Raw genomic sequence first — 72089 nt, 5'->3', positions numbered from 1 at the left:
ACTCAGTTTGGGATAGGCCAACCAGGAATTGGTTCGGATCGAGTCAACCCTGCTGGACTCAGTCCCGAGTTGAATCAAGTTAGGGTTTGGCAGTTGGCAAAATCGGATTGAGTCGAGTTGGACCTAACTCGGTCCGACTCAACTTGATACCCACCTCTATATAGAGTGATGATTTTAAGTGACCCACTTTAGTAGGAGGATGACCTAATTTTCTTCCATATTCGAACTTTCTTTTCATCAAAGTTTTGGCCTCTTTTATGGACTGTTGCGTTTTTATCTCCCAACCATCGATTCATATGCCACTGATCAAAAAGCTAGAAACCTCTAATTGTCCATTTTGTTTGCAAAAGCCCCGTCCACAACCAGGCCCATAAGATCAATGGTCTCATTTGTACAATGCATGCATCTCGATGCAGTTCATTTAATATTCCGATACATCACGTTCTGAAACATAGGCCTAGTTGTCACGGTACAATGCGGGCCAACTGCTCATTGATGGAGGACGATCCATATGTTGTGCCCCACCATGGATGGACCACGACCTAGCAATCTCCATCCTAAAATAATCCTAGCCTTTGATTTTGTAGCTCATATAAACGTTTAAAGAAAAGAAAAACCGGTCAAAATGTTAGGGGATGGCGATTGCATCAACGGGGCTGGACTACACTAATTCAACACCAGTAAAAAGAGCGCCATGTGTGTCACGCATGGACCCACGGTCTCATTCATATAGAAAAATTTGGACCTGGCTATGGCCACTAGGTCCTGGCAGGGCTCTCCGGGGGCTACCGTGATGAAGGCGTCTATCACCGCTGCTTCTTGTAGTGTGGCCCACTTAAACCTTGGATCTGGCTCTTTTTTAGGCTCATGCCTTAAAATGATCTGTTAAAAAGGATAGACTGCATACATCCAACACACCGTCATATGTAGCATATCAATGGTTTGGATTAGGTAAACATGGGCTGCAATTGTTGTTGGAGGCTCTCCGTTTGTTTTATGTTGTGCAAGGGTGCTAGAATTGATACAATGGCTCAATTCACACCGATTAGCTTTCACCCCAAGCACCAAAATAAGCAAATATGTTGATGCAGGGAAGGACATGTTGAATTCGAGCACCTTCTTCCTCAGGGGATAACTACTCTGAATCCATAAAGCTTCTCTGAACTCCTCACAGAGATGCCTTGAATCCACGAGGAAAGATATAAGCTAGAAATAATTCTGAAAATTTGAAATAAATTGTTTGACTATTGTCTCATGTGTATGTCCTTGTTACACTATTTTTAAAAAAAAAAAACCCTCAAAATTCATATTTATCAAAAATATAAAAATTCTAACTCTAATAAAAATCCTAATTCTAATAAAACTCTTTTAAAGCCTAATTTTCAAAAATAAAAATTTCAAATAAACTTTTGTTAAAAGAGTCCTTGGCATGATTATAAATTGTTTCTTAAAAAAAATAAAAATAAAAATCTAAAACTCTAAAAATAAGAAAATATTAAAAAATTTAGAATTACTAAAAATGATAATTTTTCCTTAAAATTTTGTTTTAAGTTGAAAGTGCATGTTTTTTGATGAAACAGACAGATGCGACCCACTGTTGTGGGTTGGTTCATCTCAGATGGCCTATTTCAGTAAAGATTAATAGGTTATTTGTCCCGTAACGATACCCAAATCAAAAGTAATTGCCAATTTATGGTTCATTTTCTTTCGGATGTAGCTATGACATGTTCTACATTAGATCTTTACTTGGAAAAAACTCGTCGTCGAGTTACTCAAGTGACTTCACTCATGGCGATCAAATAATTTCAGGCGCCGATGTTTTTCAACCTTTTTCTTGTACTTCGTATTAGGCTCTTGAGCTGATACAATACATGTACTCATGCTCTCCTTGATTTGACCAGTTTCGATCAGTTCCTTTACTTGTGCCCGCAAAATTTCACATTCTTTCTAATAATGTGGGCAATTAGGTAGACTTGTCCTTGAGACAAGGTCAATGTGGTTTTGTGCATCTTGTCTGGGAGGCAATTCCTTGGGGAGTTCATCAAGCACAATTGCCTTAAACTTCTGCAACACTGGTTTCGAATCCTCTGGGATGTTCACATGCTTTATATATTTTTCATTTTCAACTAATGTATATACATCTCCCGTCTCCTTAGATTATTTTATGAAATCCTATTTGGTTATGAGAGACCATCCCTCCAATTTAGAAGTCTTGGGTTGGATCTCCGTTCCCATAGGGACGAGGATAGTCTTTTTACGATCTTTAATAAGTATGAATATGTTATATCGGCTTCTATGGATAGCATTAACATTATCTTGCCATGGTCGATCAAATAACATGTGACGAGCTTCTATATTGATCACATCACAAAGTACTTGATTCTTATAATTTTTACCAATTGAAAACGAGAGTGCATTGTTCGGTTAGCTTTGTTTTGTTAATATCCTTGATCCATCCAATCCTGTATGGAGATAGGTGCCTTTCTGTTTTTAGTTGTAGCTTTTCCATTATCGTTTTTGACACAAGATTCTCATTGCTCCTGACGTTGATGATTACATTATAGACTTTGATATATAATGTTCTTTGTTCAAAAGATGTTGTGACGCTGTAAATTTATCTCTACCTTTGGCATGTAAAAAGGCTTTTCACGATCAAAGTACTGGCCTGTGATTCACCATTATTGGTTGATGCTCTGCGAAAATTGGGATTGTGTCGTACAATTACCACAGGTGGTTAAGCATCGCATTGGGCTTGGGGCAGAATTAACACATCCGCAATACGGTCAAGGGTTGCCTGTAGCTCTTTTATGGTCAACTGACTTTCCTAGTGGAAAGCTTCCATTCTTTTTAAAAAATAACAAATCTCTGGATCACTGTCCACAGGATTCTAGTCCATACCTTTGTTATTTGTCATCAGTCTGAGGGGAGTCATCACTTTGATACTAAACTGACGTAGGGAAGGAAGTGTTGAGGTCGAGCACCGTATTCCTTAGGGGAATAACTACTGCGAATCCATGGAGCTTCTTTGGACTCCTTTGAGAGATACCTTGAATCTACAAGGAAAGATAGAAACTAGAAATAATTCTAGAAATTCGAAATGAATTGCTTGATTATTGTCTCATATGTATGTTCTTGTTACCCCATTAATAAAGAAAAAAAATAAATCCAAAATTCATAATTACTAAAAATAACAATTCTAAGAAAACTTTTCTAAAGCCTAATATCTAAAAATAAAAATTCCAAATAAACTTTTGCTAAAAGAGTCCTAGCATGATTACAAGTTGTTTCTAAAAAAGAAAATAAAAAACTCTAAAAATAAGAAAATATTTAAAAAATTTAGAATTACAAAAAATAGTAAAATTTCCTTAAATTTTCATTTTTAAGTTGAAAGTGCTTGTTTTCTGATGAAACGGACTAATGTGACCCACTTTGTGGGTCAATTTACCTTGGATGACCAGTTTCAGTAAAGATTGATAGGTTATGTGCCCTGTAACGATACATGGATCAAAAGTTATGGCTAATTTACAGTTCACCTTCTTTTGATCTGTGACACGTTCTACATCATACGTCCATATATGAATGTATATGATTAGATTATGAGAAGATTGATTGCTTACTCAACCACTTGTAGGATTTAATAATGATTAGGCGATAATATAAGGGTGGGGTTCGTCATCTGAAGTTGGATTACTTTGTGCCTTCCACAAGAAATGACTTTCAAAATACCGCTACAAATCAAACAAAAAGAAACAATTCACAATCTATCATTATGAGCAACTGCAAGAATGTATATCTTGAAAGAACTACTTGATATTGGATAGAGAACAAATCTAGTGTATAAGTGTAGACTTTGATTATAACTAAAGATTATCTCTAAAAATTAGAAGCTGAGATAAAAGATAAATTAATATATTTGATTGTTATTAGTGGTCTTTTACTCTGTCACATTCCTCTGCTATTTATAGATTTGCATTGTAACTTGTTCTCTCAGATCATTCTTCCATTATTGCAGCGATTACAACAATCGAAAAGCCTCTCTCTAGATCCTTCCCTCATTTAGATCAATCTTTTATAATTGTTCTTCTTCTTCCTTACTATTCCTTTTCTCTCGACTAAGCTCTACTTTAGTTGCTAATCGTTCATCGCCCACACATCTGTCGCATTGCTTTCGTCGGTCGTCTAATGACATGTATAATATTAGTTTTCTAAATATTTCTCTCTTAAATATGACACCTGAACCACTGCCACGTAGTCTTCAAATCATTTTATCTTTCTTAACACGTTTCCTTCTATCTATTCTTTTTCTAAATGACTGCTCATGTTATTTCTATCAACCAATATTTCGTTGCCCTTGGTTGCCTTTTATATCTTAAGAAGCTTAACCACACTTCTTCGACTAAAGTACTTTGTAAACTATCCACTAACGTGGAGAACTAGATTTACACTAGTTGTAATTCTATAAAAGTGCTCCAAATTTTTAAAGATATTTTTATCCGCCTTTTCTATTCCTCTTGCATTGTCACATGTCACCCTTCTAATAGGTATTTTAGAATAGTCAGAAATAGAGTACAACAATTGTTATGACTAAAAACAAGACTTTGTACCAAGTGGGACTACGGTTCACCGATTAGGACAATCGACATGTTGTGCCCCACCATAGATAAAATCATTACTGACGCAGGGATGAACATGATGAGGTCGATCATCGTCTTCCTGAAGGATAACTACTCCGAATCTACGGAGCTTTTTTGGACTCCTTACAGAGACTTCTCGAATTCACGAGGAAAGAAAGCAAGAAAGTTGAAATAAATTCTAATAAATTCGTAATTTGATTGATTGATGATTAAAAACAAATTTACAACCCTTTAAATAGGGATAACAAGCCTTGGAAGAAATTTCAGAATTAAGTTATAACTAAAACTCCCTAAAATTTGTAACTTACTATAAATAGTAAATCCTATGTGGCTTAACCACATTATTCTCTTAATTATTCTAAGCACTTTTCATGTTGGACACAAATCCTAAAGCCCAACGGATCTCAACGGATGAAGAGTTATAATCAAACTAAAACTTACCAAAAACAGCAAAAATGGAAATAAAGATGGAATTTGATCATCGATATGATGGAATCTTGCAAATTCGTCAAGGGCAACCTGGTCTAGCCAGGTAGCTCGTCCTACCCCAAAATCACATATGATATGTGACGCAGGGGAGGACGTGAGGTCGAGCACCATCTTCCTCAAGAGGATAACTATTCCGAATCCACGGAACTTCTCTGGACTCCTCACAGATACTTCTCGAATCCACGAGGAAAGAAAGCAGAAAATAGAAATAAATTCTAATAAATTCAAAATTGATTGATGATTAATTAAAAACGAGTTCACAACCCTTTAAATAAGGGTACCAAGCAATGGGAAAGAAATTAGAATCAAACTACAACTCAAACTCCTAGAATCCGCGACTTACTATAAATAGTAAACTTACTATTTATAGACGGTCTTGATGTCTACTAGTGTGCAAGGTTTTCGGCCAAAAATAGTAAGTGTCCTATTTGGCTTCACCAAACCGTTCTCCTAATTATTCTAAGCTCTTTTCACGTTGGGCGCAACTCCTAAAGCCCGACGGATGAAGAGTTATAATCAAACTAAAACTTACTATTTATAGTAAAAACGAAATTAAAACAGGGAAACGACCATCGATCAAGGGGTTTTTTGCAATTCCGGGCTGCGCAACCCTGCATAGCTGGGTTGGTTGGCTAAAGTAGCTCGTTCTACCCCAAAATCATATATTTTACGTCAGATAACTCTGTCTAGATTGCAAGATACGCCCGATCTAAGGTCCGATGGTCCGGATCACTTCTATCGTCGACCGGGCCTTTTCTAATCCATCTTGGCCATGAAACTGTCCGTGACCCGCTCTACATCAATATGTCAAGTAACTTATTCCGGTTTGCGAGATGTGCCTCTTTTATGGTTTTGATGGTCTTGATGACTTCCGCCTCCGATCAGGCCTTCTCTGTCCATCTGGGACAAGAAAGTGTCCGCGACCGCTTTACATAAATTACTCAAGAATTCTAGCATAAAACAATTTCAAATGAACGTTGAGATAAAAGCAACACAACACCAATAATAATGTTAGGATGGCGAGAGTGTCACATGTCAAAATAGAAAACAAGGTACACCATCCTAAGCCTCTCATTTTGTCTACCACGAAAAACCACCTACATGTACCAATGGCCACCAATGCCACACGTGGCCCTTACGATTATCATCCATTATAAACTGATTTACTAGAAAAAAACATAAACAGGGTCCTGATGCACTCATTTCCTACAAGTGGCGCCATGGTTCACTGAGAATGACCCAATTTTCTTCCATATTTGAACTTTCTCTTCATAAAAAAAGGGTCCTCTTTAATGGATTATTGTGTATTTTTCTCCCAACCATTGATTTGTAGGTCTCTGATCAAAGGGCTAGAAACCTCTAATTGTTGACTTTGGTTGAAAAAGCCCCATCCATAGCCAGGCCCACAAGATCAATGGCCTCATTTGTACAGGCATGCATCTGGATGCAGTTCACTTTCTGATACATCACGTTCTGGGTATGACTGTACATCGAGCTGAGTCAAGCCGAGGTGGGCCAAGCTTGGCTTGACTTGTCCATGCTCTTCTCAAGTTCGAGCTCAAGCTCAAGCTCAGCCTTAAGCTTATCATTGGAGCTTGGCTTGTTTTTCAAAAATTTCGAGTTGAGCTCAAGGCGAGTTTGTTGATCTAGTCGAGGCGAGCTTACCTCGAGTCGAGTCGAGCTTGCTCCCAAACCCGACCCAACTCGCATTCGACTCAACCCAGCAACCCGACCCAATTGACAGCCAACTCAACCTAGTCACCTGACCCAATTGACCCAACCCAACCTAGTCACCCGATCCAATTGACCCAACCCACACTGACTAAACTCCCAAATCAAATATTCAGTTAATAATCTATATAAAATATTTAATATTTTTTTTTATTTTTAAATATAATATATTATATTATATATTCTAGTTGAGACGAGCTCGAGCTCGAGCTTCGAGCTGAACCAAGTTCAAGTCGAGTTGAGTCAAAATCCACTATGATCGAACTCGGCTTGTTTTCAAAACGAGTTGGATCATTTGAAGCTTGGCTCACCTCTAGTCGTATTCGAGTCGAGTCAAAGTCGAGTTAGATCAAGTTGAGCCGAGTGAGCTTTTCGAGCTAGCTTGGCTGGCTCGTGTACAGCCCTAGTTCTGAGACTTAAACCCACTTGTCACAATAGAAAGCGGGCCAACAGCTCATTGATGGAGGATGATAGATGGACAACGACCCAACAACCTACAACCTAAAATAATCCTAGCCTTTGAGCTTGCACCCTAAAATAAACGTTTAACAGAAGAACAAGTCAGAGATGTTAAGGGATGCTGATTTCAGGGCTAAACATACTCCATCTAGCACCAATGAAATAGTGCCATGTGTGCATGACCGATAATGGAAATTGCAAAATGATCATTTTATATTGGATTTTTTCATTTTCACTGTGGTCTAACACATGATGGGAACAGATTAGGTGTAGCCCACCCTCATCCAACTTGTAGGGTCCACCTTGATGTATGGAGGGGACACTGTGATAAATGTGTTTTATCCACACCGTCTATCCATTTTGCCATATCATTTCAGGATACCACCCCAAAATTATAGATCTAAGGAAATTTTCTTTTGGGTCCTTGCTCTTGCTCCATTGGTAGACTCTTAGGGCCTGTTTGACCGAACGGATCCCATGGAATTAGGAGGGATGGGATGGATTTTAAGGTAATGATGGTGGTGTCAGTGGATTGGTTTAAGATCCATGGGATTGCTATATCTTGGGACAAGTTGATCGAGTCTGTTTGGCATGCATGATGTATCCCGGGATTTTACCTTCCAATCCCTTCCAATCCGTCAAACCAAACATGACCTAGGTACGATTGAACGAGATTAGGAGGGATGGGATCAATTTTAAGGTAATGATGGTGATGTCAGTGGATTGGTTTAAGATCCACGGGTTTACTATATCCCGGGACAAGTTCATCAGGTTTATTTGGCTCATTTGGCATATCCCGGGATTTTACCATCCCATCCCTCATAATCCCTCTTAATCCGCCCAGCCAAACAGGCCCTTAGGAGTTTCAACACCTGGTCAAGGGTTCGAGTACCCATTGGTGGTGAAATCCCACTACGGTGTGAGTGTGTGGTGTAAGACTCCTATCAAGTGGGCCACACATGATCATCGGTTCAAATCTGACCGTTGGATTATTCAGATTGAGCGATTCAGTGGGCCTCACTTCAGTTGTGATTATTGTAAATAGGTTGGGACGGGATGCTTGAACTGTGAGACCCTAGAGGGAGAAGTGTGATGGGTAAGCTTCTAAGCCTCTTTCTTATATATAGATGTCTTGATCCCCTCACCAACACATGTTCACACCCCAAGTGCAAGGTTGTGATGTAGTAATAAACTCAGTAAGACCGAGGTTGAATCCACAGGGACTGAAACCTGTACGTTATCTGAAAATAACCAGATCTAGAACTAGGCTAGGATGAAATCTAAACCAATTGTGATTTGAGGAATAATGATGAAATATTAATCTAAACTCAGAGAATGTGAACTAGGGATTCAGAGGATCCACTTGTAGAGATCAGGGAGATCTTATGCCTGCTTCATGGATATTATACTGAACTTACTTGATATAGTTTTCAAGAGATGAAAGTTATAAGAATTAGGTATGATTCCATCACAAATCCATGCCTAAGAGACAAGGTAAACAACAGAACTTAGACCAATCTATAATCAATCAAAAGATGTATGAGTGCTAGGAAGGATCCCATCATCCACCCATGTTTATGAGACGATGGCGAACAATAGGGTTTCTGAACATCAAAATAAAAGGAAAGGAATTATTCAAGCCATCACATATCTACTGTAATTTAAATCACAACAAATCATTAATGACTAAAAGAATTTCTTAAATCAAACAGAGTCAATCAGTTCAGTTCAATCAAACCTGTAGAAGCTCCCATTACGCCACAAGCTTCACCTCTTAGCCCTAGCTAAGGGATTTAGCCTAACATAATCATAGAAAAAAGAAGAAAAATAAAGAAAAAATACATAAAAAATTCTAAACACTTCTCTCTCCGCCTCCCTCTCTCTATCTGACGTCCCCTATTCAAGCATACCCCCTTCTCCACGTTTGGAACTCTTTTTATAGCTTCTGGAGTGGTGGAAATCGGATTTGGGAAGCTATCGTATGCGTAGTGAAAGCCTTTTCGCAGCCAAGTTTGGGGCTTCATAACTCTCGCGTTCCTTGCATTATTTCTGTAAAATCAGCGTCTCTTGGAAGTGTTTTGGCTGGCCTACACGATGGACGGTTCAGATCTGCCATATGATCAAAGATGGTGGGCCACAACTGCCTGGAAAGTCCGATTTTGCGGACGTGCATAGCCTTTCGCACGTCCGGCGCTGACGTGATCGGTGGGCCCCACAGAGGTATTTTCAAGGAAATTCACCTCGTCCATTAGATTGCCCTCGAAATTTTGGTAAAAAATGGATAGTTTTTCATGTCCATTGACTAAGAATCAGAGAAGAAATCATCCAAACATCAATTTGAACATTGCAGGGCAGTTCACTTATGGCCTCTGTATCGCGCACGTGTGATTGCATGGGTCCAAAAGCTCAGCATGGGTTCGATGAATTCGTGGCCCTCTACACGATGGACGGATTGGATTATCCGTACAGGCCATGGGTGGGGCCCACTTGCGTCCGTAAAAACGGACAGTTTCCGTCCATTATACAGCGTTAATGCGGCAATTGCCATTTTAATGAAGAAGATACGGGTCAGCCGCGCTGACCCGTTATACACGGTACGGTGCGGCTCGGCACATGTGTACCTCATGTACACACTTTGGTTATACGGGGCCCACTGTAATGTATATGCAAGATCCGATTCATCCATTTGTTTCCTCATCTAATTTAAACCGCGGAGACCAAAGTTGAGACAGTTCCAGATATCAGGTGGGCCCAGAATCAACGGTTTATGGGCTGATCTGTCAGTTGGGGCACTTCCATAGTGATCCAAGGGCTGAAATTTGATATGTACGGTTAATTTATGGCCCTCAGGCCATGTATGAAGTTTTGGGCCAATCAGATGGCGAGAACTATATGATCTTGCATTTTTCACCAATTTCGGGCCTCTTTAACGTGAATAACTTGATTTCCTCGGATCCCTAGTGTGTAATTCCATCGATCTTGGTCCCCTGGAGTCCGTCCCTTGCCTTGGGTGTCATCAGAGCGTCAAATCCATGGTTTAAGCACCCTTTTTCAGTTCATGCTTGTAAATACACTCTGCATCACAAATACAATTAAATCAGGCTATTAAATGGCATCATGCTTGTAAATTCATGCAATAAATGGGTCTGATATGCAATATTTGACCCTCAACACAACCCCCAACCAGCATTTTGCTAGTCCCGAACAAAATATGCGAAAAGTAAGTTGAGAATTACAGAACAATTTCTATAAACTCGCGTGATTTTTTTAGAATAATCCAGATATGAGAATTCCCAGATTCATGAATGTTGGATATTACTTCCTCCTAGACTCAAGCGCACGATAAACTTCATAGTCAAGTTCAAAGTATTATTCCATTAATTAGAAAAATTCTAATCATTGAGATCTATGAGCGTACAGTGTAATCTCAGCTTATCATCATTAAAATTCACTTCTCTATTTTAGGATATCACTGGTAATCAATAAGAAGATTTATGATAACCAAAACTTGCCTCACAGATAATCTTTTCATTCCTTCAGCTTTTGATTTTTTCATTAAAAGTAACGCCAAAAAGGGGAATCAAATCCTCACCTACAGGGAGCAAACCTATGATGAAGACTGTACACCTAAATTTTTCACATATCATTCATAGGGAATTAAATCTACACCTATAGGAAGCAAACCTATGGTGTAGACCATTCGCACAATCCTTTCAATTTCTCAGGTTGGTTCCCTTCAAGCTTAGTGAGTACCAAGTAAATCCTTCAATATCAAACTGAAACCTTAATGTGAAAGCAAGATGTGACATGTGAGATCATAACTCAATCAATGTTTACAACTTCTAATCAGAGATTAACACTTCAAACTTAACTGTGAAATCTAATATAATAAATAACTAAATCTAAGAGTCATAAATTGCCAACATCACTCATCTTGTAATTCCAAGTGCCCTAGATGGCCGTCAAAATCACTTCGAATTCATACGAAATTTCAGAAAAATTTAAAATATTCACAATTTTTGCTCAAGACCAAGAAAATACAGATTAGGAAACCTAATCTCCCACCCCCAACCTAAAATCTACATTGTCCTCAATGTAAAAGAAATAAGCATGCAATGCACATGGGACAACAAAAATATAAGAGAAGTGATGGAAAGATAGTACCTGGACGAAAGAATCAAAAGGCTTTCCAAAGATATCTACGTAAGATCGGGTCAGCACAAGAGAGAAACCAGTAAAATAAAAATAAAAATAACAAAAATGAAATCCTACCTACACCACTTTCGCAGGTACTCTCGATTGCATTTAGCGTATGCAATAAGCCTTTAAACTCCTAGGTTGCCCCTAGTAGACGAGTTGTAGTCTCGTGTGGGTTTGCAGCAATGTTACCCACAAACATTGAACTAACTAACTAGGAAAATGAAACAGAAAGAAAAGCTGGGTTGGCTCCCAGGAGCGCTAAGTTTACCGTCTATCCTAAAACAGAATAAAGGAAACTATCTTATTCCTATGAAAACAGGAAACCTACCTATACCTCCATCAGACTAGGAGATCAATCCTGGTAAACAGGATCAGTCAGAGGCATGGACATGTCCTCTGAATCAAATTTCTTGACAAATGGTTTCAATCGATGTCCATTGACTTTAAACTCCTTGCCATTGTCGGGATCTCTTATCTCAACGGCCTCATGAAGAAAAGCAGTAACAACAATGAAAGGGCCGGTCCAACGAGATCGAAGCTTACCCGGAAAGAGATGTAATCGAGAGTTATACAAGAGGACTTTCTGGCCTGGCGTGAATGATTTTCGTAAAATATGTTGGTCATGAAATGCCTTCATCTTGTCCTTGTAAATTCTCGAGTTCTCATAAGCGTCGTTCCGGATTTCTTCGAGTTCATTTAACTGAAGTTTGCGTAGCGAGCCAGCGTTGTCCAAATTGAAATTCAAACTTTTGATTGCCCAGTAGGCTCTATGTTCCAATTCCACAGGCAAGTGGTAAGCTTTCCCATAGACAAGTCTAAAGGAAGACATTCTAATAGGGGTTCTAAAAGCAGTACGGTAAGCCCATAAGGCATCGGTCAATCGGATTGATCAATCTTTACGGTCAGGGTTAACCGTTTTCTCCAAAATGTGTTTGATCTCCTTATTGAAAATCTCAGCTTGCCCACTTTTCTGTGGGTGGTATGGGGTGTTCACCTTATGAGAGATACCATATTTCTTTATTAGACTCTCAAATGGTCTATTACAAAAGTGTGAGCCCCCATCACTAATGATAGCTTGAGGCGTTCCAAATCGGGAAAGGATGTTTTCTTTCAGGAATTTAATGACCGTGCGATGGTCATTAGTTCGACATGGAATCGCTTCGACCCATTTAGTGACATAGTCTACGACAAGCAAAATATATAAATTCCCAAAAGATTGGGGGAATGGCCCCATGAAATCGATGCCCCAGCAATCAAATGCCTCGATAATAAGAATGAGGTTCAAAGGCATCATATTTCGACGGGACAACGCTCCCAATTTTTGACAACACTCACAAGCTTTGCAAAACTCGTGAGTGTCCCTGAACATAGTGGGCCAGCAAAAGCCACACTGTAAAATCTTGGCCGTGGTCTTTTTAGCAGAAAAGTGACCACCACAGGCCTGTGAGTGACAAAAGGAGATGATACTTTGATGCTCATCGTCTGGCACACATCTCCTCAGGATTTGGTCTGGGCAATATTTAAACAAATACGGATCATCCCAGAAAAAGTTACGTACCTTGGTGAAAAATTTCTTCTTATCTTGCGCAGTCTAATGTGTCGGTATGGAACCTGTGGCAAGATAATTAGCAATATCAGCGAACCAAGGTGAATGGGAGACTCTGAACAATTGTTCATCGGGGAACATGTCATTGATATGTGTTGTTTCAAGGGAATCAGAGGGATTAAGGTGAGAAAGATGGTCAGCCACTACGTTCTCTACTCCCTTTTTATCTTTTATCTCTAGGTCAAATTCCTGGAGTAGGAGGATCCATCGTATCAGGCGGGGCTTAGCATCATTCTTAGACAGAAGATACTTAAGCGCTGCATGATCAGTGTAAATAATGATCTTGGATCCAATCAAGTAGGACCTAAATTTGTCCAAGGCGAACACTACGGCTAAGAGTTCCTTTTCCGTAGTCGAGTAGTTCACTTGGGCAGGATTTAGAGTCTTACTTGCGTAATGAATAACGTAGGGTTTCTTATCTTTTCTCTGGCCTAGAACTGCCCCAAGAGCATAATCAGACGCGTCGCACATAAGTTCAAAAGGAATGCTCCAGTCAGGTTGCCGTATGATGGGTGAACTAGTCAAAATGCCCTTAAGCTTATTGAAAGCTTCCTGACATGGTTCAGTCCACTCGTATGGTGCATCCTTTTGAAGTAGATTACATAGAGGACGAGAGATGAGACTAAAGTCCTTTATGAATCTTCTGTAAAACCCGGCATGTCCTAGGAAGGATCGCACGTCCCTTATGTTCTTGGGTGGAGGTAGGTTAGAGATAAGATCGATCTTTGCCTTATCCACCTCGATTCCTTTGGATGAAATAATGTGTCCAAGGACAATTCCCTTCTGAACCATGAAATGGCACTTCTTCCAATTAAGTACCAAGTTCTTTTCTTCACATCTCTTCAGCACGCATTTAAGACTTTCCAAGCACTCGCTGAAAGATGGACCGAAGACAGAGAAATCGTCCATGAAGACCTCTAAATATTACCCCACCATGCCAGAAAATATGCTCATCATACATCGCTGGAAGGTGGCAGGAGCATTACATAGTCCAAACGGCATCCTTCGGTAAGCAAAGGTGCCGTAGGGACATGTAAACGTAGTCTTTTCTTGATCTTCAGGGGCGATCTCTATCTGGTTGTAGCCCGAATACCCGTCAAGGAAACTGTAATAGGAATGACCAGCTAACCTTTTCAAGATCTGATCAATGAAGGGCAAAGGAAAGTGGTCTTTCCTCGTAACGGTATTTAATTTTCTATAGTCAATGCACATCCTCCAACCAGTAGTGACTCTAGTCGGCACGAGTTCATTATTGGTATTGGCTACGATGGTGATCCTGGACTTCTTAGGAACCACCTGAGTTGGACTCATCCATTGACTATCAGATATAGGGTATATGATACCCACATCCAATAGTTTAAGAACCTCGGCCTTAACCACTTCCTTCATGTTTGGATTTAGTCTACGTTGTGGTTGCCGAGCGGTCTTCGCATTATCCTCAAGATATATGCGGTGAGTACAAATCGAGGGGTCGATTCCCTTGAGGTCCGCGATTGTCCATCCAAGGGCTCCCTTATGCTCCAGGAGAGTGGATATGAGCATACTCTCTTGTTCTTTCTCAAGGTGGGCAGAAATCACCACCGGGTATGTCTCATCTTGACCTAAGTATGCATATTTTAAATCAGAGGGCAAAGGTTTTAGGTCAAGCTTCGGTGGCTTGAGGTTAGACGGTAGAGGCACTTCATCAGTTTGGGGTAACTCTTTAAATTGTGGCCTCCACCGGTTAACTTCAAGTATCGGTACCGCATCAAGTATGGCACATGTCTCCCTAATTATGTCATCATCAAGCTCATGGGAGTGAGCCAAGCACGTCTCTAGAGGATCAGAGGATAAGGTAAGGGGTGTCCTGTTATCCACGAAAGTATCGATCATGTTAATATCGTAGATATCGCCATCTTCCTCTATCCGTCTGGCCGTGTTGAAAAAGATATTCATTTCTATTGTCATATTCCCGAAAGACATACTCATGACACCATTCCTGCAATTGATAATTGCGTTTGAAGTAGCAAGGAATGGGCGACCAAGAATGACGGGAATCTGAGTGCTTGTGTTACCGATGGGTTCGGTATCCAGGATGATGAAATCAACTGGGTAGTAAAATCGATCAACCTGGACCAACACATCCTCAATTATCCCTCTTGGTATACGAACAGAGCGATCAACAAGTTGTAGTATGGTTAAGGTGAGTTTTAATTCACCTAAGCCCAACTGTTTATATACCGAGTAAGGGATAAGATTAACGCTCGCTCCTAAGTCAAGAAGTGCGTGATCAATTCGATGGTTCCCAATTACACATGATATGGTTGGGCTACCGGGGTCTTTGAATTTTTGCGGCACATCTTGCTTTAGGATGACACTCACTTTCTCAGTCAGGAAGATTTTCTTTTGAATATTTTACCGTCTTTTGGTCGTACATAAGTCTTTCAGAAATTTGGCATATGAAGGTATTTGTTTCACAGCATCAAGTAGTGGAATATTGACCTTCACTTGTTTCAACACCTCTAGAATATCCTGAGAATTAGAGAGCGATTTTGGTGCAACCAACCGTTGAGGAAATGGAGCAACCGGCTTTCCTTGAGGTTCCGGTTCTAACTCTGGTGGGGCATGACTAGATCCATCTTCTTTATCCACTTCCGGGTCCTTAGGCTTTTTAGCCCTAACTGGAATAGTTTTGTCAATGATCTTTCCACTCCTAAGAGTGGTGATGGATTTAGCTTGCTCCATCTGATTTGAAGAGCTTGGGTCGCTAACTTCATATTGCGGTTTAGGATTGGGAAGAGGTTGAGCTGGGAAGCTCCCCTTGTTCCCAATCGTATTTTCAGCCTTAAGTCCTTGTATTGCTTTTGTTAGGTCTTGGAAGGCCTGTAGCATACCCTGATTGAAAAGCTCTTGCTTTTGAAAATGTTTCAGAACCGAATCCTCTTGAGGTTTCTCTTGAGTTGGATTTTGATTTAGGTAACCTTGAGGTGTAGCGGTTTGTCCATTCCTCCAACTGAAGTTGGGATGATTTCTCCAGCCAGGATTGTATGTGTTAGAGGTGGGCCCACTGAAAGGTCTTTGGTAATTGCTTACAGCATTGGATTGCTCATTTAATACCTCTTGAAAGGCAGAGATAGTTAGACAGTTTTCAGTAGTATGAATGTTGCAACCACAGATGCTACAAACAATTTCCTTAGCCTTATCCTTCTTAAATTCTATGGCCTCGAGTTTCCTAGTGAGATTAGCTACCTTAGCATTAATATCATCATCTTCTCTCAGGAGATACATTCCACCCCTTTCCTTGGAGTGAGTCGGCCTAGACGCAGTACTAGGTCTAGGGGAGATATCCCATGTTTGTGTGTTCTCAGCAAGTTTATCAAAGTAATCCCACACTTCATCGACTCCTTTATTCATAAACTCCCCATTACACATCGTCTCGACTAATTGGCGCATGGGAGATGTCAGTCCATCATAGAAAAAGTGTGTAATGCGCCATGTTTCAAAACCATGTTGTGGGCATGAACTGACAAGATCCTTGAACCGCTCCCAACATTGGAAGAATGTTTCATCTTCCCTTTGGGCGAAGTTCATGATCGACTTTCTTAGGGTGTTCGTCTTATGGTATGGGAAAAACTTCTTAATGAACTCCCTCGTCATGTCATTCCATCTGCCAATTGATCGAGGACGTAGTGAATGTAATCACGTTTTGGCTTTCTCTTTCAAAGAAAAGGGAAAGAGTTTCAACCTGACCGTGTCATCAGACACGTTAAGAAAGTATAAGGTAGCTATGATCTCGTCAAATTCTTTTAAATGTAAGTAAGGATTCTCTGACTCAAGCCCATGAAATTTAGGGAGGAGTTGGATCACCCCTGGCTTGATATCCATGTGTCCTTCATTCTCAGGAAAAGTCATGCATGAGGGCATACTCACCCCCGCCGGTTGTAAGTAATCTCGTAAGGTACGAGGCGGGGGTGCTTGATGCACCTCATTCTCATCTTGGAGATCTTCTACCCTAGGTTGGGGTAGAAGAGGTTGATTTCCAGCCATATCCTCCATTAACTCAGGAGATTTCGAGCGGTGTCTAGTCCTACGATGGACAGTTAACCCCTCAACTAATCCTCCTTCAGTCAAGAGACGTCGAGTGTTGTCACGAGCCCACTTGGGCATGAATCACTCGCAGCCCTCAATCAAATTCTAAACCTAATCCTAAGAAGGGAAATAAAAATCTAAACAGAGAAAGAGGGTTGGAAGGAAGTTACCAATTTGGAGTCCGTAAATTGAAACCTGCAAAATAGAACAAAACAAGTTAGTTTCTAAGAATAGCAAGCCTATAAAATTCCTAAGAAGAGAAATATATAAATAAAAAGAAACAAGGAAGAATTCCTAAATTAGAAAGTAGCAATTTAGAAAGAGCGTACCGAATTTAGAAATTTCTAATAAGTCTACAAAACAGAAAAGTTAGTTTCTAAACAAAAAGTCTTAAAATAGAAAATTTCTAAAAATAAAATAGGAAACAAAATTAGATTCTAAAAGAGTTAGAATTAAAAACTTACTAAAAAGGAATCCTAATCTAGAAATAGTAAGGAAGAGAGAAATTACCAATTTAGAAACCTATTTAATCCTACAAAATAAGAAAGTTGGGTTAGTTTCTAAAAAAGGAAACTATCTAAAAATAGAAAGTTACTTAGATAGAAAATTTCAAAAATTAAAGAAAAACCTGGAATTAGAAAATTCTAAAATAAATCCTAAAAATCGAAAAGTCCTAATCTTAAAATAATCCTAAAACTACTTAATTTCAGAAAACGTCCCCGGCAACGGCGCTAAAACTTGTTCACACCCCAAGTGCAAGGTTGTGATGTAGTAATAAACTCAGAAGACCGAGGTCGAATCCACAGGATCTAACCTGTACGTTATCCGAAAATAACCAGATCTAGACTAGGCTTAGATGAAATCTAAACCAATTGTGATTCGAGGAATAATGATGAAATATTAATCTAAACTTAAAGAATTCAGAGAAAGTGAACTAGGGATTCAGAGGATCCACTTGTAGAGATCGGGGAGATCTTATGCCGCTTCATGGATATTATACCGAACTTACTTGATATAGTTTTCAAGAGATGAAAGGTATAAGAATTAGGTATGATTCCATCACAAATCCATGCCTAAGAGACAAGGTAAACAAAAGAACTTAGACCAATCTATAACCAATCAAAAGATGTATGAGTGTTACGAAGGATTCCATCATCCACCCATGTTTATGAGACGATGGCGAACAACAGGGTTTCTGAACATCAAAATAAAAGGAAAGGAATTATTCAAGCCATCACATATCTACTGTAATTTAAATCACAACAAATCATTAATGACTAAAAGAATTTCTTAAATCAAACAAAGTCAATCAGTTCAGTTCAATCAAACCTGTAGAAGCTCCCATTACGCTACAAGCTTCACCTCTTAGCCCTAGCTAAGGGATTTAGCCTAACATAATCATAGAAAAAAGAAGAAAAATAAAGAAAAAATACATAAAAAATTCTAAACACTTCTCTCTCCGCCTCCCTCTCTCTATCTGACGTCCCCTATTCAAGCATACCCCCTTCTCCACGTTTGGAACTCTTTTTATAGCTTTTGGAGTGGTGGAAATCGGATTTGGGAAGCTATCGTATGCGTAGCGAAAGCCTTTTCGCAGCCAAGTTTGGGGCTTCATAACTCTCGCGTTCCTTGCATTATTTCTGTAAAATCAGCGTCTCTTGAAAGTGTTTTCGCTGGCCTACACGATGGACGGTTCAGATCTGCCATATGATCAAAGATGGTGGGCCACAACTGCCTGAAAAGTCCGATTTCGTGGACGTGCATAGCCTTTCCCACGTCCGGCGCTGACGTGATCGGTGGGCCCCACAGAGGTGTTTTCAAGGAAATCCACCCCGTCCATTAGATTGCCCTCGAAATTTTGGTAAGAAATGGATAGTTTTTCATGTCCATTGACTAAGAATCAGAGAAGAAATCATCCAAACATCAATTTGAACGTTGCAGAGCAGTCCACTTATGGCCTCTGTATCGCGCACGTGTGATTGCATGGGTCCAAAAGCTCAGCATGGGTTCGATGAATTCGTGGCCCTCTACACGATGGACGGATTGGATTATCCGTACAGGCCATGGGTAGGGCCCACTTGCGTCCGCAAAAACGGACAGTTTCCATCCGTTATACAGCGTTAATGCGGCAATTGCCGTTTTAATGAAGAAGATACGGGTCAGCTGCGCTGACCCGTTATACACGGTACGGTGCGGCGCGGCTCGGCACATGTGTACCTCATGTACACACTTTGGTTATACGGGGCCCACTGTAATGTATATGCAAGATCCGATCCATCCATTTGTTTCCTCATCTAATTTAAACCGCGGAGGCCAAAGTTGAGACAGTTCCAGATATCAGGTGGGCCCAGAATCAACGGTTTATAGGCTGATCTGTCAGTTGGGGCACTTCCATAGTGATCCAAGGGCTGAAATTTGATATGTACGGTTAATTTATGGCCCTCAGGCCATGTATGAAGTTTTGGGCCAATCAGATGGCGAGAACTATATGATATTGCATTTTTCACCAATTTCGGGCCTCTTTAACGTGAATAACTTGATTTTCTCGGATCCCTAGTGTGTAATTCCATCGATCTTGGTCCCCTGGAGTCCGTCCCTTGCCTTGGGTGTCATCAGAGCGTCAAATCCATGGTTTAAGCACCCTTTTTCAGTTCATGCTTGTAAATACACTCTGCATCACAAATACAATTAAATCAGGCTATTAAACGGCATCATGCTTGTAAATTCATGCAATAAATGAGTCTGATATGCGATATTTGACCCTCAACAACACAAGAGAGAAACCCTAGTCCCATTGAGAGGTTCTCCTAAAGGCATGAGGTGCGGAAGATCAAGATTCTCATCGGCGACATCGAAAAGGCATCGAGATGTCTTCCCAATCAAGTATGCCTTAAGATTATTGTATTGAATCTCTATTGTTAATGCATAGACGATCTGTCAATTCCACAATACAGATCTATCATGTGACGGTGTGTGTGCGCGTGTGTTTTAAAAAAATAATAATAATAAAAAATAGATCTAAGACTTTAGTGGACCACACTAGTGGTGTAGACCTGGATGAAGGGAAAACACAAATACCAAAACTTATATGGCCCTAAAAAATTTTCATTGGTAAGTATTTAATCACTACTGTGTGGTCCACTTGAGCCTTAGATCTGCCTTACTTTTGGAGTTATATAAATGATATAAAAATACGAAGAAACTCATACATCAGTCCCCCCTCAGTGCCCCTGTCCATTCCTAGCTAGTGACCGGGGAGTACACAACCACCGACTGCTGGATGGAGGGGACGTGGATTGTATGGTACGTCAACTCTGTGTAGCCATTGTAATATATGTCTCCGTGACATCCTCCACCTTGTCCATTCATTTTTTAAGCTCACTGAGGGCATGGACCTAAAATTGAAGCATATCCAAAGCTGAAGTGAACAAACCACATAAAAGAGTTTCTTACATCCCACAGTGATGTTTGTTTCTCATCCAACTTGCTAATAGAGTCACACATACCTAAATGAAGGAAGAACGTACAAATATTAGTTTGATCCAAAACTTATATAGCTTAAAAAAGATTTCATTGGTAGGTAATCGGTTCCCACTGTTTCCTATGGTATGGTTAGAGTTGGGCATTTCATACCTGAACCGATGGATCCGGCCCGATCAGACCCGATCCGCCCCGATTCGAACAGAACCGATGGTCAGGATCGGTCAGGATCGGGTAACACAATACAGATCCGAATTATTTTCGGGTCGAATCCGGATAAGCCCTATTCCGAACCGACCCGATCCGGAACCCGATCCGATTGGATCCGATTCGAACCTACCCAATCTGAACCGTATACACACACACACACACACTTTTACGGCCTAGCTTTTACGTTCGGCGCCAAAAAATTCCGCCCAAAGAGCCCGTCAACTCTATCTCTCTCTCTATCTCTATATCTGTGATTCTCGTGGGGTGATGGCTGTGCTACGATTCTTGACAATGGGAATCGTCTAATCCTATTTCTCGACAAAACCTCCGGCTCCGGCTTCCATTCCAAGCATTCCTATCTCTTCGACGAGATCACCATGCAATTGAAGCTCGTCCCCGGCAACTCCGCCGGCACCGTCACCGCCTTCTACGTGAGTTTCTCTATTTCTTCACACATCCAAGCTGTAGATTGGTGGGCCCTACCGTGTAGATAATGGTCAGCTCATCGTACCTTTTTTTTCTTTTGTCAGGGGAGAAGTAGCGGGCGAGCAATGGATCTTAATCTCAAGGTCTCACCTCATCGTCCACTAACGTCAGGTTCGTCTATATATGTGTGTGCCTATATAAATCAATGGATGGGAATTCCCTGTACTGTGTGTGGGCCCAAGTAAGCTTGTATGTCAAGGTGAAACCGCATAATAGGAGTGACAATGGTGGATTGAAATTGGACCCAAAACCGCTATTTTCGGACGATCCTAACCTTTAAAATAAGAGCGTCCAAAGTTGATGGCCATACCATTGTTACTGTAACCGTCCATTTAGCATTGGTTGTTGTTAATTATACGTGGGCCCACTCGGCCCGCATAGGAAACTCTCCTAAGCCTGTCACAGGAAGTTCCAGATACATGCAAAGTGTGGCCCACGTAATGGGAGCATCAGTGCTCGTACAACTCGGAGCTCGAAGAGTGTCAGTGCTCGTCTTCGCATGACACCGCATGACACGTACCTATAGTGAAATCGGATTGTGTACAGAGTTACTCATAGGGTCTTATCGTACTGAGTAAACTCTGTTAGGCCCTCTACGAATTCATGTGGTTTATCCACCCTGTCCATCCGTTTTTTCAGATCATTTTAGGGGTTGAGCCCAAAATTATAGTATATCAAAAGCTCAAGTAGATCATACCAAAGGAAACAGTGAAAGTATTGATTTCCACCGTTGAAACATTTCTAACGCCCCCAGTGATGTTTATTTGTCATCCAAACTGTTCATAAGATCACAAAGACATGGATGGAGGGAAAACACAAATATCATTTTGATCTAAAACTTCTGTGGGGCCCCAATAACTTTTCAATGGTAGACTTCAATTCACACTGTGTTTCAGGTGGTGTGATCCATTTTATCTTTGGATATGATTAATTTTTGATTTAAAGTACTAAAGTTATATGATAAAATGGATGGACGGAGTTGATATAATACATGAATTACGGTGGGCCCCACAGAGTTTACTCAGTACGCTAACTCAGTACGCAATCCGCTTCCACCTGGAGCTGCTATAGCTGTGTCAGCTAGCCTGGAGCTGCTAGCCTGGAGCTGCTATAGCTGTGTCAGCTAGCTACAAATAGCATACTGCCAGCAGTAGTAATTGCAAGCTTCTTCAGCAAGCTATAAGCGGTGTGAGTTTTTAACAGGCAGTGCGTTTTTTTTTTCCTCCTGCTAGGTAAACTACGTGGGGCCGTCTTGAGATTTTTAGTTTATCCACACCGTCCATCAGTTTTTCCAGGTTATTTTAGTGGTTGATATTAAATTTTAAGTATATCCAATAATTAAGTAGATCACATAATAGGAAACAATGAGAATAATATTGCCTACCCTACAAAATGTTTACAAACACTTCCAAAATCTGGGCGCCCATGTCAGCAGGGTTTAGGGAATGGGTCAGAGGACCCAGTCTCGGTCTCGGTTCAGTTCAGGTCAGGCTATACAGAATTCGGAGCTGGTCGAGTTAGGCCGAATCCGATTCGACTCGGTCCGATGCCCATCTCTATATAGCCTACTGGCCAGCTACTCACCATACAAACTGCATCTGGATGGAGGTGTCCAATGAGCTGCTGACGGTTGCAATCCGTCTGCACATGGTCTGCGTGGATACCTGTGGGTCCCACCATGATGTGTGTGTTTTATACACGCCGTCCCTTCACATCACCGGCTCATTTTAGGACGAGCCCAAAAATGAAGAAGATCCAAGTCTAAGGTGGACCACGCCATATGAAACAGATACGAAGTAGTGGTAACGGAGCACCTACAGATTCCAAGTTTGTGTGACCTAATCAGCAAGTTGGATGGCAAGTAAACAATACATTTGGGCCATGGAAGTTTTTAATGGGTGGGCCTTCAATCAACAGTATTCTTGTGGTATAGTCCACTTGAGATTTGTCTACCCTAAAATGACCTGACAAAATAAATGAAAGGCATGGACAAAACATATACATCATGGTGGAGCTCACGGAGCTTTTCTACAGCACATGGTACCCTACATCTGTGCTATGTGCTTGGAGTTGTACCCGAGTCAGGTTAGATTGATCAGTTCACTCGTCTCGACTCGAAATTGGATTTGGACTGAGTTAAGCTGATTTTTTGAGCTTGAAAAAATTTTGAGCTGAGTTCAAGCTTGCCCAAGCTCGACTCGACTTGGATCGAAACTCAACTCAGATCGACTTGGATCAAATTGGCTTTATGACTCCGTTATTTAGATATTAACACTGGCTGCCGAGTGTTTGATGAAATGACTCAATGAATTGTCGTTTTGAGTGCATGCATCATACATTCTCCATGGGATCGGCTGGTGGCGAGAAAAGAGTGGATACCAAACAAATCACTACAAAAAAACCTTTATATTATAAAACTACCCTCATAACTTGACTTTGATCCTGCCCGTGGAGTGTTTGATAAAATATTTGTAAATTGCTGTTACTGTTTTGCATTATACGAGAAATTGAAGATGCACTCCTTAAGTGTTTAAGAAAATGTTGCACAACCCGCATTGACCCGAGCTGCCGACCATACTGAGCCGAGCTGGCCACTCAGGCTCAAGGACCAAGCTAGCTGGGTTCGAGCTGTGGTTAGCTATTCGCTGAGCCGAGCTGAGCCGAGCAGACAAATCACCAGATGGATCAAGATCACTAGAAAAAGTAGGTTAGGAAAATTAGGGAAATAGACTGACAAAAGAATCAATATTAGCCACATGATTTTTACAGACGTGATTATATATATATTAAGGAAACAAGCAAGCAGTAGGGAGCATGGAGAGACAAGCCAGTGTCACCATGGAAGTGAAGGAAGTTCTGTCAATGAACGGAGGAGATGGAGAAAACAGCTTTGCTCAAAACTCAAGATTCACGGTTTGTTCCAAATCCCAAACAATCCAATTTTCTCTTCTTATTCATCTATTTTATCCCATTACTCCGTGTGCAACTAGTAGCGATTTCTGAAAACATGGATCCGAAACGGGCCCACGTGCAGATATGATTGGATGATCTGAACCATGTATCTTCTGTTTGTTGCCGTGGATCATGATCTGAACCATGATGATCATGGGCCTCGTTTTGTGGGGTTTCATTTCAACGGTCTATTTTAAGTTCTAAGTACTTCTCGGCAGTATCATTCCTTAGGGTAAATTTTCAACTGTGAACTATCGATTTTACTGCGTTTAAGATGGACGGTTTGGATCATCCAACCATTCTCATGTGTGCCCCAATTGATTTTGGCTTATGTTGGTTATACGTAGAGAAAGATCATTTCCATAACAAAGCCCGTACTGGTGAAGGCCATACAAGATCTCTTCTCCAACAGCTTCTCCTCTGAGATCTTGACTGTTGCTGATTTGGGTTGTTCATGTGGGCCCAACACCATGTCCGTAGTTTCGACGATCATCAGCACCGTAGAGAAGATAACTCACGAATCGAACCGGCCATTGCCTGAATTTCAAGTGTTTTTGAATGATCTTCCTGGAAACGATTTCAACTCCGTTTTCAAGGGTTTGCCAGCCTTCTATAGAGAAATGATGGAAGGAAAAGAGAAAAATGGATTATCTTGTTTTATAGGTGGATTTCCAGGTTCATTTCATGGGAGGCTTTTTCCAAAGAACAGCTTACACTTGGTACATTCTTCTTACAGTGTTCATTGGCTCTCTCAGGTGCGTACCTTCTTTTACAATTTTGATGTATTCCTTTGGGCCCCACTGATGATTTTCTATGACCCAAACATTTTGGGTGGTTGGATATTTTTGACAGTTGGATTGATGGTCCTCTACTCGACTAAGCAGTTGTGAGTGACCCCTGATTTCAGGAATTCTTTCTAGGGCTGTTAAGGCAGGGAAGAGTGTGGAAAAGTTACGAGGAACATCATGGTCTACTCCATGTTTGCATAACCTTGAATACAAAATAATAATAATAATAAAAGAAAAAAAATCAGAATTTTATTAATCAATAATTGTGTGTGTGTGTGTATTCTCAATTCTGTCACTAATAAAGAAAAACGTCCTAATTTTAAGAAAACTCTTCTAAAGTCAACTTACTCATAAATAAAAAGTCTATATAAATTTTATTGGAAGAGTCTTAGCATGATTATAAGTAAATTTTTTTTTTTTTCCTAGCATGATTATAAGTAATTTTTTTTTTTTAGAAATACATATCTAAAACTTTAAAAATAAGAAATAAGACAAAAATCAGAACTAATAATAATAATAATATATATATGTTTTTCTAAAATCTCTTTTTTAAATTGGAAGTGTGCGTTTTCTTGTGAAAAAATTAAATGCGACTCAAAATGTAGGTCGGTTGACACTGGATGGACTATTATAATAAAGATTGATAGGTCATGCGTCTTGTAACAATACTCAATATATGGTTCACACTTCAAACAACAAATTTTCTATATCCAGATTGAATTTATCTACTCCACTTGGGAAGGAACTCTTTCTTGAGTTATTTAATGAACTCAGCTTATGATACTCTTATTGATCTCCCACATTAAAAGTTTGTAAGATCTTTATGACCTTAGAAAAATTAACAACATAAGTGCAGTCATTAATTTTTCTAAAAATTAGGACTGGGTCTATCTTCTTATTTCTCAGCTTATTATATGTTCTAGTCAAAAACATTTCATCACATAAGTGAACTAATGTGTAATCATTTACTTCAAACACCTTATAGCATCGATGTTTATTAGCCTATTCTTTGTAATTGGTGTTAACCTTTCGTAATTTCTTCTGGACATTCGTATGCACTGTTAAGAGTCGATTCATTATATTTTCTACACTAACAGTCATAATCGGGAACTTAGGCAAAATGACCAAGTTGAGTGTATGCTTGGGAACTTGAACATATAAAACCTTGAATGGGTGTTTATCACCAGATATGCAATGTGTGAGGTTTCCAAGGATATGATTCACTATATTTGTTTGTCCATCCATCTGGCCATGGTAAGCACTATTAAATTACAATGTTATGTTAAATCATCTCCATAAAGTCATTTAGAAGTTACTAAGAAACTTGGCATTGCGATCGGAGGTAATCATCTTGATAATACCATGTATAGTCACACAACCTCTCTAAAGAAAGATTAGCTACATGGGTTGCATCTAAAGTCTTCTTGTACGGGATGGAATGGGTCATCTTCTATTAACCACTACATATACCAAATCCATACCTCATTGGATCCACGGAAGACTTAACATGAAATTCATGAACAAGTCCTCCCAAGGGTTATCAGGTACAAGTAAAAGGGTGTAAAGGCCTCTATTCTGCAACTGCCCCTTAAATATTTAACATGTATGACACTTATGCACAACTTTCCGAACATTCATTTTCAATTGTGGTTAGAAGTAACGTTTCTTCAAAAGGCTATTATCATATCTCGCCCTAAGTAACTGCCAAGGCCACCGCTATGTAACTTAAAAATGACGTGATCTTGCAGTGAACTCGGTAAAATGCATAACTGATTTTTTCTTGAATAGAAAACCGTCCTAGATATACAAGTCACTTGACCAATTACCTTAGCATTTGGCCCACACATCCTTTAAGTCGTTGTCATCATTTGTATATAATTCTTTGAGGCACTCGAACCCCACAACCTCATTATTCATGGTAAATAGTAAGGCTTCTCGTCTACTAAGTGCATCAACAATTTTATTTTATTGTCCTATTTTATGCTTCAACATGAACACGAATTCTTGCAATAAAGAAATTCATCCGGCATGCACACAATTGATATTAACTTGCCTACTAATATATTTAAGGGCCTGATGCTCTGTATAGAGGATAAACTCCATTTGGATAAGATAATGCCTCCAATGGTACTTAGTGTAAATGACTGCATATAAATCCAACTTGTATGTTCACCACTTCTTACGAGTTTTACTTAGATTCTCACTGTATAATGCTACCGGCCTACTCTTTTGAGACAACACGCTTCCAAAACCCACATAAGAAGCACCATACTTGACATCGAATGGCTTGCAAAGCTAGAGAGCACAAAGACTAGGGTAGTAGACAATTGTTTATTAATCTTTACAAAGTTCTGTTTGCCACTAAAATTGACATTTCTTCTTACAATCAATAAAAAGGGCCATGAACCAACGATAAAAAGTCTCCAACTTGTAAAAACTTTGCACATCGTGAATATTTCTCAGGACCGCGACTACTCTCTATTGACTATCACATTCTTTTCATCTACACAAATTCCCGTGGATGTTACCACAAAGGTAAAAAATAAGAAGCTATTTGTCAAAAAATTGCACTTCTTCCTATTAAAGTATAATTTAGTTTTTATAAACACTTGTCTGAGATGCTCCACATAATCTGCCCCTCTTTGGTTGTAAATTAGAATATCATTGGAATAGACTACTATAAATTGCCTAATAAATAATTTCAAAACCTTGTTAATTAACCTCATAAATGTGTTAGTCACATTCGAGAGTCCAAAGGGCGACCAGCCACTTGTATTGACCCTTCTTAGTGTTAAACGTCATTTTCTACCGGTCACCCATTGGACTGATGGTAATTGCTCCTTGAATCTAGTTTGGAGAATATATTTGACCCTTTTAGCGTACCTAACATGTCATTCGGCAATAATATAGGAAACTGATGTTTCACAATTTATTTATGAATACATAACACCAACTCTCATCCTCCTTGGGTGTTAGTAAGGCTGGTACAACACATGAGCTCGTATTCTCTCTCACTAGACCCTTAAAAAATATATATATTTTTTCTAAAATTCTAATTTTAAATTGGAAGCATGTATTCTTGCCTCAGACCAATTACATCATGATTTATGTAAGATTAGGCTCAAGTTTAACGAACTACTTCCCCTTCTTGGCCTTCTAATATTGGTCCAACTATGCCAATAATGTATTTGTGTCACGTCATATATCAAGCTGTGAATGAACCAGGCCTGGACCCAACCAGTGGAGGGGTAGTTCGATAGGCCCAGCCCAACCAATGCAAAATGGGGCAGAGGTAAACCCAAGGCCTAGTCCATCGGCAGCACAATCGGTATGGTGCTTGCGAGTACATGTGGCAGAGTACAAACATGTTTTAGGAGGGATGGTAATCAAAGGTGGGTGTGACATGATTGACGGTCCAGATTGATAATCTGATGTTGTCTAATTATATTCAAGACGAACCATCCACTTTCTTAGCCATTGATTGGATGGTTAGGATATTTTTATTGAAAGTGAGTTACTGGGAGGGATCAACAATCAAAGATAGGTCCCACGTGATGGATGGTCTAAATTACCCATTGGACATTTTCTAATACTATATGGGCAGACATTTTGATTTTTGGGAGGTAAGTGCATCGGGCTCCACATCATGGATGGTCCAAATTAACTTTTAGAAATGATGAGTGGCCCCACGATGGATGGCCCAAATCAATTATTGGATTTTCTATCCATCTACTTTCATATATAGCCATTGATCAAATGGTTAATCGAAGGTGCGACACATGATGGAAGGTCTAGATCAAAGATCGGACACTTCTCAATGGGGACTAACCATTATTTAGCTATTGAGATGAATACCCAGTTTCCTTTTGACAGAATGTGTGGTTTGTACAAGTGGAGCCCACTATACGGTGATCTAGACCATTGATCTCATGGGTTCCCCCGATCATAACCTTAAACCTCTCAAGTGGTCTGATGGGCAATACCATCAAGAGACGATCTTTCCCCTTTTCACTAACGTTGGTTTGGATTTTTCAAAGGTTCCTCAAGGTCTCTATAGTAAAGAAGGGCTGGCATTGAACAAGGGGAAGATGTACATATCTAAGACGAGCCCACCATGCGTTTGGAAAGCCTACCTCGATCAGTTTCAAAAGGATTTCTACTTATTCTTGAAGTCGAGATCATATGAGGTGGGGCCCAGTGGTGCAATGGTCCTTGTACTTTCTGGCAGATCAACGGATGATCCATCAAGTAAGGAGAGCTGTTACCAGTGGGAATTATTAGCTGAAGCACTTTCATGGATGGTTTCAGAGGTACCTATCACCTTCCATTTTTTAACTAGCCAGGTTAATGGGCGGGGTTCGTTGGTTGGGGTTTTGGGTTTGGACTGCTTCTGGTGGGCTTGGACTGTGATTCTAGCTCTATAGGCCCAAGGTCTTGGCCCGATCTTAAAATCTAAGCTCGTTTATTGAACAGGCTGGAAAAAACTCATGCTTGCAGAGACGATAGTCGGTCAGCCTTTAGTAGATCAGTCAATTCCGATGAGGCCGGATGAGATTTGTCCAAGTCCGGCCCACGAAGTAAAACTGGGCCCACACCAACCACGGGTTAGTGACAGTAAAAAACAGGCCTGAGCCCGAGCCCGAGCCCAAACTTACACCCACTTTTCTGAAAGTTTTGGAATGTTTGTTATGTGTGTCCAATAATCCATGATGTATAACAAAAATGACCTTGATACCCTAGATCGCGTTGGTGGGGCCAGGACTTGTGACCTTAAACAAAGCCCATGTTGGCCTGATATTAACGGGCCTAAGTTGTTGGACTGGGCCCAGCCTGCCGAGTATGCTAAATTATTAGAGCTCAGCACGAGATGACTCGACTCGGCAAACTCGATTTGTCCAACTTGTTCGATCGAGAACCGAGTGGGTGAGTCGATCCGAATCGAGTTGACTTCGTCCAATCCGAACTCAAATCCAGTCGAGTTCGAGTTAACTCGACTCAATTCGACCTGAAATCCAACTTTGTACTTACTCGACTCGATCTGAAACTCGACTTGTACATATATATTTAAAAAAACTCAAATATGACGTTTCAGATATGAGATGCCGTGTAGCTAGTGGAGAGGTTGCAATTCTGGCAAGTGAATCTAGGTTTTGAGTTGTTATTTCAGCCCGTGGATACCTGATGCACTTGATTTGACTTGGTGCCGACTCGGTACTTGTGATTGGGTTGGACTCAGTCTGAATTAGTCCAGGCTAGACCTAGACTCAAATTGGGTCAAGCATGCTAGACCCAATACCGAGTCGGGTTGAATTTGGTTCAAGCTTATTTCAAAACCGGATCAAGTTGGGTCAGCCCTAACTCGGTCCAACTCCACTAGATGCCCAGCTCTATTTAGCATCCAAGCCTGTCCTAAATAGGGCTACCATCGGGCTACGCACAACTGGGCCCTTTTGTCGAAGCATGGCCCACAAAATAAACCCTAGGCCCGGGCTAAGCTGAGCTCATGACAGGCAAAAACAAATAGACCCGTCGTATCCCATGATAGCACTAGCCCGACGACTCACTTTTGTGCTAGCTGTCGGATGCTCGTTAAGTGGGCCTATCACAAAAAGGCCATTGAAAGCCTAAATGGGCCTGGCTGGCCAGGTCGTGCCCTAAAGCCCAAGCCCATTCTAAAGTGAGCTAGGCCCGAAGACTGAAAGGCCGGGCCGGGCTGTTGACAGTTCTAACTTTTTGCCTCAGCCTATCGATATCCATCCCAAAGCTTGTAAATGGGCCGGGCCAGTGCTTGTGCACGTTCATCAGGTCCATATGTTTGTGCAGGGATTTGTTACTGAGGAAAAGGTGGACTCTTTCGATGTGCCTTACTACACCCCATCGGTAGAGGAAGTTGGGGAGGTTGTAGAAAAAGAAGGATCCTTCGAGATTGATCAATTAGAGATGTTTGAACTTGGTGTTGGGGATGAAGAGGAGAAGGACAAGTGGGTGAACGGAGAAAAGGTGGCTAGGAACATCAGGTCCTTCACAGAGCCGTTGATTTCATACCATTTCGGACAAGAAATTACAGAGCGTCTATTTCAGAAGTTTACTGAGATTGTCGTTAAGGATTTGGCCAAGGAAAGAACCATGGCGACAAGCATTGTCGTTGTAATGAGGAAAATTTAAGTGACTTGCTCTATATGGGTTCACATGTTTGAGCTATATATGATAAAGAAATCTGATGGTCTGGATTTTGAAACATAGTAAAAAGTTTTTTTTTTTTTTTTTTTTTATTTTAAATTTATTATATTAAAAGGATTCATGTTTTTGATTGATTAATATTCCTTAAAAATTAAAAAATTTAATTTAATTTATTTATACTTGAAGTAGAATTGTCTTATCATGTGCCATTATCAATCTCTCAATACAGGGAGCTTCTTCGAGATCTGTCCAAGATGAAAAGAGTGCTTGGGATTGTCCCTCTCTCTCTCTCTCTCTCTCTCTCTCTCTCTCTCTCTTCCTAATATTTTGGTAGGGATGTCCACCACAATAATTACGGAGGAGGTGTGGATGCCCAATGATTTCTATCACCTTCTCTTTTATATAGAACCTTAAAAGGAAAGAGTATGTATATTCTATAATGTTATCTTACTTTGAAGGATGTTCAAATACCTACCTAATCCGTGCACTTCAATTGTCAAAATCCCTCTACTGTTAGTAATCACTATCTTCAGGCAATTCACATGCTACTTAAGGTATCCATTATGTCATATCTCAACCATTATATGTCCATCAAGCATGATTTAAAATAAATCAATAGATAAAAATGAAAGTTAATAATTGAAAAAACTTGGTTAACCAATTGAAAGGATCAGAGGTGTTGGTTGGCCTTTTTAAACACTTGATAGACCATTTAAACCTTAAGATTAATTACCTATTAAGTGTTATTCATGTCCCCCAAATACCAAGTAGATCCCTGTGTTGGATCATATGTATACTTTGAGGATCTTAAAATTTTTTTGATGAAGATAATGCAACCACAAGCCTATTCAAGTTTAGGTATGATAAATCTACCGGTCTTGATACTTATAAGTGATTCATGTCCATGCAAGTGATCAAAGGCCAAATCCAAATAACCATCAATAGCTAACTTACACATTCATGTGGAGTAGGAAATGAAGCGAACTGATACCAAGTCAGTGTTGATAGGTGGAAATTGTTTAGCCTAAAACTAAACTAATCCTCTTGCATGAGATGATCATCCATTGATAGCATAGGTATACTCGACAACCTGCGTGATCATGGCCCAGGTAATAAATTAATCCATGATATTTTAACTACCAAGTCTTTCTATCCGATTTCATGTGCCCAAGAGCATTAGAGGCGATGCCTCTCAAAACTATGTAATTAAATATATTTCATAAGAATTCACTAAAAGAAAAAAAAAATAAAAAAATGAATCATACCAATCAATCGAGATATAATAACATGGGTTTCTTAAGGTACAACCCTAATAAAATGTACCTTCATCGCATCCCCACTTAACCATCCATTTCTATAAATGTATGGTTGGTAGCCGATCTATGATGCTGGGCTAGCATGATTCTTGGGCCATGAAGACGTGGGACATCAGATGGACAACCGATAGGCCCATCAAACTTTTGGGTCGCGCTTGGGCTGTAACGGCATAGGATAGATGGGCTCGAGACCATTAATAATCAACTGAGGCTAGGCTTGCACCTGTTTATTTTGGCCCATCAAGGCCCAAACCTAGGATTTATAATGCGAGCCGGGCTTGGACAGACCTTGGCCCGACCTGACCTGGCATGGAGATGGCCCTAAAAGATGTAGACACTTAAACAATATTCACTCTCTCCCATTTTATTTCTTCTTTAATTTCTGTCCCTAAGCAGTGGAGCACCCTAGCTTCGTGGCACTCGCCATGTTATGCATGAGAAATCAACTCCATCCATCAGGCTTGCCGTCTCATATTCACCGCACATATAAAAGATCGCCCCGATCCAAAATTCGGATTTGTCTTCTCATGTTCATTCTTAAGAGGCAAAGCTGATAAACGGGTTGGATGGAGTATACATGGTCGGTCCCACAAATAAACCTATGTTTAATTTAGCAATAATAAGGTTGGACGTAATATATATGTTCGGTCCCACAAACAAACCTGTGTTTGGCGATAATAAGGTTGGATGTAATATATATGTTCGGCCCACAAACAAACCTATCTTTGGTGTCCCCTCGTATATAACAGAGATTGCCCACCTTAGTTGTCTACTGAGCTGATATTTGGCCCCTAGACCTAGCATCAAGGGATGCACGCCATGGACAGAGTGGATACCATAAGCACGAGGTTGGAAATGGACAGCCTGAATGAATGAATGACGGCACACAGAGATGAACTTTCCTACCATCTTGTCATATGTGATAGACATCTGAACATGCAGAAATTGGCTGGCTCCACACAGCCCCAAGTGAAAATCTGGCTGACCTATTGGTTGAGTGGGACACTTGAAATTGAGTCAAACCATTCTCTGTCAATCCATTTCTATGGCGTGGACTCCCAGATGAGTGGACGCACCTGATTTTCAGCTCACACCATCTCCATCATGTGATCATTTCTCACATGCAATTACACTTAATTACTCTTAACATATGCTAACAGGTTAGGTTGCTGCTCTCCCGAAACTTCAGGTTACCCTAAGTTCTTTGGGCCACCTTGATGTCTATGTTATATCCACTCCATCCTTTTTTTTTAAAAAAAATTTTTAAAATTTTTTTCAGCTTAATTTTAGAGCATGAGCCCAAAATAAGACAGATCCAGAACTAAAGTAGGCCACACCATGGAAACAGTGAAGATTGAACCCCCACCATTGAAATCTTTTGGGGGCTAAGGAAGTTTTGAGTCAGGATAGTGTGTGTATTCTCTTCATCTCGCGTGAATCACCACCTTATGAGGGTTAGATGGAATATAACATAACAATGGACCCGAGCAAGTGATGTAGAGTGGGTTGCAGACAGTTTCATGGCCAAGATGGACAAGAAAAGGCCCAATCGGAAACGGAGGTGATCTGGATTGTTAAAACTTAAAACGGACATATCTTGCAAACTAGAATGAGCTATCAAACGTTGATGGTCGAATTCATTTCGTTTGTACTATTTATAGTAAGTTTTAGATTGATTATAACTCTTCATCTGTTGGGCTTTAGGAGTTGCACCCAACATGAAAAGTGCTTAAAATAATTAAGAGAATAGCGTAGTGAAACCAAATAGGATACTTATTATTTTTGGCCGAAAACCATGCGCACTAGTAGGAATTAGGACCGTCTATAAATAGTAAGTCGCGATTTCTGAGAGTTTTATTTGTAGTTTAATTTCGAAAATTCTTATATGACTTAGTATCCCTATATAAAGGAGTGCAAACTCATTTATTCATTCATCAATCAATTTACAAATTTTCTAAAATATTATTTTTATTTTCTTACTCTCTTTTTTTCCTCGTGGATTCGATAAGTCTCTGTGAGCAGTCCAAAGAAGCTTCATGGATTCGAAGTAGCTATCCTTAAGGAAGATGGTGATCGACCTCATCATGTTCATCCCTGCGTCAACAAGGTTTCAACTGTGGTTGTTTCCATCCACACTATTTTATAGAGTGTGGCTAGAGTTGGGCATGAGACGACTTAATGAACTTGACTCCTGAGACTCGTTCAGACTCTACTTGATCTGAACCGAGTAGACTTGTCCAATCCGAACTCAAACTTTATCGAGTTTAGGTCACCCAGTAACTTGACTCGACTCGATCTGAAACTGACTCGTGTGTGTGTGTGTGTGTGTGTGTGTGAACCTTAGATTTGACGTTTTAGATTTGACATGCCATGTAGCTGATGGAGAGCTGCAATTCTGACATATGCACCTAGGTTTTGAGTTGTAATTTTGGCTTGTGGATACTCACTGCACCCGACTCGACTCGGTAGGCCAGACCCAGACTCAAATCAGGTCAGGCATGTTGGACTCGGAATTGAGTTGGGTTGAGTTCGGGTCAGGTATATTTCAAAACCGGATCGAGTCGGGTCAGCCCTAACTCGGTCCAGCTCATCTCAATGCCTAGCTCTAATTGTGACTGACATAGTCCTGGATAGAGCTGGGCATCGAGTCGAATCGAACCGAGTTAAGGTTGACTCGACTCAATCCGGTTTTGAAATAGGCCTGACCCGAACTCGATCCGACTCGATACCGACTCCAACATTCCTAACTCGATCTGATTTCGGTCTAGCTTGGACTGACCCGAACCGAGTCCAATTCGGTCAGAAGTATTGAGTTAGGTTGAGTTGGCACCCAGTTGGATTGAGAGATGAGGGAGGGAAGGAGTGGAGAGGAGAGAGAGAAGGAGGAGGAGGATGAGGGTGATGGTGGTGGGTGGTTGCCGGGCTTGGAAGAGGAGGAGGATGAGGGAGGGAGTGAGAAAGAGGTTGGGGTTGGGTCGGGGTAGGGTTAGAGAGTCGGGTCGAGTTGAGTTTCAGATCGAGTTGAGTCTAACCGGGTTGAGTTTTGGGTTGAGTCGGTTGAGTTACTGGGTAACTCGAACTCAACTCGGTTTGAGTTCGGATTGGGCGAAGCTTACTTGGTTTGGACTGACTAACCCATTCAGATCGGATCGAGTCGGACGAGTTGAGTTAGCTGCATCAGGTTGTCCCGTGCCCACCTCTAGTCTTGGATCAACATAAATTTTCAAGCGGCTCATGTCCTAGGATGAATTAGCGAAAGAAAATAAGAGAGTTGATATAACACAAACATCACAAGGAATCCCTCATGAGCTTAGGATTAGAATAACACGAAGTGTGCCATTTATCAGGTAGGGCACAGTCACAACATGCCTCATTCCAAAAACCAGGACAGAAGTGAGTGAGCCAGACGCCACACATGCTGCACACTCATGAATTTTAATTTTTGACTTTTCCCAACTGCCCATTTCTGTCATTACCTTTGTAGGGCATGTATTCAGTGAACCTTACCTGATGAATGGCCCAAATCTCTGACACGTGCCATACATCCAAAGCAAACATGTGTTAGGCCCACTAGCATGAAGGACTGCTCATTCAATTGCGACCTAAATAATTCGCTTTCACTAGTATTAATGATGATCCTTTATGCTTTCAGTTCACCTAAAAGCATATAGCTATTAAAGGTTGTGTAACATGCATGGGACCCAAGTAATAAACACCTGTCAAAACAGAAGACACTTAACCAAACCAACAATACCAACTAAAAAGTAAAAAGACTCCAAAACAAATAGGAACAGAGATACAAATAATTGTCTTGGGTCCAACCAGATGTCTAGTGTTTTTGAACTGTGGGTCCAACCAGGCTGGTTGAGTGGTTAACAGTTCTGTCAATGGACAACAGAAATACAAATTGGTTGGGCAGAGGCAATTGGAAATGATGTCAAATCCACTGTAAGTTTTGTAGAATAAGCTTACTGTACAACTGTTGCATTTGAGGCTAAGCATGTTGTTTTCTTCATATTCTACCTACTTTTCATTGTATCCAACAAATCCAAAGGGGTCAACTCACCATGAAATTAAAAACCTAAAAAATAGAGCATCCTTAGAATCATGTAGACAGCACGTGAATTAGAAGTTTCTGAAAGGTTATTCATTGTTTTCTATGGTGTGATGCACCCGGTGATTTTGCATGTAGACCTGATTTTTCGAGATTCCATCACCATTTCACAGCTTGCTTTGTGTGGAAATTTGTATGGACTACAACATAGAAAAGATTGGACAATCAACCTCCAACTCACATGATGGCCCATGTGATGGTTGCATAGGCATGATTTTGAAAGTTTCGTTCATTAGTTGTAAAATAAGCTTATTTTACAATTTGTCACAGTCTATCCAATCATATTTTCTAATTTCTTTATTGTCAAAATTTGATTAGGTTGTAATAAAATGTAACTTTTTAAAGGCTATTTATGCAGGATCAGCGGAAATGGCTTCAAAAAGAAAATTACAATTAATTACAGCCTAACCAAATCTCAACCAAAAAGAAAAATCAATAAAAATAAATATAACATGAACTTTAAGTAACACCACTGATCTAACCAGTTGTTCCTGTGCAGCACCGTTTTGAGCCAGACCAACAGACAAAAAAAGGATAGACTGGTCTGGGTTTTAAAACATTGATTAGGATTTTGAATTGCTTTTATCTTCACTGAGTCAAAAGGGTCCAGACAACAATATCAAGTGTTGCATTGCACGTGGAATCTCCACCTCATTTCTGACCCACCTCAAGTGTGTAAGAAATCTGATAATTGCAAAAGATGGGTACCACCATGAAGATCAGTTTTTTCCATGAAAATCAGGTCCATCCTTTCAATGGGTAAGTCGCACATGTAGATTGTCCATTGATTTCAATTCAATGTCCCATCCAATGAGTGGAAGGGCTTTATTTTTGCATCAGCACGTCGTGGCCCTCTGCATGGCTAGAAATGCCAACACGTGTGACGTTTTCGTGGGAAAAAAAGTATTGTAGGTGAGAGTTGTATGCGAAGAAAAGTGTATATTTGCTTGGTCGGCAACTATCACTACAATGGTTGTGGGTTGTTTTAAGTTCTTTTCACAATTAAATATCATCGGTGTCAACTAATACACTGACGTGTGACCAAAGGGGCTTTTATTGCACAAGTCCTTATAATTCTCATCTATTAAAGCACCGAAATGTTATTTGTGGGGATGAAATGACTGAAATGCCTTTTTTGGTGTGTGTGCATATGGCATCCAACCTGTCCAACTTGTTCACATCACCATCATCAGACGATCCAAAAATCCGGCCATCAGATGGGCAACATTTATATTTGGATGTTTTTATGTGGTGAACATTGTTTCTAGGGTATGGCCATCGTGATGATTGGGTCAACCTGATTTTTTTTTATGTTCGGCTAATCATTATGGTGGGGTGCAGCAATTGATCCTAGCCATGGAATTATATGTATACAAACAATAGTTTTAAGGGGTTTAAGGGGGTAGTGGTCTATCACTTCAGCTTTAGGTAGATATTTTTCCAATAGCAAAATGGTTATTTTTGTAAGTTAGATAAGTTATATAGCTTTACAAAAACTAAAAAAAAAAAAAAAATTTCTTTCACTATTGTCTTTAAATATGGTATTATATCAAAGATAAAGAGATGACATTTTCGCCGTTTTAATTCAAAGAAATTTTCTTTTGCCAACAATATAAAAATAAGAAAGAGAGGGTTTCTCCCAAAGTGACAGTTTTTTCCAAAATTTTTTTTTTTTTTCCAAAGAATTCTTCTCATGTCTTGGAAAGGCGGAGAGAAGTAAATGGGTTCTTTAAAAGTTCTTTAGGTTGCCTGAAGAAAAAAGATAAAATGTTTTTTTGAAAGATTCTCTATATGTATGATAAGAAGAACTAAGAAATATTTATTATTTTATTCATTGGACGTGAGCAATAGTACTCTAATATATTACATTCTCCTTGCACCCAGCTCAAGTGGTAGAGTGAGTGAAAATACCTTGTTTCGACATTGAGGTCTTGCTATCGATTCCCTAGTAGGGTGGCTAACACTGAAGTGTGAACTGACAATGGGTGTAACAAGCTAACAAAAACATTCTCCTTATCTTATTTCTAAATTGATGTGTTTGTGCATCTCTGTGAATGTAGTCATGATGCAATAGATTTCGTATATTTTGAGAATCATTTTTATGTGATACCTGAATTTAAGGCAATGGTTATTTCACATTATCTTCACATCATGATTACACATGGTTGAAGTGCTATTTAAAGAAAACACACTTCCAAAGAGAGGGATTAGGATCATTTCCTACTTTGATGATGGCCAGCTTTCAAGTTTCATTGCTACTAAAAGCTGGCCCACTCCTTTTTAATGCAAAACCACCCCATACTTAAAAGGTAGTAGAATTAGCTTGACTTTAAGGGCATCTGCTTTTATTGGTTGGATGACACTTTGTGCTCAACCCCGTAAACTAGGGTAAGCCTAACTGGCAATGGTTGGAGAGTAAGCTCAATTTCATAGTATCCCTGTGGTTCTATCACATGAAAGTGTAGTATGGCAATTGATGCAGATTGACTGGTGACCTACTTCCATTGTGGTAGAATCCTTATGAGGGAAACGGATTGGGTACTCCCCCTGACACCAGCCCCGTGGCTGGTGTTCGGTGGTCTGTGGGCCCCCAAACATGATGTATGAGTTTCATCCATTCCGTTCATCCATTTTTAAAGATCATTTTAGGTCTTCAATATAAAAATAAGAGGGATACAAATCTTAGGTAGACCACATCACAGGAAAACAATACTGATTGGATATCCATCATTTAAATCCTCCTAATGCCCACTGTGCATCCAATCTGTTGATTAGGTCATAAAGATCCAGATGAAGGGAAACAACAAAGATCAGCTTGATCCAATACTTTTATGGCCCCCAAAAAGTTTTTAATGGTCGATGTTCATTCAACACTGTTTCCTGTAATGTGGTCCGCTTGATATTGGGATATACCTCAAATTTTTTTTTTTAATATCATAAAATGATCTATAAAAATAGATGGACGGCATAGATGAAACACATACATCACGGTGGGGCCCATAGACCACCGAACACCAGCTATTGGCCGGTGGCAGGGGGAGAAGCCAATCCGTTTGCCGTTATGAGTCCCTGCTATCACGTGAAAGTGTGGTATTCCAGTCAATGTGATTGACTGATGACTTGATTTGAATGGAACACTTGAGATAATTCTAGCTAAATACACATTTTTTATATGGCCCAATGCCTGACAGCTGCACAATTAAATGCCACCGCGGTCGTACATGGTCCACTCCAAGCGATCATCCTATGTTTCCACGATCTTACATGGGCCTGCAATCTTAAGCATCAATGCAAAATTTTTATTTTATTTTATTTTATGAAATGGGTGATCCAGACCATTCAAGTAACCATTGGCTAATTTAGTTTTAAGATGGACCGTTCAGATCATATAATCACTGTGAACCATGAACCATCCGTGGTGGGATCATATGGATATTTGATTAGTTCAACCTATGTGCCATGGTCCATCCAAGAGTCTGTTCATCAATCAAACGGTCCGAACAAAATATAAACGTCTCAAATCTCTTCTTATTCCATTTCCCTATATAATATAAATGCAAATGCACGCCACAAACACAGCCATAAGATGACAAAACTACCCTTCGCTTACGCTTATATACACGTATATGCCTACGAAGAGCTGAGGAAAACGACAAACGTACATACAGCAGTTGTAACTAATTGCTTGCTATAATCACGAAACAACCACTTCTACCTCTGTCGCGACTAAGAATCCAGCGTATATCTCCTCCCATTGCGTAGTGATTCAATGATCTGAACCGTCTATGTAATGGAATCCATGCTTTACCGTCCATGATCTGAACAGAAAAGATAAAATAAAGATCTATAAATCAAAAGATAAGATCATCAGTGAAATCTATCTTATATGGATTGTTCAAATCAGAGCTTGTGGACCCCAGTGGAAAGCGACGTACGCTAGAAAATATGTCGCGACAGAGGTAAAACGAAAAGCTATTCCAGACCGGAAGCGAGATTCCTGGGATGGACGTACACACGCAGCCCGTTCTTCATAAACAGTGTCAAGGACATCTTCTGCTCCACTAGGTGACCGGGTACCGGCTCCAGCCGGTACCTGAGAAGTACGGCCGAGGTAACGGACTTCATCTGGAGATATGCAAGATCCTTGCCTAAACAGATTCTGGGCCCGGCGTTGAACGCTACAAACTTGTAACTGTCCTTGTCGTTATCGAACCGGTCACCCGATATCCACCGTTCCGGCCGAAACTCCAAGCAGTCATCTCCCCATATCGATTCCATCCTCCCAACAGAGTATATCGAGTACGTAACGGACGAACCGGCCGGTACGAACGTCCCATCGGGGAGAGTATCGTCCGAAATGGCGTACTTAAAATCCTCCGGCACGGACGGGTATAGACGTAACGTCTCGGCCAGTGCAGCTTTTAAGTAAACGAGCCTTTCCAGCTCATCGAAGTCGAGTGGCTCTTCGACCCACTTCGCTGGATCGTTACCACGTGTCTCTCTCAAGACCGTCGATATCTCGGCCAGGATTTTCGATTCCACACGTGGGTTTTTCATAACCAGGTAGAAGAACCAGCTCATCGCGACGGATGAAGTATCGCGGCCGGCAAGGAGGAAGTTGAGTGCGATCTGACGGAGGAAGGAGCTGGTGTAGAAATCTCCGTTCGCGTCTCGTTTCTTCAAGAAGCGAGAGAGAAGGTCGTCAGAAGGAGATAGCCTCCTTGCCGTGATAGTATCCATCATGTAGCTATTGACGGTCTCGAGACTTTTCTTCAAGGTTCCTTCGGAGCCGAGATTGAGAGTCTGCTTCGGCCTCCAGAAGAGTCTGGGATAGAGAAGGCGTTGGAGAGTTGACTCAGTAGCTGAGTCGAAGGCAGACGCGAACGGGTTTTCAGGCAGTTCGGGAGAGAGAGTCTCTGGGTCTTTCCCAAAAGTGAGGCCGCAGATGTTATCAAACGTCAGGCGGAGGAGGAGGTCTTGCAAGTCGACGTCGGCATTACTGTCAGCGGCTTTTGCTAGAATGCGCCAGAGGCGGAGCTTAATGGAGCGGTGCACCCATCGGCCCATGGCCTGGCGGAGAGTCCGGGTGGTGAACTCGAGGGCGGCTGTCTTCCGTTGGGTGACCCACGTCTCGCCGTCGCTGTTGAAGATACCATGGCCGAGGAGGTCGTGGAAAGCGGCTTGCCAGGAAGGGCCTTTGGGATAGTTGTCGAAGCGGGTACGAAGCACGTGCTCGATGTTCTTGGGGTTGCACGTGACAGTCACGAGGCCGATTTTACGAGCCAAGAAGGGGAAAGCGAGGGTGGTGGTCTGGTAGGTGAGGGCGGTGCCGGTTTTTCTGAGGTTGGAGGCGATCCAGTCATGAATGCTAGAGCGGTTGGCGAATAGACCGGGGAGGTTGCCGAGTATGGGCCAGACCTTTGGACCGGTTAGGGTTCGGGTCAGGTACCAGAACCAGATGAGGTAGGCTGACGTTGCAGTGGCGAAGAGGAGGAGAAGGGTTTGAGTTTCCATGTGGGGTTTTGATATGGAGAGAGAGTACAGGGTTGGAATGGTATATATATACAATGGGAGAGAGAGAGAGAGAGAGAGAGAGAGAGAGAGAGAGAGAGAGAGAGAGAGAGAGAGGTGAACGGCGTGTTTTGGTCGTTGGGTAGATGGTCTGAGTTTGTGAAGTGGTCAAGAAAGAGAGTTTTGAGTGTGGGTTCCATGCACGAAAGCCAGAGAGAAAGATGGCGTTTTTTAATCCACGAGAGACAGAACCCATTCACATTGGAGATTTGCTGATTGCACACGTGTACAGGGTCGTGGAAACACGTACAAATATAAGACGCGTGTGAGATCTGAACTTCACATAATGTTGGAAATAATGTTTATATCTTAAGTCCACAAGGATTAGACGGTTTCAATATACACGTGGACCACAATGGATAAAGTAAATTGACGGTTAAATTCTCTTCTACCCGTTTCCTTTGTTATGATCGATATGGCCCATCTGTGGTCTAAAATGGGCTAATTTTATTCTGGAAGATCTAAACAGTATAGATCATCTCATGGAAAGCTCAGATCTTACACACGTATCATGTTAGGAGATATAGGCCCTTGGATGTGTACCGATCCGAAAAGCTTAGGAGAAAAATCACCCGTGATGGAGACAAAAGCACAATAAAAGCAAAAACTCGATGAGCCAGCGTATCGACAGAGACTTTTGGGCCACATGGAGAACTTAAGGCTCGGGATTCAATGAGGGACGGTAATGTGTGGTGCAGATATTACGATTGGATCAATGGTCAGATAGCAGACGTCTCAGTGATCGGGGCCATTCATTAGGTAGGGTGTCCTGTGATAATGCCATGGACCAAAAATAATATCATTCTGCTGATTAGACAGGTTAAAATTGTATTAGAAATTTTGGGATGTTAGAAAGCAAAGTCCAACCGTCCAAATGCAACATAAACTCACTTGATCAGTATACTGTCCTGATTTTCGGTATATGGCTTGTTCACAGTGCGTGCTTCCTCATGGATGCTCCAGATCTCTAATAAGTACTTTGCCACCTGAGGTGGGAATCAGGCACTCAGGGGAACTGTCACATGGGCCACAAATTCTAACTAAACCTAAAACCTAATGCCTCTAATATTTTAGGCCGTTCGGGTCCTTTTCAGTTTGGGTCAGGGTCAGTCCAAGTCCATATGGACTTTACTAAACTGGCCAAGAAATTCAGCCTGAGTTCAAGCTGTGACCCCCATCACCCCGTGGCCCAACCATACCCACTTAAAAATCATTAGGCCAGCACAACCCATTTGATTGTAATCGATATCGGCTCCACGATCCCGACCTGACCAAACCAGGAAACTACACACACACACTGTGTGTAGAGAGAGAGAGAGAGAGAGGAATGCTCACCTGTGCACCCTCTTATGTAAGCACCTATATGCACCTTTGAACACATGTCATGGGCACAAAATCTGAACGGTCCACGTGATGCGGCCCCCCTTGAAACTCTATAAGCCCAATTTTCAGCCTGATACAAAACTCTAGTGGGCTATAGCAAAGAGATGTAAATCAAGGGAGGAAAATGTTTCATTTTTTCATGACCCACTTAAGTTTTGTATTTGGGCTTAAATTTGGGCTAGTGACATTTCAAGGGGTGGCGCATCACATGGATTGCTTGGATTCTGTGCCCATGATAAGTGTGTAAAGGTGCGTATAGGTGCTCATGTAAGAAGGTGCGCAGGTCAGCATTCATATGTGTGTGTGTGCACATCCAATACATTTATCTATGCTTACTGTTGATGTAGAAATCTGGTTCATCCTTTTTGCCGAATGGTTGGACCTTCAAACACCTGCACAACAAGAAGACGACGGAAACCTTGGCTACAACAAGGAACCCTCTGATGCCAAAGTCAAGTTAAGATAGGTTTAGTAGTATAGATGGATTTTTGGGTCAGAATTTTTGTACCTTTCAGTGTAGATGGGTCCCTTATTTATATTGTAGGGGGTCATATTGTTGGGGCTAGAGACGGTTATCGATCACAGGCGCATTCTTTACGTACATTTCTTAACTGTTACACGAGATTTGCGAAGGTGATAAGTGTTGAAGTGGTCGGCCATAGAATAATGTAATGGATGGTCGAGGCCGAGCTAAGCTAAGCCCTTGATCAATCGGGCTGAGGCCAAGCTGAGTCGAGCCCTTAATCAATCGAACTGACCTCCATGGTCGATTCAAGGTGAACTTTTGAGCTAACTGTCGCTAGTTGGCAAGTCAAATTTCTTGGTCTGTCCATGTTTGGGTACGGTGAACAGGCTCATCTTCTTAGTAAAATTTATCATTCTGGATGACCATTCTCTTGATCTTGTCAGACTGATTGGTCTCTTGATCGTAGTCTTCTAGTCATACAAATCCGAACGTTCCTCAGGGATCAAATAAACTTGGTAGAAGCTCGGAAGTTCAGCGCCTACTTTTTTTCAGATCGATCTGAAACAGACGGTTGTTTAGGAGTTCCTTGGTCATGATCAATCCTGGCCCGACCTTTCAACCTCAAACTAGGGAGCGTGTGTTCATAAGTCCAAGCTGACCTCCTAGGGGTCAGAGAACCATTTTCACCTATAACACTTAACCATCTATTAATTTGTTTCAGGTTTTGGGCCAGGTTGGGTTGGGTCATCTAGCCAAGTTATATAGGCAAGTCAAGTTGGGTAGGGTTCAGGTTGAACCCGAACTATTTACTTAAATAGACCGCATATCTAAACATGAGCCCAATCTACAACTAATTGTGGTCAACTATGTGAATCCTATTAAGCCATTTCCCAACTAATTAGCTAATTGGCTGCATTAATTCTGTTCCACATTTTCACTTTATCAAAGACCATATATATCCTTAGTTAAATCACAAGTAATTATGTCCTTTTTCTTTTCCTTTTCTTTTCTTTCTTTCTTTTTTTTTTTTTCAGCCTTCACTCCCATCCTTTTTAGGCCCTTCCATTGCCGCCGTTTTGAGACGTCAACTTGAACCGACTCACTCCCAAGCAATGTAATGTTTAATTTCCATCTCAACTTCTTCACTTCAGCTATGCTCATTATATGAGCATGCTATTACTCAACACCCCCAAATCATGGTTACTAAAGCATGCTAGTTTTATCTCACAAAATTATACTTTAATTTGATTGGTACGCAGCAATCACAAGAAACTCTGGAGTTGTATCTCACTTCTTCCACCTAGTTTAAATTCTATTGAGCAACATCCTTTTCCATCTATTGGCTCCAGTGAATTGAAGACCCAAAATATCAAAAATGATCATTTTAGGTATTTTGTGGTGATCTTTAACCACTTCCTCCTTTTCATTCCTATTATTATTAAAATCGCATTCCATATACATTACTTCAATCTAACTACTTTTAAAACTAGTAGATTTTAAAGCATCCCTTTATAGTTCTAACTTTCTGTATATCCCCTCTATAACAATGAGAATTTACTTCAATCTAACTACTTTTAAAACTAGTAGATTTTAAAGCATCCCTTTATAGTTCTAACTTTCTGTATATCCCCTCTATAACAATGAGAATTTTCGACCAAAATTTTCATCTTGGTATCAACCTCGGTCCTGTGCGGCCTAGTTCCTACAATTTGATGGTGATCGATCTGGGGCATAGACGCATAGTGTATGCTGTGAACATGCCATGTATTGAAAAGCGGTCAGAAATGATCATTAAGCGAGACACAGATGCAAGTTGAGTGTGGACCATTGGACCGATTTTCTAACCACTCATTTTATCACACAAATGCAATTTTCCTGATCAAGGGCCACCTGATGAATAGTTCATCCAACAGTGGTAAGAAGCCTAATGGCGCTCCTCATTCTATCAAAAGATTCAAAACCCAAAAGTCTAATGGGTTCGTGGAAATTATTGAGATGGGTGGTTGGGAAGATGGTCTTGTGTGTCAGCTGTGTCAAGAAAAGAGGCCTATGAAGCGTGGCTTTCATGCACCGACGCCTGAAAAAAGGTGGAGTATGAACAACCCATGGAGAAGATTGACTTGATGTTAGAACAAGTCGAGAGAGAGAGAGAGAGAGAGAGAGAGAGAGCCAATATACCCACAGGAAACAAAAGAGTCGCCATTATATGAGCTAATATACCCACAATAAACATAAGAGTAATCATTCAACGACGGTCCCTCATGTGAGGGCGGAAATTACCACTGGATCAACCGCAAACGGTGTATGTTTCAGGGATCCTGGCCATTCATCTGATAGCTGTGAGCATCATTGGTGCAGCTTGGCAACTCCGGTCGGGTTCAACCTGAAAGTCAGGTTAGGCTTGTTGTGTCCTACTTTTGACCGTTCCTGGGATAGCTAAGAAACGTGTAATTGCAAGAAATGACCAGAAAGCAAAACGCGGCCCAGAAGCACATACGTGGATCAATCAAGAAGCCAGAAAATGGGATGTGGTTGAGAAGCTCAGTCAAGCAAACAAAATGAAACGATACCGGTAAACAGTGTAAGATATAGAAAGCAATTGAGAGACGAAATTGTAATAGAAAGAAGGGTCCACGGAAAGGGTTTTTAACTATTGTAATCACCATAGTAATGATAAAAATATCTAGAAGAATATACTGTGCAACAAAAACTTATAAATAGAAGAGGACTATAATCCAACCAAAAAATAAATAAATTCAAATCAAATATCAATATAATCCAATCAAATCTAATTTATCAATTTACTTTATCTCAACTATATATCTTAGGAGTATCTATAATCTAGGAGTAATAATTTTTAGTTCTTAGTTGTAATTTAAATATACGCTCATATATTTTATTTGTCTTTTATTTGACATCATGCAGTTTTTTTAAGAGACTTTTTTACGGTCACTCATAGCAATCTATTGTGAGTTTTTTCTTTTATTTGATTGTACTAGTATTCTAACATGCATGATATGGATATAAGATTGTGACTTGTATGGAAATGGAAAATAAGATCAATGATAAGAAGGTGTCCGTGATCTAGACACCATGCTCTATAGGGTTCATGACTAGAACCGTCCATGAATGGAAATATGGTTCCTGAATAGAAAGTAGGGTTCAAGATGAGTATGTTGTATTTTCATGGTGTAATTTGAAAGTAAGTTGTTTGATTTCATGTGTTATTTTTACGTGGTTGCAGTTGTAAACCTGGCTGAAAAACAGAGATTGTGTTATGTTGAGTATAAAATACCCTGGGTTGGGCAAACCTCAACTCCTGTTTGAGGTATATATGGTTGGAATTGGGTAAACCCACAACCCAACCTATCTGACCTAAGTTGCACCCCTGGTAAGCATGGTGGACCAAACATTAGTGTCGATCCACTAATTAGTCAGGTCCAACTTACATGAAAAAACTAGGTGGTTAGAAAACAAAGTTCATTTTGAACATGTGTGGCTCACTTGGCACGATTCATTGGCACTCTACCTCATAAATGGCTAAAATATCTAAGATGTATACCATCTAACGTGGGAACCGGGTCCCTAACGGGAGATGTCATATGAGCCCTGTTGGAAATTATACAGATTAATGTATTTCTGTATAATGTGGAAACCGAAAATTGCAAAATAATCAAAAATCAGGACAGGCTGAAGCACGTCTAAACGCTGTCCTTAAAGCGTTATTTGCCCCTACTCAAGTGAATTGAGTATGCTGATAGGTTACAGGCAAACAACTTCTAGGATATGACAAGTCTGATGTGGGTCTGCGTTCAGCAAATACGAAGGCCCACCAAATAGAACTCAATTACACATTTTCTGGCAGTATTACAGTATAAAGGAAAAAATCCCAAGAGAAGAAGAAAAGAAGAGAAAAAGTAGTTTCGACTTCTGCACAGGTCAGTTCAAATCTTCAGCCACTGGTTCAGTTGAACCATTCTAGACTACACCGCTGGTCCGTTCTTCAAGCTAAGGTTTAAGCCTTGCTACGTTGCTGGAAACACTAGAATATATGAGTGGAGAGGGGCTGACTGTCTTAGTTCGTGGAGTGAGTTGAGATGGTTTGGAAACCCATCCAGGTCCTCCTTTTATAGGTTATGGTGGCAAGGGGGTTATGGTCTAGAGACTTAAATTCCATTAAGTCATTTTTGGCTGTTGGAAAACTAGCCGTTTTATGGCCGTTTTCAAAATTTTATCCATACCATTGAAAATCACCTATAACCAAAGTTAAGTTTGATCCACTCATCAAGTGGGCCATACTTGTACCTTGAACCATGTTGATGGTTATCCTTTTCTTCTGCAACAGCTCTTTTTAGTCTCTCTATTTATACTGAGAGATTTCTTTCCCAGTCCTTTAATCTCTCTGATAACCAGTCACCTGCCATAGCCACTTAGTCGCACCGCGACTCACACACGTCTCGCTCCGGTTCGCGACATGATGCGGATGTGCGAAGTGCGAAGTGCGCCACTAGCGCCTCTACAGCCATACTACCTCACATGCCCACGCCCTCGCACCTAACCCGAGTCCGAGTCCGAGTCCGTACCCGAGCCCGAGCGCGTAGCACTAGAACACGCAAGGTCCATAGTTCACGGACTAGGTAGGTAAATATTATAATACTCCACATCCTTCATATAAACTACAGTTTTTTCTCTTCTTTTCCATGTGGGACTATTCCCAAAAACCTATAGAAAAGTGTTTTTCAAAACAACTTTTTATATATTATATATTATTTTAGTATTGAGTATTTTATTAAAATCAATATTTTTTGCAACAAGCCCTGCATTCTGTCAAAGCTCACCACCTAAGGGGTTGCATGTCTCATTTACATATGTAAATTGGTATCTGGGTCCTTACTCTTATTCCGGTGGTAGACTCTCGGGACTTCCAACACCTGGTTGAGGGTTGAGTACCCACAGGTGGTGAAATCCCACCATGGCGTGAGTGTGTGGTGGTGTGTGTGCATGTGTTAAAAAAAATAAAATAATAATAATAAAATAAATTTGTAATTGGTATCTGTGCACGTTTGGTTGCACCAATTTAATATGCAAAGAATTTCCTACCAACCCATTTACATATTTAACAGGGCTAAAATGAAAGAGGGTCCATATTCATATTTAGACCTCCTTAGTATACTTAATGTGAATTTACCATTTCATAAATCACTAATTTGAGAAGTATGGGCAATCAAAGTTGTGCTATCTGATGGACGCTCTAGATCAATGATTACACCTCTCCAGTATATATACTCAATATGGACTGTTTATTTCCACGATCATTAATTTGATAGTTAGGCTCATCCAATCAAAATGATTTGAAAGGGAAAGGCAATCAAAGTGGGCCCCATATGATTGATGGTTCAGATCAACGCTTAAAAGTCTCTTTTATATTTAATGTCTACGGTTCATTAATTTCCTAAACCACTAATTGGATGGTTAGGATCATCCATTCAAAGTGACTAGCGAGAAATAGGCAATAAAAGGTGGGATCCACGTGATGGATGGTCCACATAAATACTTAGAGATCTCTATTATACTATGAACAGTCCATTTCAAAATCACTAAGATGATAGTTAGGAACATTTGATAAAATTAATTTAAGAGGGATGAGCAATCAAAGGTAAGCCCACATGATAGACGGTTAGATCACTACTTAGACCTCTTTAATTTCCTCAATTTGGATCATCTGATCATAGTGATTTGAAAGGAACAACCAATCAAATGTGGGCCCGACATGATGGACAGTCCAGATCAATGTGTAGACCTCTGGTACACTTTGTGAATCGTCCATTTCTAAAACCACTATGGTTAGGATCATCCGACCAAAGCACTTTGAGAGGATGTGCAATCAAAGGTGGACCACACATGACATCAATCACATGTAGATGTTTACTCTTTTTATACTCAATATGGACCATCCATACCCAAATCACTAATCCAATGGTTAGGATCATCCAAGTAAAGAAATTGGGAAGGATGACAATGAGAAGTGGGCCTCACATGATGGACGACCCATACCAATACTTCAACTTCTCTAATACACTCAATATGGATTGTTCATTTTCCAGACCACTGGATCAATCTGATAAAAGTGATTTGAAAAGGATGGAAACCAAGTGTGGCCCTACACATAATGGACAGTCCACCATAGTGCTTACATCTCTCTAGTGTAATTTAGACCTTTGATTACTGAACTATTAATCTAATGGTTAAGATCATCCTATCAAAGTGATCCGACATGTTGTTGATGTAGTGGAGACCATCTACAATTATTTGGACACATGTGATGTCACACGTATGTTAATGTGGTTGGATAGTTGGTCCGTGATCCTACCAATAATTCTCATGATTTGAGCCATATTCACAAGTCAGAGGTTGAGTACATATTCACTGATTTTCTCACTTGCATGTTTTTTAGCAAATACTTAAACATTTATATAGTTATTTTCCCACTTGCATGCTTTTTAGCAAATACTTAAATATTATTATAGGGAGATCCAAACCACTCATTCTGGCAGTATTCGAGAGCGGGAAGTCCCGAACCGCCTTACAGAAGTCAAGACTCACCGACAAGACCCAAGCACGCTGAAGAACCGAACTTACGTGTCCACAAGACTCTTCTTCTCCCTCATAGAGAATTAGTGGTGCTAATCTCTCCAGAGAACATGTGGCCAGGTGAAGTGTCAATCGAAGTCGTTCATCTGCTTCTTTGGATCATGGATGGCTAATGTGTCAAAATAGACGTCTATGAGATGATTGTAGACATCTGATCAGTGGCCTCCAAATCAACAGCGGTTAAAAGATGTTAAAGGGACGGGCAGGTTTTCTATGTGATTTTTGAAATATAGCTGCCCACCATACATTTCACTTAGATGGAGGGCTCTGATTGATGCATCTTTATAGCACGTGTATTGTGGATAAATGGCTCCACCATACTCGGTTGCTGTACTCGGTTGCTTTTCCAGTACTACATTAGAGAAGTTAGTTACATGCGGTTTACCAGCAGAGGAAATGTGAGAATGGTTGGATTCCTTGCAAACGTCGGAAAGCGGATATGCTTCCAGCAGCCCGCGGATTAGGGAAAGGGGATTGCGTCCTGCCTCCGCCTGGACGGTAATCGGTCCAGGCAAGGGCTATGTGGGGCCCACCGTGTTGTATGGATTTTATCCAAGCTGTTCATCCAATTTTTTCATATTATTTTGGGGTTTAAGCCTAAAAATGAGTTATATCCAAGTCTCAAATGTACCACACCACAGGAAGCAGCAGTGATAATAATACCCACCGTTGAAACCATCTTAAGGCCCACCGTAATGTTTATTTGTCATCCAACATGTTTATAAGGTCACACAAACCTAGATGAAGGGAAAACACAAATGTCAGATTTATACAAAACTTTTGTGACCCTAAAAAGTTTGTACCAATCCCCATGATGTGGTCCACTCGAGCCTTGAGTCTGTCTATTTTTTGGGCAAACCACAGAGCTCTTGCCTAAACCGATTCAGTCCAGATGGATTAGGGATTACCTCATTAGTGTGTGTTTTGATGACAGTAGAACCCTCTTTATACATGTTGTATATATGAAAGTGGTCATTCAGTTTTCTAATATTATTTTAGTGCATGGGCCCAAAAATAAAGCAAATCAATTACAAGCGTACACACTTGAGATTATTAGGGCTGTGAATGTGCTTGGTTGGGACCCAAGCATGCAGTGAACGCTTGTTATGAAGCAGCTAACAGATGTGCTAGACCCAAGATGGTGGAGAGAGACAGGAGTCCCCTCAAGTTTTTTTTTTTTTTCATCACTCCAGCACATTGATGAGCACAGTCCCTCATTGTACAGAGTTGCCAGTGAGATTTTGATTGGACAACTTGCTACCCAAAGAGATGAAGCCCATATTAAAATATTTGGATTACATATTACTAAGCCTGCCTTCTCAGACAGTAGCAGCCCGGCTAATTAAATTCCTAACATGTTGTGGATGTGTTGAGCTACGTGGCAATACCCATTTGGAGTTGTGGTAGTCTAACATCAGGTGTTGCATGGACAGAGCATCCAACAGCACCCTGGGCACAATCAACTTCCATTTATCTTGACCCTAGGTTTTACATAGATTACATCCTGTAATTACTTCCATTTATAGGTGCTCCTGGTTTAGGTGATCAAAGCTTAGATGAGTTTCCGTACAGATGCTGTCTCATTAAACTTCTTTTTTGCTTCTGTTTGTGTGGTACAAGAAGAATAAATAGAGGCCAGCCGTTCCTTGATTATGAGCACAATTAGTTGAGTTATAATTATTATGCCAGCTAAGATAGCATCAATGCCGATCAGATGAGGGAATCGGAAGATCTTGACCCTAGGTTTTACATAGATTACATCCTACATCATTGACGCAGGGATGGATGTGATGAGGTCAAGCACCGTCGTCATCAGGGGATAATTACTCCGAGTTCAGGGAGTTTCTCTCGACTTCTCACAAAGATTCCTTGAATTCATGAGAGAAAATAAGAAAATAGAAATCATTCTAACAAATTTAAAAGTTAATTGATTGATGATAAAAACGAATTTACAACCCTTTAAAGTAATATCAAAGAGAAGAAGTTTCAAAATCAAACTCTAACTCAAACTCCCTAAAAACTAAAAATGTGACTTACCATAAATCCTGAACTTACTATTTACAGACTGTTATGATTTCTACTATACTTCATGGTTTTTGGCAAAAATTAGTAAGTGTCCAATTTGGCTTAACCACATTATTCTCCTAAAATGTTTAAGACCTTTTCATGTTGGGCACGTCTCTTAAAGCTCAAAGGATCAAGAGTTATGATTGAACTAATACTTACTATAAATAGTAAAAAGGAAATTAAAATGGACTTTCAACCATTGATCTGATGAAATCTCACAAATTCGGCATGAGCAACTTAGCGTAGTGGGCTGTTTGGCTAAAGTAGCTTTTCCTATCCCAAAATCATATATTGTACATCAAATAACTTATTCTGCCTCGTGAGATATGTATACATTAGTGTTCTGACGGTCCTGATCACTTCCGCCTTCAATTGGGCCTTATCTGGCCCATCTTGACCATGAAATTGTCCGCGAACCGCTCTACATCAATCTTGAAGTAATGGCTTAGATGATCAAAGCTAATATGAGTTTTGGTATTGTCTCATCAAAATTAATGCCGGCTTCTTTGTGGTACAAAAAGAATAAATAGAGGCCATTTGTTCTTTTATTAGGAGTACAATTAGTTGAGTTATAAATATTATGCCAGCTTCAATAGCATCAATGCATGCCAGATGAGGAATCAAAGAGTACATCCTACTACATTCAAGTAATGGTGTATATGATCAAAACTAAATATGAGTTTTAGTATTGACTCATCAAAACTGATGTCGGCTTCTTTGTGGTACAAAGAATAAATAGAGGCAACCCATTCTTTGATTAGGAGCACAGTTAGCTGAGTTATAAATATTTAGCTAGTTTCAGTAGCATCAATGCCTGCCAGATGAGGAATTGGAGGATCTTGACCCTAGGTTTTGCATAGAGTAAATCCTACTACATTCAAGTAATGGTGTAGAAGATCAAAGCTAATATGAGTTTTGGTATTCTCTCATCAAGATTCATCTTGACTTCTTTGCGGTACAAAAAAGAATAAATAGAAGCCTCCCATTATTTAATTAGGAGCACAATTAGTTGAGTTATAAATATTACACTCGCTTCAATAGCATCAATGCCCACCAGATGACGAATCAGAGGATCTTCACACTAGGTTTTGTATAGAATGATCCTACTACATTCAAGTAATGGTTTAGATGATCAAAGCTAATATAAGTTTTGTCACTGTCAAGATTCTTCTCGGCTTCTCTTTTTGGTAAAAAAAGGATATAAATACAGACTACCCATTCCTGTATTACAAGTATAATTAGTTGAGTTATAAATATTACGCTACCGTCAATAGCATCAATGCCGGCCAGATGAGGAATGGGAGGATCCTGTTGGAGGGATAAAGTCCCTTGACATACATTGATACACCACACTTTGACAGCTTAAGCTTTTAGAGTAAATATGGTTGCTTGGCAGATCCCAACCCTAGGTTTTTCATAGTACACTTGTGTTCTCTTTGTCCTGACAAGTGAAATACCCATGGTCGATGCTTCAGCGTTGGCACGAGTGGCCATGGTAGTTATTGCTATTGTAAATTAATAACTAAACAATTTATTAAAAAATGAATCATAATTTGAGATTAATTAGGATTGCCATTTCCCCACAATGGATAGGAATTGAAATGTTTTTTTTTTTAATTTATTATTATTATTATTATAAATTTTTTGTGGAAGATTCCACCAGGTTTGTGGCAATTCACTCTACTCTTTCAAGATATGAGGCATACATTTTTGAGAAGATCTACAATTGAAGATGGAGCTCTCTCCTTCTAAAAGAAACATACACTCTAGTGTAGTATCAGAGCCAACACCACACCGTAGGAATTCTTTAAGGTGGGCCTTATTGATCAACAGTCTGGATTGTCCTAAGGGTTGGATAATGTGATCGAGTATATCAGTGGGACCTACTAAGTTGTAATACATTCAGAAATTCGTGTAAGGGGTGAAGTGCTACAACTGTGATACGCACACAGTGTTTTATAGGAATTAGAATTGTTAAATTCGTGTGGAGCCATTGGGAGAGGAGTTTTGATGGGTGTCAAACTCCTCTACCCTCTGTAACTATAAAACAGGACTGGGTCCCCAATCCAGCACCATCGACTAAAGTTATAGTCCCATTACAGCTTCTTTAAGGGTGTAAGGAGAGGAAGACCTCAGCATCTTGTCTTCAGCAATGACGTCCCAACAAGGTAAGCCATCTAGCCCTTCAGATCTCCATATCCAATGCATAACACTATCCTTGCTATTTCACATATAGACTTATACACACCCCATATTTTGAAACACAATAGTTTCAAACATACACTATTTGGAATGTGGGATTAAGCAGTATTGAATTTCACCATGATTACACAATGGTTACATGCCTGGAAAAAACCATCTTATTTTGACCATTCAATCCTACATTTGGGATTGATTTTCTTTTTTGGCATCATAGAGGGGGTTTGAAGGGATTTCAAATTTCTTGATATATATGGCACCATAAAGTAACCGGAAGTTTTAAAGTAGTTTCAAATTCTCTCAAAGAGGGAGTTTGAAATCTAGGGTGAAAGCTTGGATTACATCTAAAATCATTCAAAGAGTTGCATGTGCAACATGTGTTTTACTAGACTATTAACCTATGGGGCACATGACTTACCGATGATATCCCAAAGCAATTAGATTATCGATTGCATCACTATAATTACTTTAATATCATGATTTGTGCCGTCCAAACATTATCCATGTAAATCAGCGGTAAAAATTGTTAGTTAGTCACTCAGACGTGATCGTGTGCTTGTAACCCACCCTAGACTTGAAATTTCATCATTTTCGAGCAAAGTATATATTTCAATAGGCTTATTACAATCATTGTGTCAAACATTATATAGATACACAATTAGAGTTAATAAAATTGATTTCGTAGTTAAATTCAAACTCTTATAAATATACTATATATAACTACTTTTGGATTACGGGAGATTTTGAATCCAGGGTGCCAAACACAAAAGGAGAATTTTAAATCCAGGGTTCCAAATCCATGCTCCCAAACAGGCCCTTAAGCTGTTAACATCTGGACCTTTTGCTTTGTTATGTGGCATGTTATTGGGCTACGTAACTGTATCACATTGATGGACCGCACTTTCGGATGGACTGAAAATTAAAAGATTTAAACAAGTCCTACCTTTCACTGTCGCCTTACATATATAAAATCGCAGGTATGAAATGTTAGGTACCCGTGACTTGAAAGGGACACATCATCTCCCTAGGAAACACAGATCCTAAACTTTAGATTTGTGTGGTTCCTTCTTTTATTATCATTATTATTATTATTACCCACAAATAGACAGGTGAAGGAGAAAATAAAGCAATGGTTCATGTCCCAATAAAAAGGTTCCATTATTAGTGGCTGGGACCAACGGTGTGACATAAAACCATTGGTATGAATTACAAAACCGTGGGCCCCACTTTTTAGAACTGAAAACCCAGGCATATATTGTAAATAAACCCCACATGTTCTTTATTTCTTACTGGACAATCTTTTTCAGGGCATTGATATGAGGGTTAGTGTATATTCCCATAGAAGAGAATTTTGGGTCGTATGGTATCAATTCCAGTGGGGCCTACATACCAATGGTCTGGATCTCTAAACCTGTAACTTCAAATCTTCTGCTGTGGGGCCGGGTTTGGGCCTGGACCAAGGGGGAGCCTGAAAAATTGGTTGGGACAAGTCCAACGTGGCTCGGTTAGGGAAGGACTTGCAGAGGACGAGCACCGTATTCCTTATGAGAATAACTATTCCGAATTCACATAACTTCACCAGATTCCTTGCGGATATACCTCAAATCCATGAGGAGAGAGAAGATAGAAATAATTCTAATAAATTGATTGATGATGAAAAACAATCCTATAACCTCTTAAATAATAACATAAACTCTAAGGAGAAGTTTTGAAATTAAACTATATAACTAAAACTCCTAGAAATCATGACTCACTATAAATAGTATACTTATTATTTATAGATGGTCATGATTTCCACTAAACCTCATGGTTTTCGACCAAAAATAGTGACCTCTTTGGCTCCACTATACTATTCTTTTAGTTATTCTAAGCACTTTTCATATTATATACAGCTCTTAGAGCCCACCGGATGAAGGGTTATAATCAAGCTAAAAATTATTAAAACTAAGATAAAACCAAAATTTGATTGCCAATCTGATGGAATCTTATAAATTTGACATGCACAAACCAGCATAGTCGGGTTGGGTGGCTAAAGTAGATTGTCCTATCCCGAAATCATATATGGCAAGTGGGATATCTCATTCTAATTTACGAGATATGTCTGTTTTAAGTTCAGAGAGTCTGGATCACTTCCGTCTCCAATCAGGTCTTCCCTGGTCCATCTTGACCATGAAATTATCCATAACCCGCTCTACATCACTTGGCCCAGCCCAAAAATTGATACTCCCTCCACTTGAATGTTCATAATCCATCTGTATATTTGATCTTTAACTTTTATTTGTATTTTATTTTTTTACACACGCACACACACCCCACCACTCACGGCTCAGTAGGATTTCACCACCTATGGATACTCAACCCTTGACCGGATGTTGAAACTCCCGAAAGCCTACGACGGGAGCAAGATTAAGGATCCGCAAGCTTATCATCTACCCATGAAAGAATGAGGCCCCACACGACAGCCGCCATGTTCATTGCGACCCTGGTTCTCATTATCGAATGGCATGCACATTGGAGATCTGGACCATTCATCAGATAGTGTACACTGAAAATACCCTGAATGAAACGAAGATAATTGTACGAGAAATTTTGGAAGACTAGGAAAAAAATAAAAAAAAATCAATGGTCCAAGTTCAACTATTATGTGTGGCTCAATGATGAGTATTCTACCTTATTTTTTTGGTAAATGACATACTAACGGTCTAGACTACCTGATGAATGGCCCAGATCTCAGACATACATGCTATACAACGTTGGAACCATGCATTTGCAGTGTAGCTGTGGTACATCCCAGCAGTCTCTCCAAACCAACGTCAATGACTAATGTGTGCGTTTCCTTCCATATCTTATAGAGCGGTGAGTTGTCAACCGTTAGAATGGTCCATCTGATTCCCATTTGATTTCCATTTAAAAGTCAATTTCAATCATCCTTATCAACCGTCGATTCGATGTCCACAAGTTGGATGATATCTGATCATGCTGATTTTAGGAAGGTGTTCCATTCTCGGTGCACCCATAACTTGTACAGTCTAGATTACGTGCATTTGCACCGAATGTGTACCATAGGTGAGACACCACCATTTAAGAAATGATACAAAACGAACGCCGTAAGCTAGAAAGCTAAGGTACTCTATTTATTCCCTACTTTACGCACGTGAGTCATAAAGAATCCACCGAAAATTCGACCGTACTCGAGAAGGTGTGGTCCACACATCATAACGCCCTCTTTATCACGTATTCCAACCTATCAAATGACACGTGGCTAGTTCATCATAAAAAAATGTGTGGTCTTGACCTTCCTCTTCCTATTTTAATAATATTCAAGGTCCGTTTGGACGCAACTTAATTTTCTAAGTTAGCGAGTTTATCTAATAACCATGATCCAGAGCGGTTTGGGTGGATCCCTAACTGTGGGGCCCACTGAGTTATACATGCCTTACATCCACACCGTCCATCCATTTTGAAAGCTCATTTTATAGCATGATCCAAAAAATGAAGCAAACCCAAATCTTATATATATAGACAACACTATAGGAAATAGTAGTGATTGAATCCCCACCATTAAAAATTTCTTAGGGACCACCCGTATGTTTATTTCCCATCCAACTTGTTAATAAGGTCACAATGACCTCGATGAAGAGAACACAAATATCAGCTAGAAACAAAACTTTTGTGGCACAGGAAGTTTTTAACGAACGATTAGCACTATTTCCTGTATTATGGTCCACCTAAGATTTTGATCTGCTTCATCTTTGGATCACGCCCTAAAATAAGTTTTCAAAAACGGATGGACAGTCTATAGTTAATTTTCATACAATTCACAATCAAACCATCAACAATCCAATTCATGAGGATCCTCAATTTTAATCTTAGAGGATGGTGATCTTGAGCTCGTGAAAAGTAGGTATCCATCATAAGTTCACATGAAAGGCTTTCTCATGCTAACTTATTTTAGAAATACTTTGTATTACTTTTTAGTTATTTTGAATAGAGTTAAAATTATTATTACTATTTTCATCAATTTTACTACAATCCATTTTTGTGATATAGAATAATTTTTTACATTGGCTAAGTAATAACCAAATTTATATGGATGTATGCAATTGGAATGGAATAAAAGATAATTTTATTATTTTCAATATTTTGTTGAAATAGATGGCTATGACTAAAAATTAAAACATAGAATGAAAGGTCTAAATTAATTAAGATTATAAGTTATTATAAATACTATAATTACATTATAATTTGATAGCTATTAATTTTAAAAAATTATGTTTATTATTATTTTTTTCCATGTGAGAGAGAGAAAGGGTTTTATATCACTTGTATTTATTTATTTTTATTGCATTTTGGTTTTTTTCGGTTAAAATGTTACCACTATCAACCCAAATAACATGATTTGTTTCTTACTAAATTGCAATGTCTTTTCTCCATTGATTTTGTTGTTGATTCTCCGACATCATTTCTGATGGATGCATATGTGACCTTAATTATACGTGTGATTTTCATTATCTTGTATTGAATTAGAGTCACGTCCGAGGTGACCGATCTTGATAGCGAAGGCAATACATCATTATCATTATTGGTCATCATCAACACTTTCATTATCCATTCATTATTTTCATCTAACTCGTCATCTCACATTAAACCAAATCTTTAAATAAAAGATATTCCTGGTACATAGGAAGGGATTTTTATCTTAGCAACCATCCCATTTTTGACAAAGATCTCATAAAGATAGTTCTAATCCTTGAGATAATAATCATGCATGAGGTCACAGCGAGCCACTCAACTATTCCTCTACAAGTGATTGCATTTCAAACATAAAAAGAGATAATTAACAATTATCATTCACCAAACTAATAGTTAGTGATTATATACACTGAATCATTTAACTATAATAAAATATACAATTAACCCGGCCACCTCCAACATATCGAACAAGAAAAAAGAAATACATATGATTCAAATCCATTTAAGTGAGGTATATATATCAACCAAAATCGCTTCTAACTCCGAGAATTAAGCCAGTTCTAATTTTAATTTGCCAAGTACTTGTTTCATGGCTTTAGTTTGACTGCAGATGAGACCCGAAAAAGTGAAGCTGCCGTGGAATAGAGTTCACCATCTAGATTATGATCTTCTAATGTCCACATATCATCATAGATACATCTAGTTGGTAGGTGGTCGTTGTGTGCATCTAAGTGGTTAGTCATTGTAACGTTCACCGAATTAGTAGCTAGGCATTGTATGCATCTAAGTGGTTAGTCATTGTAACGTTCACCGAATTAGTAGCTAGTCATCATATGCGTCTCTTGTCAGCTTGTGTCACCTCAACGATGTGGATGGTTGTGGTTAAACATGGTCTAAGGGTCATATCTTAGTTAAGACTGAAAAGGCTAACCGTTTAAACTTTATATGCATATGATTTTTTGAGAAGATGGGACATATATCCCCAAGTAGGTCCTTGGATCAGGTGGGCTATGTTATTTAGATCTTTGGGCCTAAAATTCAGGTGATTGTGGACTCAGCTGGCCACATAGTGCAAAATAAATGGATGGCCCATTAGTTTACTATTGACACGTGTGCTGTGTGTGCTTGGGTTAAGGATCCCCTGCGCGTGTGGAATTATCAAACTTTGGAACTTTTATTGGGATGGCCCATTTGGAATAGGGATAGGGCCCACATGTTGATTTGTCAGCAGCATTTGGACGAAATCTAGACACTACTGCATCATCTTTGGACCCCATTGCACTCGTTGATGACTCGGATTCGACCTAATTAAATATGGGTCCTTAAGTGGGTTTTTTGGGCCTTGTGAACGTAAGCGGTCACTTTCACTGCTGCTTTCATTATTGTGCAAATGGGTTGTGAAATTAACTCAGAGATAAAAATGCATTCGATTTTTAGAGTTTCCTCTAGCCAAATGAAAATTTAAAATCTACGGCCAGCTGAAAGCTATAGAATCACTTACAAGTCGAGGAATAGTAAGATTCCCCAACTCAAGTGGACTCATAAGGTTGGTTTACAACTAAGGTTTGGAGAAGGGCCTCGGTTGCGAAAAAAGAATATGTTAGGCAACCTTTTTTCGCACACATGATATACATTCTCTACTTTATAAGATTTTACAGTTTGTCTTTTTGTTTCTTTTTTTTTTCTATAGATTCAGCGGAGTTTTGGCATTATTTCATCTAGTTGTGTCTCCAAGCAAGCAAATTAAACCAAAAAAATAAACTACACTTACCTTTACTATGTAGGGTATAAGACCCTATATAGGCAAATAAAGAAAAAAGAAAATAGAGAACATAAAGTTGCAAAATAAAGATAAAAGAATGTGAGTGTGCGCTTTTGATATATTTGAGATATGTGGATTGTAATACAAATTGATTTGAGATGTGAGAAGGAAAAGGTGAGGCCCGACACCCTTTTCTGCAAAATAGAATGGTCGGATGTCCTCAATTGCAACCCTACTCTTTGACTTTGCTAGATTTTGTAGTAAAGTCTTTGGAGAAGACGTCCCGCCTGGACATTACTAGCAACACCCCCACTCCATAAATCTAAAAGAAAAAAGAAAAAATTGTCAGCTAAGAGTTGGCCAGTGGTGGATACTTGCCAAATTTTGCCAAGCAACATCTGTCAAAAGGGATCTAAATCTTTAGCCGGTGCAAAGGGGGTGCCAAGTGTCAGTTGACTAATGGCTACCAGACGGTCCACGTGGGTCCCTTGACACCTATAGAAGCAAAAAATAGGAGCAAGGATGATGACATCATCGTCGGTCAACCATTAGCCTGTAGTTTTATTTTATCAATCTATTCCCTTGGTTGCATCCAGGAGGTGCCAAGAACCCTAAATGTGCAACCCGTTTGGATTTGAGATGTTTTATGGGTCAGATAGAGATGATTTTAGGGTGCCAATCGAGGTTCCAAGAGCGTCTGGATGATCGGTCGGGATTTGATTTGTTAAGTTCCAAATCCGTTGATCAAGTCCGTTGATTATTCCTACGATGTGCTAAGAGTCCTACATACTTGATCAATTGGATTTCAACGGTCCTTGAATTACCTAAATAATTTTATCGAAGCTCAACTGAAGTTAGAAGAGGAGTTTAATTTCGTTTTGGGTATGGTGTTTACATATGTCCCCCTTTGGCAAAGGTTACAGAAAACCGAATGCCAAAGTAAGTGGACACCTTACCTTCCGGGTTAGACATAGAAGTGGTTTGGTCTATTCCAACTGGAGTGTCATTATCAAGATGTTTGTCTGGTTAAAGATTAACTCAGGCACCTCCTAAGGGTTGGGAAAATGTTGCGATTTATACATTGAGTGTGTTCGCAAGTTTAGATTTTTGTGGTTAAAGCTCCTACAGTTTCTACAGCTTGACGAAGATATCTACTATGATTTACACGTGGCTCGGACTAGAGCCGACTAAGTTATCCTTTTACCACTCGAGTTTTTTTTTTTCACTTAAGTTGTAATATGCTTTTTCATAGTTGAAAGTGCAGTTGAACTTACTCAAACATAATCATTTTGCACTCTAGGAAGATCGAGCTGACATTCTGTAATGCCCTAAAAATTGGGGGTCGTATATACACTCGACTCCTAAGTTCTCGGATATTACTTAGAACCGATTTTACTAATTTGCGTTTAATCAAATTTAAATGCGCAATATGAAATTATTTGAAACATGAAGCACAACCACAACTAGTAGTCTTCTGAAATGAAAGATGCTAAATATATATACAAGTCCAAAATAATATGAATGAGTCGCACAAGGCGTTGCCCAACAAAATCACAAAAATATGTCCAAAAGAATGATGAGCTGAGTCCAACACCCAGCGATCCAAATCTGTCAACTAGGCTAGTGGAGAACCACCCATCAGCTGGAAGTAAGACAGCTCATCCTCCTCATCAAGACTCACGCCGCCAGGATCCTCGTACTCTGCGTCACCTACAACTATGGGAGAGTCTGGTTGGTGTTTTAAAACACCATCCCAGAGTGGGAGTGAGTGATCAACTCAGTGGGTGTTATTAGTCTTAAGTTGTAACGAATATCAATTATATTATGAATTTAATGAAAGGTAAACATTCATAAACACCTAAATAATTTTGTTAATGCATATGCATGATAAATGATATGATGTATGCCCTCGCAACAACACTCCCTCGAGCAACTCCATCTAACGATCGCATATGACCAACCACCCTCATTGCGACCTCAACTGCCGAGTCGCCAACCTAACTAGTGCGATGCAGTCATGATCGTGCTAACCGGATTTTAATTAAGTCCATTCAAACAGCAGATTGGGGAAACTAGTACACCCCGCGATGTCAATGATCTAAACCAGTTACGAGGCCAAGGCCCCCAACATGTGAGGCCAAGACCCATGATCCTTGATCTCGTCGCATTCTCCATCCCCGACTTTAAGCACATGGGGAGTGCTGAGATATGGGATCACTCGCGGTCACTACAGGGAGGCTCATCACCCCAGCGTAGGCCGACTGCTCGAACACAATGTCCCATTCCACCATGCCCGGCCCTTGAGTCAGTGGATCAGTTTCAAATGGTTGTCAATGAGCTCCAATGGTTGAAGGGTATTCCAGGTTCCATACAGGTGTGGGCAAACATGGTTAACAAACGTAATTGGTCAGTACGTGGACTAGACCTTGCGAGTCCAGGCGTGTACAAGACGGATGACATCCGGTACAAACGACCCATGTAGTACAACTACTGTCGCCCATCCGTACTCCCCCGAATCCGCCGGCCTAGCCTCAAGGCAATCCTACCAATGGGGCCACCTTCTCTCACCTCAGTTTCCTGACCAATCTTGGGATTTAAGAGTGTTCATTAGCACTTCGACGAAATAGAATTTATCATCTAACATAAGAGATGTCATGCACTCACACATTAAACATATACAATTAGATTTCTCTATGAATGCAACTATTAGGAATTTTTTGAAATAACGTGTATGTGTGTGGTGTGGGATGGTGAGGAGGCCAAGAATTACATATAACTCATGGAACAAATTTCACAAGGGTTATTGTATCACATGTTATAGGGAAACATTGTGCAAGAATCAAATAAGAAATGAACATGCAATCACTAAATTCATACCCAATCATGTTGAGGCACAACAACATTCCAAAATCATTCCATGTTAATTGGGAGGATCTAAGATGTAAGGTCTTGCCTAGGTTTTCTCTAGATTATCCGAATACATCACCCAATTAAACATAATCATTAGACTCATACTAAAACTGGTGCTAGGCTACGTAAGAATAATAGTTCGCACGTATGGATCGTTGATGTCACACCCCAAACCCAGAAATCGGATTCACAAGAATCCTGATCGCCGAATCCGGTGCCGACAGCCTTCGTAGTACCCCATTTTCGGCTTTTAGCGTCCATATGCCAGATTTCGATCCTAGGATCTTACAAGGAGGATTTTTCAACATACATTTATCTCATAAGAAGCATAACCACAAGATTACCCAATTCAAAAAGGCAACATCATCATCACATATCCACTAATATAATCATTTGAGTACAATGCTGAAAGAGAAATACATAAATTGAAAATCAAGCTCCAGAAAACCGCTACACGCTCCAAGCTCAACACTGCTGCAACCTGACGTCACCTGCACGCATCTATCGTGCATAAGCTTATAGAACGCTCAGAGGGTAGTGTAAGTGTGTGCACAAGGTAATTACCAAGTATTCAACGTAATGTCATAATCATACAATACCAGAAATACTGGTAATCCATAAATTGTATATTATCGGAATAAGCAGAAATACTGACAAAAGCAGGAATTATCAGAGTAAACAGAAATACCGGCAAGATCATAAATCACATGATAACAGAGTAAGCGGAACTACGGACAAGTCCATGAGTCCACAATATACAACAGCTATGTAAATGAGGAGTCATAAAGAGCCAAATATCAGATGCCAAGGATGCAATGCAATATGCAATTCCTGATGAGTTCACGAATAACGTCAGCAGTATCTAGACCATATAAGTGCAGAAACACAGTAACCCAAAATGTCATATGCCACGAATGTAATGCAATATACGGTGCAAATGGAATGTCCATGCTGGAGTGTGGAGTTGGGATGATAGTATGTAGTATCGCAGGCTACGGGGTCTATCATAAGGGACCTCTATCCAAACCAGTCTCATACTTAAATTTGGATGGTTAGACTTAATGTGGCAAACTCCTGATCTCAGGTTTGTCGCGCGCCCCAATCAAAATCCTGGCCATTGCGAAGGTACACGTAACACATAGTTGCGCACCACCAGCCCAAGTGGATAGTGAATGAATGAATGAGTGAATATGCAACTCCTGCTCAATAAGTTCACATATCAGTACGGTTCATCTCTAGGATTATCACCGGGGTATATTACACTCTACGCCAACTTGCCGCCACTATCCGAGAGCACAACTAGGTAAGTGGAAGAAACCTCACTATCTGCCTGTCAATATCGGGCCCGGCTCGTCGATAGCGGACCCATTCCTCAAGCTGGTCAAACTTAACCTAGATATTGTCCCCTCACTCAGGCGAGTAAGGTCACACCCTTTCCCAACCAACCACGATACAGTGGGAGACGCGACCTACTGGTATACGGCCATCATCCGCTCATATATAGCCACTTGGTCTCGACATTGGGGCGTCTCCTGACCACAGAGGTTTAAGAATTTTCACCTAGGGACATATATGACGCCTGTATGCTAAAACCAAACATTTTTGAAGTCCCATCTGGCCATCCACAATATGCCTGTGGAGGTTATGACCCTGATATCGCTAGGGCATCCAGTAGTCACATAATGCAAGATATATGAGTCATACAATCTAGTCATGTATCAATCCTGCACATACCGTGCGCTCATGTGAGATAACCTCCGCCTATTAGGGAGTCTCATAACAACCTGTCCAATAACATATGCAATGGTCAACCACATCTCATAACAAACATACAGATGATACATATGGTCATGTATCATGATGCTATGCTGTCACATACTCATAATCGATATCAACAATCGGCCTCGACAATGTGGACATTTAACCAATATTGCCCCCAAGGAATGGCCCATATAGAGCCTAATATGTAGTGGACTCATGGCCCTGCACAAGGGCCTAATATACAATACCATGCGCCTTACTCAAGTTCTCAATACACATCACGATGGGCCTCTCACATGGGCCTAATATACATCACAATGGGCTCTATTACCTGGCCCTTAATGCATCATAATGAGCCTTACCACATAGGCCGCATATACATCACATAGGGCCTTAAACATGGGTTGAATTCACATCACAATGGGCCTCAAATATGGACCGCATATACATCACATTGGGCCTTAAACACGGGCTGTATATACATCACACAAGCCGAATACACATCACAATGGGCCTCAACTACGGGTCACATATACATCATATAAGTCTCGATAATCGGAATCGGCCTATACAATTAGCTTAACAAGGCCTAAAGGAAGGTCACACTGTGAATATTCAACCACCATCGCCCATCAATGTGGACATTTAACCAACATTACTCCCAAGGAGTGGCCCACATAGAGGTGAACATAAAGTGGGTCCATGGCCTCGCACAAAGGCCTAATACATATCACTATGGGCTGCATCACATAGGCCTCGATTACATCATATGGGCCACAACCCATGGGCTTCAATTACACAATAGGTAAGATCTACACATGGGCCTTATACACATCAAGTGGGCTACATTAATGGGCCTTGATTACATCACAATGGGCCACATCATATGGACCGAAAATATATCATAACGGGCCATGACATATGGGTCGGAATTACATTACAATGGGCCTCGCTAATGCGCTATAAATACATAATAGGTGAGCCCCGCACATGGGCTAAAAATACATCATGATGGGCTGCATCAATGGGCCGTACCAATGGGCCGAATGTATCAAGTGGGTCGCATCAATGGGCCCTATGTATATATCAAGGTGGGCCTCAACAGATGGTCACAAATACATCAAGATGGGTCTAATCACATGAGCCAAATATACATCACAATGGGCCTCTAACACGGGCTTAATGTATATCACAAAGGGCTTCATAGCCTTATATACATTACATTAGGCTTTGACAATCAGAATTGGTCTCAACAATGGAATCGACCTCGACCAAGCGGAATCAGCCTCGATAATCGGAATTGGCCTCATCGAACGACCTCTACATAAGGCGGGATCCATGAATGGACAGCTGATGATAGACTAAACAATATCAATGGGGCCCAATCGTTTGGGGTAACCCACTACAAAATGATGAGAATCAGGCCTAAGGAAAGGTCCCAATGTGGACATTAAACCATCATTGCTCATCAATGTGGCCACTTAACCAACATTGCTCCCAAGGAGTGACCTACATGGAACTAAACATATAGCAACCCACAGCCTCACACAAAGACATAATATACATCGCAATGGGCCTCACGCAAAGGCCACCTATACCTCACATCGGGTCTCGCCAAATGGGTCACAAATACATTACAATGGGCCACATACCTGGGCCTATATACATCCCAATAGGCACATCTTATGGGTCGAAAATGCATCACAATGGGCCTTATCGCACGGGCTTTAAATACATGACAAGTGGGCCCTGCACATGGGCCATTAATACATCTCAATGGACCTTACCTAATGGGCCAGAAACACATCACAATAGGCCTCAAATACATTATAATGGGCCGCATCATGTGGGCCTCAAATACATCAAGTGGGCCGCATTAATGGGCCATATACACAATAGGTGGGCCCTACTCATGGGCCTCAAATACATAACATGTGGGCCCTATACATGGGTCTCGTATGCATCAAATGGGCCACGTATATGAGTCTCGAATACATCAAATGGGTCATGCGTTATAGGCCCAATACGTATCACAATGGGCTTTGCTTATAGGCCACAAACACATCACAATGGGCCTTGTCAATAGGCCTTGAATACATCACAATAGGCCTTGCCTATAGGCCTTGAATACATCACAATGGGTTGGGCCTTGCTCATTCCAAATGGGCCCATTAATGGACAACTTAGATAAAACACGTACATCACGTGGGGGCCACGTGAATGAACGGTGCGAACAACACATTACAAGGTGGGCCCTATCACATGGGCCTCAGAACACGCAACAGGTGGGCCCCGCTCATGGGTCAAAGATATGTCATGAGGGACCACAAGTATATCAAAGTGGGCTTCTCGAATGGACCACAAAATACATCAAAGTGGGCCTGACGGATGGGCCACAAAGTACTTCAAAGTGGGAATCACAGATGGGCCACAAAATACATCAAGAAGGTGGTGGTCCATGCCCACGGACTGGACAAAGTGGATAAAACATTTGCATCACGGTGGACCCACGCCCATCAGCAGGATGAACAGATGGGCAGTTGGGATACAAAACATACAACATGGTGCGTCCCACGCACACCATCCAGGGATTGATGGTGTGGATATAAAACATATACATTGCAGTGGGGGCCACACCATCAGGACGGATGGCAGGGTGGATATACAATTCATACACCAAGGTGGGTCCCATCCCACACATACAACACGTGTGGGATGGCCCCACATGAGCTGATAATAGATGAATGGTGTATGAGAAACACATACGTCACCGTGGGGTCCATCGTCTTGGACAAGTACGGAATGGATATAGAACAAATATATCATGGTGGGTCCCACATGTGGGCCACCAGAGATTTAAACCTACCATCGTCCATAGCTAAGGCCCAGATGGACGGTGTACATACATCAATATGGGGTCCACAGGGCCTGCTGACGTGCGGTACCACAGCCATATAGCTGGTGTATGGTACATCAGCCGATCCACTCCCAATACGTGGGGAGGTGTGGGATACCATACACACATCAGTGGGTCCCACGTGGGGCCCACCATAATGGTTATCTTCCATCCGATCTATTGATAAGATCACGCAGACCCGAATGAATTGGAAAAATAAAGTTCATAATGACCCAAAACGTCTGTGACAACCAAAAGAGTTTCAATGGCAGACGTTCAATCCAACTGTTTCCTTGCCGTGTGGGCCACCTGAGCTCCTAGTACGGCTGATTTTTAGGAGGCCCCACTACCCTAAGTGCCCCATCAAAATGCACCATGTGGATATTAACACCCATTACGGTGGGGCCCACAGCTAGGACCCGTCGTCCATCCTCAGCGCAGCAGCGCAGACGCCGCTGGCGTCATCTATCAGTAACAGCAGGCGCTGCTGCTGTTTATATTATATATTTTTTTTCTGAAAATCACGTATTTTTGAGGTTTTTCATATGTAGGGCCCGTATCAGGGGAATCCAACCCAACCATTGGTCACTACGACTCATGACATGCCAAACAAGCCCAATATTCGATATATTTTGGGGTACAGAAACATAAGAGTGTATTTTAATGGCGAAAACCACCGTTTTCCATGCTATGGCCCACTAGAAAGTCAAATTGGCTCCATATTTCAGCTCAATGCCTAAAATGAGCTAGAGAACGGAATGAACGGCATGGATTAGAAACATATATCAAGGTGGGACCTGCATGAGCGGCCCACCTAGAACCCCTTCTTTTTTTGGACGTTAGTACACCTCACACTTCACAGTTGCAACATCCAGTGTCCCTGGACACTGCACGGTTGCCTAAAACATACATTTAAGGTGGGCCCCACCTATTGACATGCTGTCCAGGTGGGCCACCCAAATGGTTGGATGATGTGGGTAATACACACATCAAAGTGAGGTCCATTTGATGAATGGTTTGGACATCTCATAACTCATTAAGTGGGCCACACAATCACATCTTCACACACAAAACAAATGAATAAGAGAGGGAGAGAGAGAGAAGCACCCACCTACGATCTTCTCTTCCTTCATCCGCCTATAGTCTCTAGAGCTCCAAGGAAACGATTCTGACGGTTGAGATGGATTTTGAATAGTGGAGATGGGAGGTAGGCCACACTAGCTTTCTCATGGGGAGCTTGGATGTGGGTTGCTTAGGAGGAAAAATGAGAGAGAGAATGAAAGAGAGAGAGATGATGGGAGAGAAGTGATGGGGTGTGTAAGAGATGTGATGGAAAGGTTGACTTTGGAGATGGTGTAGTGTACTTGGGGAATGGGATAGGGTACTTGACTTGATGGGTGTACTTTGACAAGTGAAGTGATTGATGTGATGAATTCTCTGTGGATTTGCAACACGCGACATTTTTCTCGAACTGAACGCGGGACTACATCTCCTGGCTCGGGTATCGTCTTAGCGCATGAGACGCGGCATCAGAACTGCGGCGATGGCGCAGTCGCAATGATACAAGTCTCGGATTAAGCCGACTTAGATCTACAGGATATGACCTAAGATCGTGCGCAAATGGTACAGTTTAAGATATGGATCTCACAGTTGAATTCTTAAGAAACGACCTACGAGTGCTCAAAATTGGGGTCAGTTGGCCGGAATCCCTAAGGCAAAGCAGTTGCATGTTAGAACTTCATGCAAATTCCTTCTCAACACAAAGAGTTTCAAGAAAATATGAGGGATTACCTACCCAATCAGAGGAGAGGGGTTCTTCCGTTTATGGGTGAGGGATTCGTTGAGGAAGAGATGAGGAGCTGCAAAAATCAAACTCCTATGGGCCCCACTTGAGTTATAGTCCACCTTCACTCTCCTTCTTCTCTCTTTACTCTCCTTGCTCTCTCTTTACTCTATTTGGTTGATGGAGTAATGGTGGAAGTTATGAGAGAAAGAGCCTTAGGGCTTTATTTCCTAGACTTGGGCCCATTGGCCTTGAGTTCATCAAATTCCCTCAATAGCCCTCTAAGACTCCCTTTTGCCTTTAGGGTGACTCTATCACCCCTCTGGTCACCATATTTGATGTGTAGGTGTCTCATGGCCCGATAAGGGGCTGTGCAAAATTTGGGAGCGATCGGATGTGGGGTTTGATCGTACGGTTCCGATCTATAAATGACCTTGTGGGGTCCATTCTAGCCATTGGGGTGGTTTTGATGGCCCCTTGGCTATGAATTTTATAGGATAGGTGTTCCATAGTCCGATGAAGGGCTGTGCAAAATTTGAAGGCAAACGGACGAGGGGTTTTATCGTACGGGTCCGATTTGCGATCAACGGTCACTGTTCCAAGATCGGGTCTCAGATCTTGTGGGTGGGCGTAGAAAAATACTCTAGGCTCTCACCGTAAATGTAAAAGAGATCTGACGGCTGTAAAGCTTAGTATCTCAGTTTTATTTATAAGTGTCAGATTTCAATTCTAACCCTTGGGTGAGTTGCGTTTGGTAAGTGCCATTGGGATGGCATGGATAATTAATTTGTGGGTGTTTACTGAGTCTGTGGTCCATGATAGACCATAAGCCCAGTGAGATCTACGGTTTTCCAAATTTTTAGATTTTTCTGACCTTCCTTGGCCGCTGTATGGCCTGCACGGGCTGTTATTAAGTGTAAACGGGCTATCTGGATTGATGGCCCGCACTTGGTCCAATCATAACCAGATTAGTCCACCTCAATGGGCTAACCAGGGTTAATTAATTGGTGATACCCCACACACGAGTGGTTTTAAGTGAACGGTCCTATGAAAAATCCTACGTGGACGCCTCAGGACACTATTCCGATTGGACAGGACGTTACAATTTACCCCCCTTACAAATAAATTTCATCCTCAAAATTTGTACCTATTCGAATTGCTGAAGCAGGTTAGGGTAATGCTTGCGGATTTCTGCTTGTCTCCCAAGTGGTCTCTTCTTCATCGTGGTGGGTCCATAATACTTTGACCAATCGGATGACCTTATTGTGTAAGACTTGTTCCTTCTTATCTAGTATTCAAGTGGGTCGAAGAATGTACATGGAATTTTTCTTGAGCTCCACATGTTCCCACTTGATGATATGCGAAGGATCGGAGACGTACTTCTTCAACATTGAGATATGAAAGATGTTGTGTACTCCGGCGAGTGGCATGGGTAGGGCTAAGCAATAAGCAAC

The 72089-nt window shown here is 40.6% G+C and overlaps 2 protein-coding genes and 1 non-coding gene across 4 annotated transcripts; 2 read left to right on the top strand and 1 right to left on the bottom strand.

Moving 5' to 3' along the window:
- The first annotated feature begins 16600 nt into the window (after nt 1–16600).
- LOC131254587 (small nucleolar RNA R71) lies at nt 16601–16707 on the top strand. Its single transcript, XR_009175708.1, has one exon. It is a non-coding gene; the product is annotated as a small nucleolar RNA R71 (small nucleolar RNA).
- Nucleotides 16708–24087: 7380 nt separating this feature from the next.
- LOC131252608 (probable methyltransferase ICS2) lies at nt 24088–31341 on the top strand. Its single transcript, XM_058253236.1, has 4 exons — nt 24088–24276; nt 24663–25070; nt 29141–29413; nt 30927–31341. The coding sequence occupies exons 1-4, from the start codon at nt 24178–24180 to the stop codon at nt 31266–31268; spliced, it is 1122 nt and encodes a 373-aa protein (XP_058109219.1). The 5' UTR covers nt 24088–24177; the 3' UTR covers nt 31269–31341.
- Nucleotides 31342–40354: 9013 nt separating this feature from the next.
- Nucleotides 40355–42299, bottom strand: LOC131252607 (cytochrome P450 86A1-like). Of its 2 annotated transcripts, none has more exons than XM_058253234.1 (2): nt 40649–42299; nt 40355–40557 (listed from the first exon to the last, which is right to left on the bottom strand). In XM_058253234.1, the coding sequence occupies exon 1, from the start codon at nt 42225–42227 to the stop codon at nt 40686–40688; it is 1542 nt and encodes a 513-aa protein (XP_058109217.1). In that variant the 5' UTR covers nt 42228–42299; the 3' UTR covers nt 40355–40557; nt 40649–40685. The 2 variants fall into 2 exon arrangements, with proteins under 2 accessions (XP_058109217.1, XP_058109218.1); XM_058253235.1 differs by having other exon boundaries at nt 40355–40531.
- Between the last annotated feature and the right edge of the window lie 29790 nt (nt 42300–72089).

The sequence above is a fragment of the Magnolia sinica genome, chromosome 8 (genome assembly GCF_029962835.1).
Source record: "Magnolia sinica isolate HGM2019 chromosome 8, MsV1, whole genome shotgun sequence".
Taxonomy (NCBI): Eukaryota; Viridiplantae; Streptophyta; class Magnoliopsida; order Magnoliales; family Magnoliaceae; genus Magnolia; species Magnolia sinica.
Note: the sequence above shows the minus strand (reverse complement) of the source record. Positions and strands in the feature narration are given on the sequence as shown.

What these genes read in the sequence shown, in the direction of transcription:
- LOC131252608 (XM_058253236.1), top strand. Translation starts at nt 24,178, where the DNA reads ATGGAGAGACAAGCCAGTGTCACCATGGAAGTGAAGGAAGTTCTGTCA. An exon ending in CTCAAAACTCAAGATTCACG is followed by an intron (nt 24,277 to 24,662) that starts GTTTGTTCCAAA and finishes GGTTATACGTAG; the next exon opens with AGAAAGATCATTTCCATAAC. An exon ending in TTTCATGGATGGTTTCAGAG is followed by an intron (nt 29,414 to 30,926) that starts GTACCTATCACC and finishes ATGTTTGTGCAG; the next exon opens with GGATTTGTTACTGAGGAAAA.
- LOC131252607 (XM_058253234.1), bottom strand. Translation starts at nt 42,227, where the DNA reads ATGGAAACTCAAACCCTTCTCCTCCTCTTCGCCACTGCAACGTCAGCC.